The following is a 66,817-nucleotide window of genomic DNA, read 5'->3' on the forward strand; positions in this document are numbered from 1 at the left end:
TCAGGTACAAAATAGACAGGGAGAACGGATCATTAATCTGATGGAGATCTAACAGTCAGTGAGAAAGGTGAGGGTTTTTCAAGGTTTCTGCAGGGCCTTAGTTTCTACACTGCACAGTTCCACAGTCACATCGCATTTAATTTGTCACCTGTTAACACAGTCTGGTTTTACCACAGTCATTCGAGTATTTGAACACAAAATCCCTGAAATGTTAAACCCACTGGCTAGAAATTGTATGTGCTTTATACTTTGAGTCATGTACAAACATTTGTAAGTTATTATTTAAGCTGTGATGGAGAATCTATTGCAAGACATTACTGGCAGTTACATTAGTCAATGCTCATATGCAAAGTGATTTGCACAGTCTTTCAAAAGATTTACAATAGCATCCATTGAAACAGCAGGTTACATACTGAAGCAATTTAGGTTAAGTACCTTATGGAAGGGTACAGAGTGCCCTATCCTGGAATCACACCTCCACCTTATATTCTCTAACCATTATTTTACACTGCTGTGCTTGAACTATCACACCTGACACCAAATAGAAAGACAATCAAGTTTATTTAGCTTGTTTCAACTCACAAACATGTATCCTAGTAACATGCTGTCACTGCTGGTACATCAAAGTAGCATGAAATAATATCTGGAATATTGGCTTCAATATTTATTGTTGTGAATAATATTTGATTTCTGTCTACAAAGTTTTGTAAGCCTGACCCATACCAGTCTATATGAAGACAAAGGGAAGAAAAAAAGAATCCTAACAAAAGCAATAGGGTTCTAAAAATAATAAATAAATAAAATGATAATAATCATTATGATCATAATCAATAATCATCATAATCATGGACACCATCACCTTCATCATCATCAGCATAATCACCATCTGTTTTATTGAAGTGAATTCAAGAAATATTCTAACTAAATATTCTAACATCAATATTGAAACATAATGAAATCTAAAACCAGAAGTATGATAAAATGATGCATCATAATACAAATTTAAACAATTCTTTAGCGGCTCTTTGAAAGTGCAGCTTTAAATGTGTTCTTGTTGGGAAAATGCCTGGGAGTTTGGTAATGGACGGGACAGCTGAGGGGGTCTTCAATAAAATGAGAGAGAGAGAGAGAGATAAGCAGTGCAATCCCTCCTTCTTGCCTGCCTACATTGCTTCTGATCTGTGCTTTTGTCAAATTTATCCTATTAATTATAAACTAATTAAATCAATCCAAATGATTATTCCATATATAATCATGTACCCATAACCATACAGATGTTTACCTGCTATTTTCTGTGCGTCATTGTGACTGTAGAACAATCCCAATAGATAAGACTTGACAGCCCTGGAAACATGCACTTTATATATAACATGTCCCTGGTGGCAGGTTTCACACGCACAGTACTGTTGCCCATAAATTATTTGCAGTGTAGCTGCCCTATAAAGGTCAAACAAGCACCATGTATTCCTGTACCGGGGCACTGAGATGGAGGTCATATCTCAAACTGATGTGAGCAGAGAAGCAGTGGGGGTTGAGGTGAAGGGCAGACAGCAAGCCTCTCTGAGCCCAGGCAGGACCATAGTCCATGAAAGCTTTGCCTCACTCCACATAGGCATTAAGGAAGAAGGGAGTCATTCGTATTGCTTGGGCGTGTGCTTCTGTCAACTCCTGCAGCTGGCACGGCCTCGAGTACACAGGTGGCAGCGACAGCTTGCATAACACGCAATCATTTACACCATACAAACAAACAGAGGAGGACACAGCTTACACAACACACAATCATTTATACCATACAGAGGAGGACACAGCTTACACAACACATTATACCATACAGACAAGGACACAGCTTACACAACACACAATCATTTATACCATAAGGACAAGGACACAACTTACACAACACACAATCATTTATACCATACAGAGGAGGACACAACTTACACAACACACAATCATTTATACCATACAGAGGACACAACTTACACAACACATTATACCATACAGACAAGGACACAGCTTACACAACACACAATCATTTATACCATAAGGACAAGGACACAACTTACACAACACACAATCATTTACACCATACAGACATACAGAGGAGGGCACAGCTTACACAACACATAATCATTTATACCATACAGAGGACACAACTTCCACAACACACAATCATTTATACCATACAGAGGACACAACTTCCACAACACACAATCATTTATACCATACAGACAAGGACACAACTTACACAACACACGATCATTTATACCATACAGAGGAGGACACAACTAACACAACACACGATCATTAATACCATACAGATGAGGACACAGCTTACACAACACACAATCATTTATACCATACGGACAAGGACACAACTTAAACAACACACAATCATTTATACCATACAGATGAGGACACAGCTTACACAACACACAATCATTAATACCATACAAAGGAGGACACAACTTACACAACACACAATAATTTACACCATCCAAAGGAGGATACAAGGGCATATCACCCTCATGCTCTCTACATGCAGACCCCGTTCTAGGTATAGGGGATGTAGACCTAGGGTGCCATCTGTCTGGAAAGACACCAAAGAAAAAAAAATATCACAATATAAAATACATGTGCTATGTACACATTAAGACAGTGAACACATTAGTCAATACATACAAAATTCCAATATCAGTGTTCTTGAGCAGGAATGCATTCAAGACACAATAGCGATTTAAAATGTGCCTTCATATTTAGTTTGTGCAGCAGACACATTGTCGCAGGGTTGTGGAGCAGCTGTACAGCTGGGTCTATTTACTGAAGCACCTTGAAGAATCTTGCTCTGGGGTACAGTACATTTGGGCACGAATTCAATGAGTGCAACATGAAGGGAATGTTAAGGAACATGTCTCGTGATCTCCAGCCCACCAACTGTCAAAGAAATGAGTGGTGAAGTTCGAATGGCAGCCATTGTCAAAAATGTGACAAGCCTCTTTCCACAATGTCATCTTTTAATTACATGTATTTTTCATGCCCCTTTGCACACAATAGTGACTGACTGTTTGAATACCATCCTTATTAGAGTGCGCTCAATCAAATCGCTAATTTGTCATGAGGAAGTGTTAATGAATAAAAAATAACAGTGCCAAATTATGATGACGATTAACCACAGGATTCAATAAAACAGCCAAGCCATCTTCTGGGATACCTTATGTTGTAATTGCACTGGACAGAGGCACAGTCCTTGGCATTGGCAGCACCTTAGAAAAGACATAACAATTCCAACATCGTAACGCACCAGTACTAGCACAAAATGTACAGCTTCTCATCAAGAAAATGGGGTTGTTACAAGGTTAAAAACCCAACTGACAAATGACATTCTTAAACTCAGTGGATTGATGTCTCTGCTGCTTTCTCTGGATAGATTCCCAGTCACAAAGATCCATTTAAAATGGGCCATTCTTTCCAGAGTGCTGGTAGATTGCGGAGGTTACAATGCACAGAAACAAAGAGCAACTCCGACATGTTACTGTTCATAGAAGGTCTAACTGTGAACTCTGAAGAACCAGTTTTTGCTGGTTTGCTTTTGCATTTGGCAAAAGATTCCTTCTGTCTGAGAACGACAAAGCTCTGCATCTTGTGTTTTATGAAAATGCATGATGCAGCAGAATCCAGGGACAATTTTGTCATACAGAGTGTGCTGTAGGAAAGGCACAGTGAACAAGAAAGTTCAAGTTATTTTGTTGTCACTTTGCTTTGCTTTGTAATTACAATGACCCATTTTGCTTTCTTCCTGTAAGCTGTCTGTGTTCTGTATTCTCTTCTCATGTGAAATGTTTGACAGCATAGAAGAAACAACATTTTAGTGGGGAAAAAAATATCAGACCCATATTCATTTAATCAATTTGAAATTTGAAGGATACCTGGCCTTTTAACAGTAAAAGTTCAGTTCAGTTCTTTGAATAGAATGAAATTAAAATATAATTAACATGGCATGGCAACTGCATATGGGCCTTGTTTACATTTACATTTGACTACTGACAACACAGATACATTTTGAATTCTGTTGATGTGTCATATGTGGTTGTTGGCTGATAGATTTAATGTATACCATGATGCATATCTGATCCAGAACCTGGATCACATTTCTCCTCGTTGCTTGGCTTGGTGTTCCATCCAACCTGTCAGCCAGCTCTACAACACAGTTTACAGCTAAATGTCAGTAAACACAGTGTCTTGCAGTGCCAACAAACTCATTATGGGATGTTATTTGTCAGTAGAATGTTAAACTGTGCATATAATTACATTCCTTAACTGATGTGTTCCTCAGCGCTGAATCACAATGGTGTGTGGGCCCGGAGATGGATTGGCGACCTGTCTAGGGTGTATTCCTGCCTCTCGCCCACTGCATGCTGAGATAGGCTCGAGACACCCATCGCCCCCCCCCCCCCCCTTCCCCCCAATCCCTCACCCTGACCAGGAATAAAGGGTTCAGAACATGGATAGATGGATGGATGGATGGATAATGAATCACTTAAATGGTGAATGATTTTAATTTATGTAGGATACATCTATACACTTCTTTGTTTTCTGTTCCAAGACTGCCATTAACCTATTGTCCCAGTTGCATATGGCAACAGATGGCTTTTTTTTTTTGCAGATGCATCCGGTCATGGTCAACTATATATAACAGTTTACTGAAACTGTTGAAACCTGTGTGATAATATGTTTACAGTGCAACCTTTTGAGTGCTGCTGGGTTGTATATAGAAATAATGTAAACTATGTTCACAAGGTATATCATTTTGTGGTTAGAAGTGATTTGTACAGTAACAAAACAGTACCTCTGAAATTCATGATTTAAACATTCTCACCCTCATTAAAAATATTTTGGAAATGACTGAGAAATGCAAGCTGAGAAATGTACCATCTTCTCTAAATGAGCAACAGACATTTTAGAACACAATGGCCCAGTTAATTAAACCAATTTTTTGGCAAAGATTATTCTTAATCCTATTTATCTGACTATAATTAAAAAACTGGCACAGATGTGGTTTGTTTTGTCATTTCCACCACAAGATTTAGGCATGGATGTCCAATGACTTTAGAGGTATATTGGAGCAAACATAAATTTTTAATTAGCAATTAAAAGTTACAGTTAAACGTTTTGATAAATTATCCATGGGTGACACAGCTTAAAACTAAATTAAGTTTATTTTTAGCTCCATCCCTGATCTGAAGTTACACTGCCCATGTTGTTAACATCCACACATTAATAGAAAAGAACAAAGTGTGACAAGAGGTTAATGAAAATGGCTTGGCTAGGACTTCGAGACATGGTTGAAGGCGTGATGTGATTTCTGACTTGTGTAACCCTACACACATTCATCCATTATCCTGAGCACTTATTCCTGGTCAGGGTCACAAGGGGGGGGGGGGGGGCTAAAGCCTATCCCAGCATGCATTGTGCAAGAGGCAGGAATACACTCTGGACAGGTCACCGATCCATTGTAGGGCACTCACACCATTCACTCACACACGCATACCTACGGGCCTTTTATGTTCTCCAATCAGCCAGTCCTGCATACATGCGGACTGTGGGAGGAAGCTGGAGTACCTGGAGGAAGCCCACACAGACACGGGGAGAACACGCAAACTCCACACAGAAGGGGCCTTCTTGCTCTGAGGCAACAATGCTATCTGCAGCACCACTGCGCTGCCCACATTGCAAAACAGCTTCTGAAATAAATGACTGTGGGTCAACCTCCATCCTAATAGAAATCCCTTTTCTTTCAAAGCATCCTTCTGGGGGAGGGACACAAGATCAGGCCATTTACTTGCTCTCTGGGAAGCCTTTCTGTTACTTTGCTCATGCCCCACAGTACATCACCATGTACTGTGAAAATTGACATACGTGGTGCTATTAAGACACCCATGGATTGAAATTTCGTTTTTTTACATGGTGTGGAATGTGCTTCTTGCTCAGAAGACATCAGGCACAAATGAGTCCACATACCTCAGTTTGAAAAGAAACATTGATTTTCCATCTTTTGTGTGATCAGCTAAAGACTGAACCAACAGCGACTAAAAACAAAATTCAAGTAATCAATCTTTATTTATTAAGGGTCAGCACGGGTCTATGATCCGTAATAACACCACTGGGCAAAATCCCACTGTCAATATGCATTCTGTAAAAAGAACATGCAATACTGACTTTAAAATGAAGTCGGGAGAAAAATCAATATTGTCAATACAAAACATCTAGTCAAAGAGGACTATAAACCAAAGAGTCCTGTCAGGTCTACAAGGTGTGTGAGCAATAATAAATTAATTGAAGAGGCTGAGGATGCTTGTAAAGCTCCATTCTTTAGCTAAACAGGACAAAAACTAAACAAGCTTTTCATTCTGAGGCAATAACTGAACCAGGGATTTGACAAAAATGGACATTAAGTTGCGAACATTTTGTTTCTGTCCTCGAGCTGAGCAAATTCCATTTGGGCAAGTTTATCCCATTCAGAAATTATGATTACTTCTGCTTTTTAATGGAAGTGGAAAGACATAGATTCAGGAGAGTAGCAAAACCTTCAGAAAAGGGAAAGATACAACAGTGATCACGTTAAAGGGATATTTAATTTTGGTATAACATGAGTAATTTTGTGGAGCTTGCCTCATTGTATTGCGTAGTGTGAATACTAGCATCATTAGCTGAAAGTACCCTGTCATATAGCATCAAGATAAAATATTCTTTTGACTTGGTCCTTTTAATGAGAAATGTTATGAAGGACATGCAAAGTACCAGTTGGCAAATTTCCAACAAGGAGTGGTACAAAGGTTCAGTGCCGAGCTTGAGTCTTGTGGGCAGGTGGACAGTATGTGGTTTGGTAAATGCATGTCAGTGCACACACTGTGTATTCTCAATGTCCAATGTGAGTCAGCGAAAAGTCTGTATTTTGCTAATTGAATTACAATATATTACCTCACAAATTAACATCAAGGCAGTTGCATGGATCCATTATACAAATTCCATTTTCTAATTCCATTTTCTAAAGCCAGCCAAAAGGTGCCCTCAAACAAAATGTTAAGGATTTAATTTTTTATATGATACACACAAATATAAAATGAGTTAGGATAGGATAGCCATAACATTAGAAAACAGTTATATAGATATTACTGTCCATTATGTGAAAACAGCAGACTTGTTTCCTCACATAAAATTTAAATGCCTCGATGAAAGACCTTGTAAATATATATATTAAAAAACTGTTTTCTCCACAGGAAATCTTGTTAGGTGTGGACAGCAACAGTTGGTCAAAACAGATGAATTGGTGCACATTTCTTTCTCATTTAATAGCCAGTATTATCATCACTCCACAACACTTATACGGCCTTCTAAATGAAAGACATTAGTTGTTTATATATTTCTCCTTCTAGCATTTCCTACTTTCAGCATCCAAAAGATTATTATCATCCACAAAAGATGTGGGGATTTATTGAAAGAGTAGTACAATATCAAACATGGCGACCACTTCAGTGCCCACAGTGTACCCAAGTGCTGAAAACAAGTTAGAAATGCAGTACCGACATTCTGGCCTGTTATTGCCCATTCCCAAAGGCTGACATGTTCACTGTTACCTGCACTTCCAGATGAAAGACTGTCACACACAAATCTAAAAATACAGTTATAAAGGAGGATGATACTGTAGTTTGTAAGGGTCGAGAAATCAACTGAAAAACACTGTGCAAACAAAATACTGTTAATGTGTAAAGTCAGCTTTAGATCCATTTACATTTTGTAAAATAAGAATACACAATTCAAAAATCTATAATCAATACATACAGTTCTCATAGAGTAATTGCACATTACTGTATATCCATATGATTTTTGGAAAGCACTAGATTTCTATCAATGCATTATTTAAATCACTCCAATAAAATAATTCAAAATACATTTATTGATATAATACAGTCCAAAATAATGCATACTTTTATATCATAGGGTAATAACTTGATATAAAAGAAAGAAATCTTATATCTTTGGGCCAGAGTTCAGCATTCTTCCTGTAAAATAATGACAGCACTGCCACCTGCAGGGGAAACTATGGGATTATCACTGTAGAGTGGATTTGATGTATGAAGAAATGATAGCCAGCACGGCCTTCCATAAGCTACAAGATGGAACATTTGAATTAAACAGTTTAGTATTCAGCTGCCCAAGTAATTTTTTTTCTTCTATCGCTTTAGAATGAATAATGCATGCAGATAATGATCTTACTGAAGACTGTAAGCATGTTTGTGCTCAGTGCTGGATTTATAGCAGCCTAAAGAAGAGCTCCCAACTGACAATTCACTGTTATTTAATCCCTTAAAGATCATTGGCTGGGCCAGACTAACAGAAGTGTTTGTTACATCCATCATTCATCACAATCTATGCGTGTGAAAGCAGTATTACAGCATAGCATAGGTCAAGAGAGTTGCAACACTTCTTCTTAGTTGATGAGTGTGTATATTTGGTGTCTGCGACTGTGCTGAGCAAAAGGAAATGAGTCTGACATAGTTTTATACTCCAATATGCTCATTTATATCAATATAAAATATAAGGCAAATATAGTACAAGCACGTAAGTGCTGTGGTGTTACCTTTGAGTGCTGAGGTATAAAATGCAGAGCCATATAAAGTTATGCAGTCATGCCAGTGACTACAGCATGAAGCTCATGCATATGCATGATAACAAAACCCATTTAAGTGGGGTTCCATAAAAATGACTGATACAGCAAGAACATTTTCTGAATGTCCTGCATTAAATAGATAAATATGAAGCGCTCTGCAGGTAACTGAAGGAGAAAATAATTCCCAATCTTGTGGGGGTAATGACAACACAACACACCCGTGTCAGTTTTTGAAGTTATAGTCCAGTAAATGGGATTAACAGTACAGTAATTTGTGTTAAAGATGGGTATAATTAACTGGGCCATTATGTTATAGTTAACATTAAGTGAATTCCTGTAAACCAGGTTTGTGTTGACAAATTAAAGAGGATAAAATGACTACAAAAACTGAACTTTAAAGCACAAAAAGATAAAAATGTAACGTGACACTAAAAGCTACATTACGGAATAGTAATTAGGGTTCCAGTGTCTGTCTGTCTGTCTGTTTATCTTCCTTTCTCAGTCATCGCTCTCAAAGAACAGCTGCACTCGAAAGAGGGGAGAACCTGGGTAAATGGTAAATGGACTGCATTTATATAGCGCTTTTATCCAAAGCGCTTTACAATTGATGCCTCTCATTCGCCAGAGCAATTAGGTGTCTTGCTCAAGGATATTTCAACACGCCCAGGGCGGGGTTTGAACCAGCAACCCTCCGACTACCAATCAATCGGTCTTACCTCCTGAGCTATGTCGCTGAATGCTGTGGACATGCAGCATTTAAATTCAGCGAGCCGATCCACTGCTCAACGGCTCTGCTAGAGAAAGCCTGGCGCTCGACACGTTCTCTCCAGTGAGGTCTTTGTCCAGCTCACTAGAGGCAGCAGCTCCGAATTGCCCGTCCAGGCAACCTCCTGGGTGAGGCACTGGTGCAGGCTGAGGACAGCCCAGCCATCCTGCATGACCGGCACGGTGGCAGAATGCCTTCGCAGGGCGGTTCGCTCAGAAGAAGGGGGGAAGGCAGGAAGTAACGCCAGTTCCTGCCCGGGCGGTGACGATGCCAGGACATGCTGGCGGTGCGGCAAGAAAGGCCATCTGATGAGGGTGTGTAAGTGGAGGCTGCGGGATGATGGTGAAAGACAGTAACAGTCAGGAAACAGGGGCAGGCTGGCGTAGACGGGACACCGTCAGTCTGTGGGCAGGACCGCCCTGAGAAGAAAAGGGTGGGCTGCTTGGGCTGCAATGAAAATAGCATCTCATTAAAAACACATTTTCAACGTACAAAAACGGCAAGTTACTCACACTTACAAAGCACTTGCACCCAATGTCTCCTAAATTGTTTCAAGTCACATATATGGTCATTTTCTGTTTGCATCCAATGTTTTTATTGATTGATGTATGTAAAATGACCAATGGGGAGACATATTCTTTGTGGGATAGGAGCATTTGTGGCAGGAAAAAGAAGAAGAAGAAGAAGAAGAAGAAGAAGTCCCTAAGTTGCAAAATCCCCTTAGTTTTGGGGTTTTATTGCGTGGACATGTGATGTCGTGAATGAATGAAGTTATGAATACTGTCTGTTGAAATGGGGTCAGAATGTAAAGAAATTAATGTTTTTAAGGGCTGACAGTCTGTGGCTGTTGCGGTTATTTCTGTGGGGAACCCTGAAAAGTGCCAAACTCTCTGTGCTGTATAGGTATGGGGCATGCCCCGCCAAGGTGTAACTTGGCTGGATGGCATATCTGCCATTTCAATTTATGTGTTGTGACGTAGCCGGCACACCAGTGACCGCGCTAATTGACACAGGCTCTACCAGTTTCATTCAACTCAGGCTGTTAGCCACAACATCGACACAGGTGCAGCCCTGCCTATCTGCCAGCGACTGTGGCGCCTCCTGCTGGCACTGAGAGCAGAAGTGGAGGCAAAAATTAAGGAAAGAGCTGCGGCTGCCGTCATTCGCCCCTCAGAAAGGCCTTCCCAGCAGCGCTGGTAAGAAAAAGAGAGATAGCTCGCTCTGGTTCTGTGTAGGCTACAGGCAACTAAAAAAAAGACTCCCACCCACTCCTGCATGGTGATAATGCTTTGGATAGCATAGGGGGTTCCACTTGATTTAGTTCACCCGACCTATGTAGTGGTTACTGGCAAGTCCCCCTCACTGCCGCTGCATGCCCCAAAATGGCCCTTACTGTGGGGAATGGCCTGTGGGAATTTAACTTTATGCTGTTTGGGCTTCCTAATAGCTCGGCCATGTTCAAGCAGCTAATGGAGAAAGTGTTGCAAGGCGTGCCAGCGACAGTGTGCGTAGTCTACTTGGGTGATATACTGGTGCACGCCCTTTGTTTTGATGCAGTGCCAGCTAATCTGCTGCTAGTCTGGAAGCATATTAGCAAAGCCCTCCTCAGACTGAACCCAGCTAAGCGACAGTTGTTCCGGAGAGAGGCGAGCTTCTTCGGTCACATCGTAGGAAAAGGGAGGTGGCTACTGACCCAGCAAAACTAGAGGTGGGAAAGGGACCCCAGGGTTGACTCTGACTGACTACAGTTAGTAATGGCGCAGGGCCTCCAGTCCAGAGTGCCACAGTGCATCCATGGGGTGCCCGAGACCGTGCCCAGGCTCCGCCAGCAATTTTACTGGGGCTGGAGCAGAAGAGACATGGAGAGCTACAGCCAAAGAAGAGGCCAGGGGGCAGGGTGAGGGCGCCGTCTCAACAGCAAGGCAGTGGGGCTCCGATGCACAGGGTGGCGGTAGACATCCTGGGGACCGTCCCCAGTCACCCAGAGGGGGAACCACTATGTGTGGGAGTGGTTCTACTTTACCAAGAGGCCGAAGGCATGCGTGGTTCCCTCACAAGAAGCATCGATGACAGATGGAGTGCATGATTCACAGTGTATAATGTGAAGATATAAAAGTTAAATTTATAGTTTAGGCATGATTTACAGATATTCTAAGGACATCAGTGTCAACACTGAATAAAACATGTCATGCATTTGTGCATATTATAAATTAACGGTTCACATTTCTGATAAAAAATCTATCCTCTTCTTCTCCCATGTCTTATAAAATGTGAATTCAGTGCTGGAAAACATTTGAATAGAATATTATCCTGTGTAAAAACGGTTATAAAGGCAAAGGCAATAGATGTAGACCTATGTACAAATTTCTAAAGTGATTAGATTCGACAAGAAAATACAATAAATCTATGAATAGTTTGGTAACAAAGCACAATTCTGTTGTCGTGGAAAGATTTGGGTTGACATCACTATGTAGATATGAAACCTCACTGGTTAACACAACATTTACTCTCTAGCGCCCAAACCCAGTCCAGTTTATTAGCCCTAATCCCATCCCAAACCTAAACCACCCATCCAAACCCTAGTCCACCAGTATGTCAAACTTCTATACCCCAGCAGGCCCGAGTCTCAAATGGAGCACCTTTGGTGCAAGTTAGTTGACCTTAAATGATTCAATACATATCCAGATTTAGAAATGAAAAAAGAGATCTGCCAAGGGAATGCATTAGGTAATGAATCCTATTTGTTGAGTAGGAGAACCACATGACTTGATCTGTGAATCTTCACTAAAGTTGCTTTTCCACCGCATGGTACCGGCTCAACTTGACTTTTTTTGGTTTTCCATCAGGCAAAAGTTGTGGATAGTACCTGGTTTTTTGGTATCTCCACCGTCGAGGTTCCAAGCGAGCTGAGGCGATACCAAAAAGAGACATGAAAACACTGCAGACCACTGATCGGGTGGAAAAGCGACTTTACCCTCCTACGTCACCTTTGAGCAACCAGAGTCGTCTCGTCGTCTGAGCTCTGATGTAGGATTTCCCAAACTCTCCTGTTTTTTTCAGCAGTCTTTTGTCTTGCTGCCTTCAGCCTCTTCTGAAACAATATTTGTCTCCTTGCTGTGACAGCCACGTACCGAGAATCAAGAACACCATCCGTTCGATATCCTCCATTGTTCCTGTGTGCGTCGCGTTGAAGATGACGTCACGACAGTTTCATGCGGCGTCGCTATGACGACCAGCTACATTGACGGGGGTATTATCTGCAGTGGAAAACGAAGTACCTGGTACCAAAAGCGAGTAGAGTCAAGTAGAGTCGAGTCGAGATGAGCCAGTACCACGCGGTGGAAAAGCGTCTTAAGGTCATTACTGCAACTCAACCAATGTCTCTAATCTCAAACCCCACGTAATTCTATTGTCACCGCCAAAATTTTTTATTCATATAAATAAAAATTGATGCAAAGTGACTGTGTGTAATGTAGCTTCAAGGTATACTATACATAGGGAAATCTTTGCAGAAAAAGATGAAATGGTGAAACTCTGTATGAGCTGGTTTAATCAGTACTGCCAAGAAACACACACACCAACAAATGTCCAGAATACAAATGAGACATGTAGACAAAAGAGGTACAAATGCCCCTGGTACAGCCACTACAATGTTACAAAGCCTTGTTACTATAAAATATAAAACAGTGATTAATGTATCACAGTGTTGACAAAAAGTGACAATTTTGGAGCATACACACTGTCACCACAATACATTTCTTTTGTAAATAAGATTAAACTGTCACTCGTTTTAAAAATAAATGTATTCAAAAACACAATAACATGGAGAAAAAAAAATTTAAAAACAGTCAGGTCAACTGAGAAAAGGCAAATCTGGTTCATTGTGAAGTCATTCTCAGAACCCTGGTCAAGAACCACTGCCCAAAAAAAAAAAAAAAAAAAGAAGTAAACCAGAGCATGGCATAACAGTTAGTGTGGTACTTCCCCAAAGCGGTCAGAATCACTTACAATCCACTAGTTGTCATTATCCATCAGTATAACAGCATATCTAAAATAGTGTAAGTTTGATCCCTCCACCCACCAATCAACATACTTCTAAAATATTGATTCAGTTCTAGAGATTAGCGAAACAAACAAAGAAAAGAAAAGGATAAGCCATGCTCTTTCACCTGTGTTCACTTCCTTCCAGATGACTGTTCATTAAATGTACACATGAATGACTAGGCTAATCAGAATGCCCAAGTAAATGAGTATGGGACTATCAACTGGTATGGCTCTAAATTCTGAACCTGAAGGGTGACAGCAAGTGGGAAATTGGGGCATGTGATAAGCTGTCATTTAGAAAAGGGGTAAGGACCACAGGGTCACTGTCAGTGTAAATCATTACACTTCAAATCTACTGTGAGAGGGACAGACAAAGGTTCCAACCACACACGAAAGTCCATTCAAACCACAGGCACATCTGCACTTACAATAAAACTCTTAGTCACGTCCACAGTGGCAGCCAGTTCAGAACAGCAATCTCGTCAGTACAGACCTCTGCACACACACATGAGTTTAAACACAGGCACGCACACGCTACACGTACACACACACAGACAGACACGGCACATGATGACGTGAAACTTTGCAATACCAAGACCGATTAATACAACTGCTTTGGGCCTTCAGAGTCCCAGAATGAAGAGGAGACCAGGGTAAAACTGATGAGAAACACTTGATATAGCGAGCATCCAAACGCCATAATATATATCCCTAAATGGTGTTTCAGTGTGATAAGTCTTATCACACAAGAGACTGAATCTGAATCACATTCAGGCGCTTATATACATATCATATGTATATATCTACGTTGACACACACATACTGCACCTACTATAAATACATACATAGATATGTATCTGCATGTATATACGCACATGTATGATTACTAAAGCAGATATCTTGGGGATCATAAATTTAAACCCTGCAAACGGTCCGCCCCCACTTCTTTCAAAGCATACACTTAATGTACACATTCATAGTCGAGCTGCAATAAAAACACTTTCCTTTCAATTCTATTTTCCAATCCAATTTACTTACAACTCTCGTTAGTCATTTAAAGAAGAAAGAGGGCGGACCACGAGTGTACGAAAGTGCGCTTTGGTTCTTTCTTCTTTTTCCCTTAATTTATTCCCCAGAATTCCCTGCTGTGTACCTCTACAATACTGACCCCACTGACAAAAAGTGCAAAAAAGAGAGTCCTTCTCTTTTTTTCTGGATCTACTAAGTGTTTAAAAAAATAACTATTTTATCGAATCTATTTTCACAGGAAATAAACATCTTTTCAGTAACCCATCTAACAGACCCCCCACCCCCACCCCCCAATTAAACACACACACAGAGGCAGGACACATTGTAGACATTTTACACACACACACACACCGAAACAGAGGCAGGACACATTGTACACCACAAATGGTTTGGCACTTCGTACAGTGGAACATGATAAATTTATCTGCTGGCTTGCGTGGCAAAATTATTGTCCTATTCAAACAAAATGGCACCAATTCTCCTAATGGATATGAAAAGCAACATGTGTGAATTCATCAGTCATTTTGGCTGGAAAAGTAGACTAAAAGGATATGGGAACTCTCTGTCTGATGGTTCAAACTGCATCCAACATGCTGAGGTTTTCTAAAGAAAAAACATGTTGGTCCTGGCATTTATTCAGATTATTTTTTTTTCAATTCTTTGATTTTTTTTTAAAACAAACATTTCTACACTGAGAAAATATTTTTGTGTGCTTAAAAACCTGAGCAGCCTTAAATATCCCTTGGGTTATCAGAAAAGCTAGGTTTGGACTATTGCAGTGACAGCATTGTGGCAATAATGGCAGCAAAGACACAAAATCAGCTAGTTTGTGCAAAATGAGGTCTCTCTAGAGACTGTTAAAATGGACAGTTAGCGAGCTATGTGTTCCATCCTGGTAATGATTCAGTGTTGTCACGTCGTCTTAACTATGACCGGTCTGGCTTTCGCTATGTCTTATGAATATTCATAAATGACAACGAATCAGAGCTTTGACAATACAGGAACAGAATTGTAACACACAGGTACACACAGCTGAATATCTGTTCATCAAATAGGATATCCGTGTCCCCTCCTGGACCCTGGATGTGCAAGCTTCCGAAGGAGACGCCTAAATCTCAAAGTTCTGAGGGCCGCATACCGAAGGCCACAGATGAACCCCGTCCCATAAAAATAAAAGTCAGTTTTACACCACACAAGTTATCACCCTCCAAGTCACACCAAGTCCCGCACGCTTCATGTTCGCATGGTAGGGTCTGCCAGTCCCAGAAAGTATGTGCTGCTTTCTGTAGGACCAGGAGACTTGTGCAGTGAAATCCCAGGGATCTCTGTCAAGCTCGGAACATTCTAGAATGCGTCCAATGCATTTTGCAGAACATCTGAGAGAGTTGTAGGAAAGCTGGGCCTGAGACACTGACCAAAGTGGACGGAGGGGAGGTCTCATAAAAAGGAGAGACGCATAACAGGTTTGTTCAGGGCACATATTGCACAACCTTTCCATCGGACTCATAGAAATCTTACCCATAATTTGGTGGAACCTTTCACACTTTCAGAGAAAAAAGCAAAACGCTTTAAAATACTTAATCCAATATGCATCCATACAAAAAGAAATCTATTTTTAAAATGTTGCATTAGTTGGACTGGCCATTAAAACACACAATTCAATAACATGATTTCCGTTAATTGACAGTAAACTGAAGAGTTACAAGACAAATAACCGTTCCTTGGCTCCCTTCTACAGTAACATAACCACCCTAGAACATCAGCGCCAGATTTTGCTAGTTTCGTCATTGTCATAGCAAAAAAAATTAAGACAATAAGACATTTCCTGTTGATAAAAATCCTCTCATTGAATTTTAAATCTTTACAAAATATTCTCCTGAATTTACAGTATGGCTGAATTTACCAAGCAAGCAGCATGTAAGATTAAGGTCCTTTGATACATGATTAAAGGAAAATAATGCCTAAGAAAATGCACACTGTATTGGGTCATTCAGTTATTTAATCTAAAGTTTAAAATGGCCATGTGGAGCACAGCTGTGGCCATTAAATTTTCACAATTTGGTTTTCTTGCCTGTATTTTCACCTTCCAACCAATCTGTAACCTTAAAGTGGATCTTATTCTATTGCTTTTGACTGAACGTGAGAGTAAAACAGTATAGATTTTTTTGGGATTCTGCTGTTAAACATCAGCTTTGTATGTTCACAGTTCATCATCAATGATGATTCACAGGTACAAACCTGCTTAGATTGAGCTGGTAATGATACTGATGAATACCTTTTTGCCATTTTCTTAAAAGCAGGAACAGTTTAAATGCTTGCCTGGCTGGTCATTCAAAGGACAGCTGGTGGACAATCAGCATTATGTGTCTCAAGAAACAAGGTTCTTAAGAAACAGAAAAGTCAATATTTAATATAAAGCCTAACCAAGGTTCATTTACAGGTAGAAATTTACTGAACTTTAGTATGAAATATTATAGCTGGCATTTCACATTTGTTGACCGAATTATACTGAGGACATCATCAATTTCGCAAAAAAAGGTAAGAACTCACTTGTGTCTCATTTAAATTTTGACATATTTAGAATACTTGTGCAAAACTGAAAGGTCAAAAGGGTCGAAAACTATTTTTCCTTAAATATATTACCCATATTCAAACAAGAAAGTTGGTCTACAATAAACAGCAAACAAATCAAATCAGGGAGGGCCAATTTGGATATCGAGCGCAGGAATACACCTTAGTGCAGTTTGTGACGAGGACGCAAACTAAACCAACGTTAAGGAAAGGGAGGCAAGATTCTGGGTCCTGAAGGAACCTGTGCAAACCAATCCCAAACCCAAAACCCAAAAGCCCTTTTGACCCAGTCACAACAAAAATCGCAAATGGGGAAAGGATGCGATGCTGGTTTATAATTTCTCGACTGAAAAGTTTGATAATCGCAAACCAGCGTCGCATTCAATCAAACTTTTCAGTCGAGAAATTACAAATCAGCGTCGCACTTCGGTTCTTCACCGGACATAGGCGATTTTCAGGGAAACTGTACCGTAAGTCAGTGTGCCAGTGTCTTAAAACTGCAGACACTGCACTGAAGGGCCAGGGCACGGACGCTCAGTTATGGCAAGCCATTGCTTCTGAGGGACACACACAGTTTGAAGAAAGAAGTGGATACGAACGGACACGATGGAAAGACCTCTTGGCTCGGGAACAGTTAGCTTCACGTAAACAAAACGATGGCTAAAGAGTGGGATATCCTAAGGCCTATTTGAGTAGATTGGCATCCAGCAACTTTAAAATGTATTTTTTCTTTCACAATTTCCTATTTAAAAAAAAAAATTATTTTCTAATGGAGGTGATAGTGTATTTCCACAATGACCAAAACCCTCTAAACACCATTACAAACCAAACAGAAACGGCACCCTCTGCTGTAAGGGTTTGGAACTGCAAGAGCGCTGTGGGCTTTTCCCATTGGGAAAAACCCGACCGTGCTGACAGCCGCGCCTGACTGCCGACAGAGGGTATAAGGCAACTTCTGTTCCTTTTCAGCACGTCACTTCGGATTCCTCCGCAAACCGCCATTTCGCCGTCGTCCCACACAGTTTCAGTTTTTCGTTTATTATTACTCGTCGAATTTTCGCGGGTTGGCTTCGCTCGGTCCCGGCACTACGCGCTCTGCGCTCCCAAGACAAAACACGATCGCTCTCCGAGTGTTGCTGCTACTGAAAGGTTGACTTTTTTTTGTTGTTGTTGGTTTTATTTTTATAAGTTTGTCTGACTGTCTTGTCAGCCAGTCTGTCTTTAGAAAAAAAAGAAGCTGGGCACTGTTCCCAGGGGAAAAACGCATCAGCGCGCGCCTCATCATGTGCTCTTCCCTTTCTGGTTGCAGTTGTTGTCCGTGGAGGCGTGGCTGTTCTGGGCCACGCCCTCTCCGCAGGGGGCCTGATGCAGGCTGTTCTGCTGCTCCTTCAGACGCAGGTCCCTGGGCTTCACCGGCAGGGCTACAACCAGCAGCAAGCAGAGGACGTGGATGCAGAAGTACCACGATCTGGGGAGAGGGGGCAGGGAGGAGGGAGAGGAGAAGGGAAAGAGGGACGGATGAGAGAAGAAGGGGAGGAGAGAAGGAGGAGTGGAGTAATATTTTAAATGTACGCACTGTAATTTCAGACAACAGGATAGCCACTGAAATACACATTTACATGATAAAAATGCGCTCCTTAACGTTAGCGTTTATTGCCAAAGATGGACCCCCTATAATTGACATTCGAGCAGATCATGTGACCGTGGATGACTGGCCTCTGGGGAACTCACCTGTAGAACTTTAATGATGGTCCCACCGCCAGCAGTACGAACGGAACGACTGTGTAACAAATGGCGATCTGGGTTCCCACCCACGTGATGACATCATAGATCAACTTGTGTGTCGCTGAACCCAAGAAGTGCTGCCTGATATTGTGCCTTATCTGGGCATAGATCACAAAGACAGTAGTGTTAAAATGATCATGCAAAACTGAGTGTATGGGGGGGGGAGTTTGAGTCAAGTTTATCAGATATAGTTGCTATAGTCACTACGATGCACCACTGGGAAAATGCATATTCATATGTTTCATATGCATTTATTATTTATCATGTATTTTTAAAAAAGCACTGTGATTTTTTATGGTTTGAGTTGGAAAGACATTAAAATCATTCTACAGAAAAGTTCATCCACAGGGTTCTATGCAATAACTTGGCTAATAAAAGTGTGATGTGGCTTTTCAGTGAGTGCTCTGGTGCAGTGTGTGTTGTGCTGTGGCTTTACAATGCTTTTTGTGACGTGGTTTTGCAGTGTGTGTTATGATGTGGTTTTTCAGTGTGTGTTATGATGTGGTTTTGCAGTTTGTGCTGTGTAGGGTGATGTGATTTTGCAGTGCGTGCTGTCTTGTAGTTTTGCAGTGAGTGCTGTGATGTGATTTTGCACCGCGTGCTATGTGCTATGATGTCATTTCCTACCGCTCGTGCCGCCAGTGTCATCAGGATGCCAGTGAAGAAGGTGAGGTAATAGCCAGGGTACACCCCGTGCCACATGGCGGAGAGCAAAAACGTGGCCGCGGTGGGGTTGTAGGGACAGCGCTCGTAGCACACCCTGCGGACAGCGAAGACGTTTTCAGTTTTCATTGAGCTATTCCTTCAGTCTCCAGCCCTACAGGTTTCAATAAAATGTGAACTTATCCTACAAACTATTTTGTTTTAGGCAGAGTGCGGGAGTGAGAACGACCACATTAAGTTACATTTTTTAAAAATCACCATTGCAATTTAATGCATCGTACAACATTATGTCACATAACATTACATAACATTCCTGTGAGCTGAGCCAGCAAGAGTGACATAATGGATTTGCATCATATGTGCATAATCAGTGAGATCAGTGCCAATTGAGGAATAGAGAATACTTTCAATTTATGTTGAACAAAAACATTGTCAGAATATGTTTGTCTACACTGAATTAATGCAGTAGCACAGTGGATAACAAAGCACTGACAAACAAACTGAGAACACAGTAGTGATACTCTACACAGCACTGACAAACTGATAACATAGTACTGATACTGTACACAGCACTGACAAACTAACATAGTACAGATACTCCACACAGCACTGACAGTGACTAACATAGTACAGATACTCCACACAGCACTGACAGTGACAACATAGTACAGATACGCTACACAGCACTGCCACTGACAATCTGATAACAGAAAAGACAGAACAACTAGGTAACACTGTGTACTCTATGCAACAGATTACAGAGCACAAAGCTTTGACAGTGAAGCCCAGTTAATATCAAAGAACAGCAGCACTGAACACAACTGAGTGCTATACTGTACACCTGCATAACTGTCTGCCGAATACCTTGCTGGTGTACACCCGAGTGCTGAACACATTTTTGCTCAACACCCTACTGCTGAACACCTTTACCTTTTGAGCCAAAGTGCAGTCTGGATGTTCCAGTTATCCAGGAACATCTTAAAGCTGGTGGCAAACTGTAAACAGTAAAAAAAAAAAAATATTCAGGAATCAAACTATAAAATAAAAAGCCTTCTTCAGCTATAGTTATACCAAACAAAGACCTTTGAAAACAGAACTTGTTTGGAGAATTAAATACTGCGTGTGGGTATTTTTTTCCCAAATCAGTAACGCTCCAAACAATAGCAAAAGAAGGAAATGAAAGAATTTCTTGACTGAATCTCACCTCAATGTCCAGTATTCTCAAGTTTGATATCAAATCCCATCTGGGTGTGCCATCTTTGTTGTATCCATTGAAACCAAACCCAGCAGCATTGTTAATGGCATCGGCTGACGAGAAAAAACAGGAAGAAACGATCATTAGCGCAGAACATCCTTCCCCGCAATCTACGATGCTCACTTAACAGATTGCGTGCACAGTGGACTCAGTCCGACACTGCAGAACTCCATTCACACATAACATCCAATAGGGCCTCAAGGCAGAGGAAACCACACTGGGAGCCTGAGCAATCAGTCGACAGATCACACGTTTCAAAAAGGAAAGATTTAAACAACGCTACATATCAAGGACAGCAACTGCAGTTGTTATCGACGTGCACAGATTAGCTATTGCTACAATGGCCCAAGGAAAGCCGTTTCACTTCAGAGGAGCCATAGCAGAAGTCAACAACCCTGTTGATTTGCATTATGAGACTGCACTGGCCAACTGCAGTGCGCTTAGCTGGAGTTTAAACCTCAGGTTTAAACCTGAAGACCTCAGAACTGCATTACACCTGGAACAGCTATCCAAAGCTGTGGAATAAGGATTAGCTGTTCAAATTGTAATTCAGTTCCGTGGTCTAGAGGTTTAAACCTGATGTTTAAAACTCCAACATGTCTGAAATGTACGTGTGTTGACAACATGGACCTGTTGATGCAGGGGGAGATGGAAAACATTTATTCATTTGCTTTGCGATTGGCTAATTAGCGTACTAAGAGTAACAAGGTCATGTAAGCAACCTTACGGCACTAATGCCACATGAAATTATCTCTTCCTAAAACCCATGCTGATTGACAGCAGCCAAACTCAGTGCACAACAATTACAATTATGCAGACCCTGCCAACAGCCAACATGAACATACCACAGCTACCAAATGTAGGTTTACGAGGATCAGCATGTGGATGTGATGGCTCCCTCTCCCTCTTATGACTTTGGGTTCAAGGGCTCTATCTATGGACTCCTTAATGGACAATTATCTGCATTTGGCGTGTTATTTGTCTCATACCTATTATATGTTCCTACTTTTACACCTGGGCATGCTCTCAGCTATTTTTTCAACTGCTGCTGACAAAATTACAGTCATCATTTCCTTACGGTTAGCTAATGCACACGTTACCGCCAGCAAGCTACCTATAATTCAGTAAGGTAGGAAAATGCTGGATATTTTTGAGATTTTCAGTATTTGAGTCGGAATGCTCATGCATAGAGGGCTGATTCAGAAAGGCTGTGTGTCCAAATAATCCCTTTCCCAGAGTTTCCACTTCCTGTAGAACCACCCTGCTGTGCTATGTTATGACATCAGCGACGTGTAATTACTTTGTGCGCTTTTGAAACCTTCAAACACGCTGTGAGTTAGCACCTCGCAGGTTCCATTCGAAGCCAGGAGAACCGAGCTGGACACATACCGAGAGTCCAGACGAAGTAGTACTTGGGTCTGGTGGCCAGCATGGAGAGATAGAGGTAGAGGACCTGGCCGTAGAAGGGCGTGGACGCGATGAAGCCGTCCTCGATGTTGCGATCCACGGGGCATATCCTGAAGACGAACAGGTACACCAGCAGGGAGATGGCACAGGTGCACAGCTTGTAGATCACGTCTTTCTGCGGGGGGCAGAAGGAAACGGTTTGGGACCAGCTGGAGAGACGGTGAGGTCCCCAGTCCTCTGCATGCTAAACGATCACCACACCTCACTGCAGCTCAATATTCATTTCCAGCACTCCGGCAAAATATCACACTGGGGGGAAAGCACCAAAGGCCGAAGCTTATAAGAGGGTTTAATGTGTCCTTTATGAGTCCATTAAACTAAATACCACATTTACACAATTTTTCATTTTTATACAAAATGCTTTTCAGAGAATAATTTTAAGTGCCTTTTAAAAGTAGAATTAATGCAAGTGAAGAAGCCCACCACTCCATGGGGCAACCCTGCAATAAGCAGTCATGCCCTCACTTTGTGGGTTGCAAAAGCAGGGTGTAAAACCAATGTGAAAACCACTTCTATTTCCTCAATGGGGGTGGTGAATGTGGGCACTGAGTTATGAGAGCAGTAAGTTTTGTACTTGCAAAGAAAAAACCTCATTCTTACATCTGCCCTCCAGGTATACAACTTCTAATGTACTGCCATACATGAAAGACCTGGTTCACATTTTTCCTGGTTAATGAATGATCCATTAAGGGACAGGTGTTAATGGCAGTGAGATTATCATAGAGCTCGTATACTTCTGTAATTAGCATGGCTGGAACAGGTGGTCTTTAGCGACCTCTAGTGGACGTCTAGTGAGAAAACACAGACAGGACTTCCAGCACTCGTCAGAGCTGCTCACGGAAGAGCAACAGACACAAATAAGAATTTCTTGGGTGCAATGAAAAGACATGAGCCCAGAACATGAAAAAACAGAAGGCACAGATGGCAAGACTTCCATACTCATTCCAGTTATTCTCAGGGGAAGGAGTTGCAAGTGTAAAAAAAATCAGATGCTCACTGGCCAGTCAGATTGATTTGTTTTCCAGAGAGCAGTCTTGAGCTGTAATGAATATGTAGCTGAGCCACTTCTTCCCTGCCCACTCAATCTGCAAACAAAATCCGGCCAACAGGGGGAGACAAAGGGCAGGAAGCGTACCTTTGGCGAGGGATCGCTCTGCTTGTACTTCCCGTTCTCCTTCCCGTTGGACTCCTGGTGTTTCTGGTGGTAGGCGGTGCCCTCGATGAAAGCGATGTAGTCGTTGTACGAACACGTGGGACCGGCCAGGATCCCCATGAAGTTACAGTTATAGCTCAAGTACTCCAGGAGGCTGGGCATCCTTCTGCAGAAGGGAAACAGCAGAGCCAGCAACACAGCCGTCACCCAAAAAGACCGCAAAAACACAAAGACCAATAATGAAATCCAAGTAAAAAACAGAACCACACACGGTTCATTTATAATATAACAGACAATGCTATTATTATGTACACGGTCTGAAGAAACCTATTCTGACCGTCTTTTCACGTCTTTCCATAACAGGGAAGGAAGAGACCATCTTTTCCTCTGCTGGCAGGCCTTGGCTAAGGCATTCGCAGTACTGAAGGACTTTTAAAGTGGGTTTCTTTTTGGATTGTACTGAGGGTGCCCCTTGTCAACTGTGCTCTGTAGGCTGTATGGGGCAGCAAGAGATCACCCAACCAAAAACTTACTTTCTTCCTGAGCATTTGTGTGTGTATATGTTTGTACATGTGTATGTTTTTCTGTTGTCAAGTAAAGTAACAAAGACTGTAATAAGAATCATTATTCTCACAAGCAGTGCAAACTCAAACAAAGTTCTGTGTGCTGCAATGCAATGAGTGGACAAAGCTATAATTATGGTTCAGAAACATTATATGAACAAACAAATACCTTATTATTTTATTTTTAGGCAATTTAAATTGTTTATGACTCTCCTGCACCTTTGGCAGCCTCAAATACAGTACACCATGAACACAAATTAAATTATCACATCATAATATTGCACCTACTACTGCACTTAATGCTACGTTGCAGGTTACTGTAGTGACGTTGACTATCAATAGTGACACTGATACATTTGCATCCTCTGTCTTTTGCCTAACATTTTTGCAAGCCGTTTTGGATAAAAGCAGTGAACTGTAATCAACTTTTGTCACCGAATAAGCGGTAACAACTAAAATAGGACTTGAGCTTCCCAATATCCGGTGTTGGTCCCCACATATTACATGATTAACCTACGTGGATGCATTCATTATTGGATTAATTAAGATGTTAGATACACCCTCATATGAAAATAATGACATTTCACTTTCTGCTAGAGCATCTTCCAGTACAGAAAGAAGATTGACACAAAGCTCATTACTCTTTCATTGCTCCTTAATGACCTTTTAATGATCACTAGACTTTTCACTGATCTCCAACATTTCCTCCCCTTCTCACTCCTCCTTAAAATTCAGCTTGGTCTCTGACACCTTCCTGTGCAGACACTGGTCACATGTTGTTGTGTGAACGTGCTGTTGCCTTGGAAACAACAAGGAAATCCTTTGGTGTGAAAATGGGGAATGAACAGTGCCAATCTGCATATCATAACAAAGAGACTCAATGATATAAGCAAAAGTATGTGTCAGACTCATAAGAAACATAGCATGACTATATGTGAAACTGCACATTACTCAAGCACAAGCCCTGTACAAGCCCCTGCCCATCAAGGAAATGCATAAAACACATTGCTGATAACTGAATTCCAGGCATGAGATTTTAAAACCTCCTGCTCCCTGAGGAAGCAGGTTCTTTTTTTTTTTTTTAACCCACAAGAAACATACCTTTAAAACATACCTTACAGCCAGGATTCTCTGATTTGGGCTGAGCTGTTCTTCCTTCCGGAACATTCCTGCAAGAACCCGGAGACAAAAACACTCATAAAGTTCTTGCGCTGGGAACAGCGCGTCGTCCATCCTGACCCTGACTCACTTCCCTGACTCAACTGGAAAGCGCATGTAGTTTACAGAGAGGGAGCGCAGTTGTTGCCCACGTGAAATAACGGATGAAGAATCACATCAGATAATACTCAAAATGGCTGATTTCCTGAACATATATATCATGGTGTAATGAGAGAAAGGGCTCACAAATATGACTGGTCAGCCCAGTCTGCTGAGAGTAAAAAATAATCTGAGCATAAAGACTTGCACACACAGAATATGAGGAGGAACTGTTTAGGTATGGCGGTGTTCACGTGGGCCATATGATTAGGCATGCAGTGTTGCGGTTTGTTGCATAACCTTGATTAACATAAATTGTTAAATCCCGTGTGTTTACTGTTGGGAAATCGCAAACGCCTTTCCAGACTATTTCCAATAGTAAAGGATGGGAATGGGGCCTTGGAAATTTGTGAAAATAGTATGTCCAACACTGAACATCTAACACTGAAAAACAGGACAGATGTAAACACATTATTGCCTGGAAATGACTCATCAATTGCTTAGAGATGCATAATGGATTATAACAGATGTTAGCTGTACAAGAACTTCAATATGAAAAGTAATAAAACGTGTTATGGAAAATGTGACCATCAGCTGAAACAGGTGACCTTTGTTTGACCTTTCAACTGTAATGTAAATAGTGTTTCATGGGACAGAGAGGACCAACTAAAGGAATGAAGACATTCAAGCTTTCAGGACTTCAAAGGGCGCCAGTGTAAATCCTCCTTACCGTCGTGAATCTCAAACGCCAGACTGGTGATCTTCTGAGTGATGACCATCATGGGCCTAAAAACACCACAGGAGAGAGGGTGACATCATCACTCTGCGCCACTGCGCACGGCTGCAGAGCTACACATACGTGTTCAAGAAGAGACTGCCATCTCTGTGTCTTTCGGGGGGGTATAAATGATATGAAGTATGAAAATTAAATGTAACACAAGCGCAATGAAATGCAATTAAATGAAATACCTGTCAGTATATTGTTTTTCAAAGTCATGGACACTTAATGACATTTAAAGTCATGGACGCCCTAGAATGCATGTCTGTACTGTTTTTTCCTCTTGAATGAATTCCTTTACGCAATCAGATTGTATTTCAGTGTGACAATCAACATCTTGGAAAACAATAACCTGATATGGCGTATATTTCATTCAGTCATAATCAGGGACATCAAAGAGGGCCCAACTTGGTTCACACGCATTGCATTTTGGTTGCAGGGCATTATAATTACCAACCCTACGGTAATCCTGCCAAAAAGTAAAGGGAACGCACAGTCCGTTCACAGCCCTTGAGTAGATCGACAGGGGTGGAATTTGGCCGCATTTCAATGAGACTACTGCACTCAATCACAACACTTTTAATCGCGCTGGATGGCTTAAGTAGCTTACGCATGAAAGAAATGAGCTGTCAAATAAATATAGATTATAGGAAAACTCACAGGAAGTATACAAGTCATTTTCAATCCTAACATAACCAGTGTCAACAGTACTATGTCTCTGTTATGTCTTTGTGCCATTACTGACCCCTGCGATTTAGTTAACACGAAGACCCAAAACCCAAGACCCAAAATGGCACCCGCCGATGGGTGAGGGACTTACCCGGTGAAGTCAGCGGAATACATGCCGTAGTCGAAGACGTAGACCCGGGTGATCTGACAGAAGCTGAGGTACCCGAGCGCCATCACGAAGCAGTACCTGGGGGAGAAGAGAGTCCGCAGCGTCTGGATGAGCGACCGGTGGAAGAGAACACAGGGTTTGGCTGAATTTAGGTCGCGGGGAAGAGGTCGCGGGGCACAGATGAGTGAGCTACAGGAGGGAGCTAAGGCTGGTCGTCAGAGAGGCAAGTCTCAAACAGTGAGCTGCTTCGGGGTCACTGATGCAGCTGGCAGTCATAAGAAGAACTTTCCAAAGCTCTATGAAGCCAATTTAGTCCTGTTGCTGCAGATTCATAGTCAAAAAGGGCTATGAGAACAGTCCAGAGACCAACAACTATTTAATTGGTTCATATGGGTCACATGACTAGCTCCACAGAAAGCACTGTGAGGTTGAAATTCACAGTAGTCTGTTCTTGGAACCAAACTATTGTCTCAGGGGCCTTGTCAGTACCATAGATTATTATAATGTCATGATTACAGTGACACTGACAAGCCTTACATACACCATGCAGGGGTCATAGGTCAGAGGACTTTGGCAGATACAGACCGAGGAGGTTATCCCAACCTAAACAACCAGTCCAGGACAGAGCCACTGTTTGCGTTTCCAATAACTTAAATGTTACAAAATCCAAAACTTTATCCAGCCTTGACCAGGCCAGCTTGTTCAATATTCCAAAGTTCTGGCCATGAACTCAGAGTCCCAACTGATTCACACACAGCGTGCATCTGGCCACAGGGACCCAGGTCAGCGTGACCACGGCCGCGTCATTATTCAGAGCCGCCAGCAGGCGGCGCTGTCTCCACGCCGCAGGCAGACCGGGACCAGGTCACCGAGGATTAGGCAGCCGCTCCAGAACGTTCTTTCAGTGACACTCGCACACTGCCGGGGAGACCAGGAAGCCGAGTGAAATGTCACCAAGACGCATAAAGCGGAGTAAGAGACAGGATTAAAATACTACCCAAGTTACAGCCAATCAGGGCAGGGCACTGACTTTTTCCCAACATACCCTTTGTTGTGCGCCAAGACTTTTAATATAGCAGTAGATCTGACTCACTCGACCAACTGGAATAAAAAACGAACTGATTAAGCAAGTAATGCAGCCAATTCTTACATCTTAAGTAAGACATCGCCAATACACTGAGAGACTAAGGCAGGATAATGAACACATAGCAGGGTGGAAACTCAACTGTATTTATCTGCTACTGATTTCAATTTGGACAGGAAGGATTCCATTTCACGATTCCTTTTAGAAATTTGCCAAGTTGCCCAGGAATTTCCATTAAGAACAGCGTAGTAAATAAATACGTCTCTGTCTTGTCCCAAAACGCCCGGCCCCTTTAAAAAAAACCTTGTACACACTGTTGTGGAGTTACTTGAAGTGTACGTTCTTCCTTTAGACCACAAACCCCCTAATGTCCCCATAGCAGTCACTGTAAAGCCAGAAGTTCAGCGGTAACTTCTGTAAACATCTAAAATATCCTTCATTACACACAAACTTACTGGGCCAAATGAAAAAACATGCTAAAACTAAAATTATTTAAAGAAATCCCAATAAGCGAACTATCCCTTTAATGGAATTGTCTTGGTCTTAACAAAATAGCTCAGTGTGTGACAGCTTTCAGACTTAATGATCAATGACATCCACCCAAGATGGATGCATTAACCTCCGTCCCGTCCTTTCCCTCTCTCTCTCTCTGGACACGGTCTGCCCTGTTGACAACAGAGAGACGTTATGTGTCACTGGCCTCAAATGCATCCTGAACAGCTGATACCAATGACATGGATGGGGAAATCTATAAATATACTCAGCTCTGATTTTACAGGATCATGGCTGGCTCAGATCCCGCAAGATCATGTGATCCACACATATCAGATCCTGCAGGATCATTTAGATCCACACAGCTCCAATCCTCCAGGACTGTGTAGATCTGCAAAGTCGCTCTCTTTGACAGGGCAGCTAAACTGGTTCAGTGAGACAATTATTCAGAGAGAAGTGTCTGACTCGGAAGGAGAGCCGTAAAGGCACTGTGGCCCTCCGGGGCCATTATATCACAAGTGACTTCAGGGGCAATAAAACCTCACCTGCCACATACCCATTCCCCTACAGCCTAGCTGATCATAATTCCAAACTAAATCCACAAATTCCAAAAGCCAATGCCCTGCACATCCACATTTCAGTCCAATAGTCCAGCGGTCTGCACAAAAGCTTAAGTAAACACAGATTTGGGCTTAAATGCCCTTACTGCACAGATAACCACTTTTGAAGTCCCTCATTATTAAATGGAAAGGCACGTACATTAGTAAAAATTTATAAAGGTAATTTTAATTCCAGTGCACAATAGCTTGGCCACAGAGATTGAGGCCCGAACTGGCTTCTAATTATTAAAAAGAGAGATTGTGACAAGATGCACTTAATCATGTGAAGGACAGGCCAGGTGTAAGGTTAATTACTCCACTAATGCTTCATTAATAAATCTCAGCCATTTAAGAATTGATCGGTCTAATATGACCCTCCCTCAACCTCACCCATGGCCCAAGGCTGTCGCAGGGAGGGGAAGTGACATCACTAAACTGTGGTACAGCCTCAGCCTCTCCTGCTTAATTCTTACAAGCATTTGAGGATTGGCCACGGTTTTCAGCATGGTTAACAAGACATCAGCAGTCAGGACTTCTCAGGTTATTTTATTTTGGTTGACTGTACTTGATGTTCGCACCCGTTTAAAAATACAAGTGTAACTGATGTAGCTGGCAACAATTACTTATCCGTGTCATTCCCAAATATAATACCTACCCATACATCCCTCTGAAACTCTGTTCCCATTCTAATGCTAACACCACTGCTGTCGCATCAATCTAAGGTCAGAAGCAACACTGACCTATTCAACAGCATGCTGGCATTACCTGCTACGACTGTCAGCTCATTCGGGTGCAGCCGAACTTTTCGCTGATTTGGGAGGGGGCGCACTAGCAGGCAGCTGCTGCTTCTATAGCCTCTGCGGGCTGCTAGCTATGCTAGCTAAGCTACCTCAGCGGTGTCACCACCGAGCAATGATGCAGCTCACATACTTCAGCGTTCTGGAAGTATAATCATATAAACATGAATTATACTGTAAGTATACTAAAAGTATAATTCTCCATACTATATTTCCCACACAGGAGGGAATATGGCAGCAAATAAGACCCTCCCTACCTGAATGACCCCATGGGCAACAACGCACTGCCCTGCCAGATACTCGGCTAAAGTCGGTACGGTTCCGGTCCAGGTTCTACCTGGTTTGTCGGGTGCGCTGCATAAAACCTCCGGCAAATCTTAAACCCTCCTTATGCAGAAAAAAACGGCAGCATCATAAATTCTCTCTGCGTAAATGCTAGAGCTCACCGTAAATAAACTGGCCAAAGGAAGCCGCTATCATCTGCCCAGTGATGAGTTTACACTGGCAACTTAAACTGGTAAAATGCCGAGACTATTCCGTCCAACACTCTCCCTCTTTGCTCCCTCCCTCCCTCCCTCCCTCTCTCCCTCTCCCTCTCCCTCCCATGTCCGTGGCGATTGTCTGGCTTTTTTATTTTTAGGCACATTCCTGCGGGGGAGTGAGCGCGCGTGCCTTGTGATCACATCCTTCCATGAATGTGACCTCAGCTCACACGCACAAGCTCTCCCGTGCCCGAGGCGAACAGATACACAAGGTGACGCAGATAGCGGGGGGGGGGTGGGGGTGGGGGGTGATCGCGCTCCGCTCTGACTCTGTGGAATCTGGGACGGGTTTGCTGCTCACTTGTGCATGTGCTCCAGGCTAGCCAGGATCATGATGCTGTAGGTGAGTCCGCTCTGAACCAGGAAATGTAAGGCATACCTGCAACACACAGGATGGAAATGATGTCATCGTTTTATTACGGCCAAAAACAATCACAGCACAGCAATGTCGAAACGTTTACAATCAATACCATCACGAGACAGTTGAACTGAGGCCCATATTCATAAAGAGACTCAGAGTAGGAGCACTGACCTAGGATCAGTCTTGCCTATAAACCCGTAACAGATGAGGTTAGGATGTGGATGTGGGAAATCTGATCCTAGATTAGCACTTCTGCACAGAGATACTTTATGAATACGGGCCTGGGTGTAACAATGAAGTAATAATCAACACACACACACACACACACACACACACACGGTGGTTAACATTGTAACCATAATGCTAATCTTTATGGGAAAGGGGATTAGTGGCCCAAAAAGCTCAATGAAGTAAAGGTTTGCCATGCTGTGTTCAGGGAAACATCAAAGATTCACCCTGCCCCACCCACACCCCCACACCACAAGAAACTGTATTTCAACACTACAGACTCATATAGACACGTATCTATGAGTCATCCCCAAGAGGACAACATGACCTCAAACACCACGTTTTCTCGAAAGTGTGAGACTCACTCTTCACCAAACCACAGTCAAAGCTCAGGATCCACTGTGGAACTTCACAAACCCCTTCCGCACTTCAGAAAAGGCCGGCTTTTCCTTCCTCGCTGCGCTATCAGAGATAAGAACTGCCTTCGCCTCAGCCTGAGAAGTGTCCACCACCAACTTCGCTGGCAGCTAGCCATCTTTCATAGTACAAACCTGGACTATGGTACGCCAGCTAAGTAATAAAATACAATGAACAAATCGCTCTGCATAACAAAGAAAAACTGCCATTTTCACAAAGGAAATTCATTTGTCATATTTAACCCTTTTAGGTTAAAAGAATAAACCAAAGTGCTGTCGTAGAGGCAATTTGTATTTTTGTTGTAGAGGCAAATGCGTTCTACCCGGTTTGCCCTACTGTAGTTAGCCAGCCAGCAGTGGCACACAGGGCGCTTGCAGGGTCAAGCCTAGGCTCACAATGACTGGGACACGGCAGCAGCGCTACACAGTTCTACCGCCCGCGTAGGGTGGGTTTAATTGGGCCACGGTGCCAGGATACCAGTTGTCATCAGCGAGAGACACGCCTCCCCTCCCCTGTGATTTGTGCTAGCTCGCTCCTGTACATTACATTACATTGCAGGCATTTGGCAGAGCACCGCGTGTGTTTGTGCTTCAGCTGCAAAGGCCTCTGCACACATATAGGTGTGAAACTAGCAACTCAACAGCAGGCAGTTCCATCCACTTGCCCCAGTCTGACCTCAAGGTTTAATCGATCATGACTCACTCTCAGAACTGCATAATTATCTCATTCAAACAGGATGTATTACTGAGGTAACTGAAATTGATTGGAGATTGAAAGAGTAGATAAACTGAGCTCCAGTATGTACAGTATGCACATGCTGAGTTACATACAGTGCAGGAGCTAAACTGTGCACACTGTATTAAAGGCTACATTAATGGATCTTTATGCACGCTTCAACCATAGAAACAGTACAAAAATAAGTGTATAAACATAGTACATCAAATGGAGGCAAAAATTGTGAAAGTGGAGAAGACTGAAAGCTTCCTTAAGCACCGCTTAATAAGCTTCCTTAGCTGTAAGATTTTAGTCCAAAAACATAGAATTGTATTGTGGGATTTGTGGTTCGAGCCAACAGTAAATCATCAAATGGGTTTATGCAACATATTTTCATTAATGTGCTGCCATTAAAGTCAGGGTAGCTGGGTAAATTAAACAGCATTTCTTTCTCAAAGGGCTGAAAGCACATACCTGGCAAGTGCTTGCAGCACCAGCTCAGTGTTCAGAGATCATAATAAAATCAGTTTACAGAGAGTTTGGCTTTAGCCAAAGACCAAGACCAGCACAAAGGCTGTGGCCCAGGATACAAAGCAATGGAGAGAGGACTACCCACACTGATACAACGCCTAGCACAAGGAAGACAGGCTAATTGTTTGGACAATGCCACTGTCTTTTTGAGTGGCTTTGTAAGCATGCATTTGTGCTCACAGCAGTTGTAAATACGATCTGGCTGTAGTTCTGCCAAAAAGCTGTAACTGGAAGTGCGTCCCTTTGACAACGCACTACACGAGGGAAACTGACACCGCGCTACAAAGCGTGGGGCTTTCACTGATCTGCCCGTCCGACGTGAGGTGAGACGGCAACCGGCCGGGAGGCCGCAGCCCATTCGCTAAAAGCCGACGGCTTTCTAATTGGACATCGATTACCCAATGAAACGGGCCCGCTTTCCTTCCACCGCAGGGGGGGAGGGGTTAAGGGAGGCAGGGGGGGGAGATGCTCACCAGCCGAAGCAGAAGAGGGCCAGGTAGAAGCCCAGGAGAGTGGCCACCACATGCCTGACCAGCGGGCTGCTTTTCCTGGGGTGCAGGTAGAGCCGGAACCAGAAGGCCGTGAGCAGAGCGAAGAGCTGGCACACCACAAAGTTCACCTGAGACGCAGAGAGACAGAGACATTATCGTTAACATCATTACTGTTTGTGTTACCATTTGCATTATTATTGCTTTGGTGGTACTGTGCCAGCGAGTGGTCATACCATTATCGGAATTCAAATTTCAATTTGAGAGAGAAAGAGAGAGGGAGTGAGGAGGGACAGAGAGAGAGAGAGAAGAGGGAGGGAGAGAGAGAGAGATGAAAGAAAAAGCAATAAAGAAATGAAAGACAATGAGAATCATTGTCTTCTGTTGGTGTTTGAGCACTGAGGCAACTTGTCAGGAGGGATTTTTCTGCTTTTCCTGTTCGTCCTACTTTTCCCCCATTATGTCTTTCTACAAACATATAAAATACTATTACATGGCTAGTTCAACGTTTCCGCACCTGAGTGTGTCCTCCCATCTAAATTTCCCTCCCCTTGGGAAATCCACAGACACACGGCAGTGATATGACAATGCGTTTCCTGCAACCGTATCCTCGCACACACATAATTCTACTGTCCTTTTAAAAAAATGCGTATTACTACATACAGTCACGTCACCTGGACACCGCATTACCTTGAATTTACCCGCAGCGAGGCCCCAGGTTTTTTTAGTGAGGGTGAACCGAGGGCCACAGCAGCTACACAGTTAGCTTTAGATTGGAACTGGAAACCTTGGGGTTCAAAGAACTGGGCCACAACCACCTGTGGGCAGCATCTCTAACTGACTTAGATAGCAGGGGAGTTTTCAGGCGCAGGAATATTCCACCTTTCTTCACACTACCAGCCCCCGCCCGTGCTCACAAAGCAAAGCAAACACGATGCCAAACAAAGACACGATGAGATAAGCGTTACTGCGTGCGTTTAAATCAACCTGCAGCAGACGTCACAGGGACAGGAAGCTAGGAGACAGAAGAGCACTTTAACCCCTTAACTCCGTAGACAGGAAATGGACGATGGTGCCACTTGCTGCGTACGTACATGGCAAACATAGTAAAAAAAACGCACCGTAAAAAACGTGTCGTAAAATCAGCTAAAGAGCGTAAAGTTCAGCTCTAGCCTCCCTCCAGAACCTCTGGAACATTCTGACGACGGGAGTTCATCGCCATGGCGCCGTGTTCCATCAGCGGCAGCGCAAAGCCAGCGCGCGATGCCAGAGGAGAATCGCAGTGGGAAACACCCCGAAACGCAGCTGGAAGAGGTAAAGCCCTGTTCCAAACCATACGGGGAGGCAGGAAAAGGAAACCGGAAGCACGGGGCAACACAGCACGTATGCCCCAGAGCCAACATGGCCTCCCACTCACCGCCCGCAGGACATTAGCAGCCTCCTGGCACTAGAGTAGAGTAGCAATGTGCAATTCACTTTCATTACCTAATGCACAGCTTATCTGGGAGATAAAGAGGCTTTTCTGCCATTAAGTAGATAGTCAGGTCAGTAGCACGGGTATAATAAGAACAGCAACAGTGGTTGCCAACGAAAGTATGCATCATCATCATCATCATCCTCATCATCATTCCAGCTTTACCCCACCCGTTACAGTACAGTACACGTTACCATTAAAGCTGCCCCCTGCTTTCAGATATTCCCTTTGTTCCAAGCCTTCACTCATTTACCAGTCTGATCAGTTTTTGGGTTCTCCTACACAGGTCCATTCATCACCCACACTCCCACACCTATCCAACCCATGTGCCACCAGTCTTGTCTCTCCCCTCTGCGACCTGTCTCCACACGTTCAGCAAAACAAAAGAGGTAGAGAAGGATTTTGAACATGGACAGACAGAACGAGGGAAAGGGTGAATAAGAAGGCTGGAAGAGAGCGAAGAATAAGTTGGGGGGGAGGAATAGTGTGAAGGAGACAGAGAGAGAAAAAAACAGTAAATATCAGGGAAGGGAGGATGGCTGAATGACAAAACGAAAAGGAATGCATGACAAAGCAACCGAAGGAGGATCGCTTCAGCGGCTCGAAGGATTCAGAAAAATACTAAATCTCCGATTCCTCGGTAAACTCCCGCTGCTGACACAGAGGCTCTCGCTTTAATCTCACTTTCCAGCGCTCCCGCTCTGACCCAGGCATTGCATTACATAACACCAACCCACCTCCCTGCCAGCTTCAGTCAGAAGCCTGCCACAAGGACCAGTCGATCTGACAATCAGCCAAGCACGAGAAACAAAACAGATTTTTAAAAAAAGGTCAAAAAAAGCTCGTGACAAAACTATCAAGATCACACCTCCAAATTCGAAAGAACACATCTATATTTCAGCAAATCGTCAGCGAGCTTTCAACATGTCTGGCTCACTCGGCACATATTTGGGGTGCCTGGGAAGTGCAGGGGTGTGGTCCCAGAGCTGAGGTCATTTCCTGGCCAAGCCGACTGCGTCCCGCGCGCCGAGCGCGGCCCAGGATCCCACGCAGCGCTTCCCCTTACGCGGAATCGGCTGCGGCACGCTGCCACAAAATGGAGTCGGTCAATAACGGGATTTATTTATGAAAGGTGTGCTAACGCCCTGTTATTTACGAGAGGTGTACCGCACACATTCTTCTGCACCCGACTCCCGCTTGTTCGGAGATGCAGTCAACACCGGTGAATGACCGCAAAAGTATGCAACATCGACAAGGCAATAAAAAAAGGTACTTTTTTTTATCTCCAATGATAAAGAAAAGGTTTGTTTCTCCCCTCCCCTCGATTATACCATCAACAAAGTCATAAGGTTAATGTTAACCCAGCTGTTTACGGACTGCGTAAGCTGTAAACTGTATTAAACCTGTCACGCTGCCACGGACGATGACCTCCAAACCTAGAGGAAACGCTGCCACAGTTGCATAACTGACGATAGCAAACATTTGACTCCGTTATTTCTAAATTGCGCTACAAGTAGCTCAAAATGGAAAATACAGAATGACGGCAAGCAAGCTAACGACTCGTGTATACACTTGTACTTTTAATGTGAATTCCCAATACTCTAGCGTATATGCAGTAATATTACAATAACATTTATCAAACTGGCTAGCTTTGCATACGAGTTTATGAACTACCCAACTAGCCACTTCAACTAGCTGTCATACCATAGCTAGTGTTAGCCAGACAATCTGTGGAACGTGTGTGAGAAGCACTCGTCTCCTTCTGTGTGTAGGCTATTTGTAATACGTGGTAACATTTCATCATTAACACAATGACGATAATACGGGACCCTACATTTTACATACTTAGTGCTCATCTGATCATTGTGTTTGTTTTATATAAACTACATGCTATCAGACAAAACCAAAAAGAGTGCACATGTAAACTAGCTCATCAGTCATCACTGTTTCTGTTGCTTGAGTGACTGGAGAGACACCACATTTTTTTCAACAGCTTCACATTTTGAATAAATGTGAGCAACATCAATCCATTCCCTGCTGATCTACGCTGGTTTTGCAAGTCAATACAGATACCACTGAACTGAAAAGTAAATTGAATGTCACAATCCGTACACTCGTCTATTCAGAATACAGCATACAAATTTTCTGGAAAATGTAGTATACTGCATTAATGTGACCTCAGTGTTAGAGCACAGAGTGCAAAGTAGCCCCTATATCTCTACACATATCATGCAAATGAAGTCTTTCAAATGGATAGATGAATCAGTTATACTATTGTAACCTCTGGAATCCAATATGACGACTATAGAGCAGGTATACCAGTAGTCCTATATTTTAAACTGAGTATTGCACTCAAAACTGTTGCTCTTGGGACTTCAGGTATCATCACACACACATCACAGTTCACCCCCAAGAGCCACCAAACCACACTACACTCAATACTCACAACATTTTAAATAACGTCTTCATTAAGAATTTTAGGGCAAATCTCCGGAAAGATGCTATACATTCAGACGGGAGGCAAAGATCTGTGAGACACACGGAACAGGCTACTTGTGACTGAGATAGCTGTTCTACATGCTATCCCTGAAAAAGGGATGACAGAGTGAAAGGAAGGCTGACTTCAGTTCAGACAGGCGTTGGACAGCTGTAGCTCCAGACCCCTGAAATGCCGATCGGCGAGGGCGGGGCGCTGCGGGCCAGGGGTAGTCCCGGGGGGGTAGGCGGCCGCTCCGTTAGCGGCAGCTGTTGACGGGCAGCGGCCTTCAAACGCGCAGGATGTTTCGTCTTTGTTATGGAGACAGTGGCACCATTAGCCCAGGGGGGGGGGGGGGGGAACCGCCGCTGCAGAAAACCGCGGCGTGGAAAAAAAGGGGGACAATCGCGGCTTGTGCCGTCCCACAATGCACCACACAGCCGTCGCTCAGCGTTTCCCGCGCTAGCGCCGCCGCTGTTAAGGCGTATTGTGCGACTTGGCAGCTGTCCCTCTCGCTCGGAAGAACAAACAGACGGGGCTTTGTTTGCGTTGGACACGCCGTGTATGCAGCACATCTGGGTAATCGCTCTGAGGCTCCTCTCCATGACTCGTCTACCCTGGTAACGGGGGGGGGGCGGAGCCAAGCCCAGCGCCGCTACAGGAGACCAGTGCAAAGTGGCCAGCCTGGCACAGCACCAGTGCATTCTGGGCAGGCGGAACTCCCGCTGCGAGGGTGCGGGCGCGCCAGGAACCCCTCTCTCGCACCGGGCTGAGGAGACTCTCGCTCCCGCAAGGCCCTCGCACGACTCCGAACCACCGAACCCCAGCCAAGAATCTAAAATATTTAACTATTTCAAATATTGAGTAGGCCTAAACAGTCAGCTTTGTTTCATAATAGTGAGAGTAGGAAGGGGTGGAAGAAAGTATCCTTTTTTTTAAATCATCAAAGGGAGGTGGATGCAACAGCCAAAAATATCACATTCCAAAAACGAAATGGAAAGTACCCTTCGGGCTCCTTTGCACCGTAACCCATCTGCTTTGCGCCTCTACCAAGACCAGCTCATTTCTGACAGCTTAGCAGCAAAACCCTATCAGCTCGCTTCTGACTGCTTTGAAACTGTACACAGATCAGCTAATCTTGAACCACTTAGCAAGTGTAAACAGATCAGCTAATTTTAGATATCTATGCGCTACTAGTACCCATATCTTATCACCATATCAGCTTGCACTTTTGCTTAGTTGGCCGAGGTCAGGGCCCAAACAAACCCTTAGAGTACTTCACGGGTCAAAAAGCCAAGCGCTTACGAAACAATGAACACGTAACCACTGCTCCCGGAACCTGCCCTCAAAAGCCAGCAAGAAATTTGGTTGCAAGATATTATCAAGCAAATCAAGCAAAATGCACTTTAGCTGCATTCCAAACAGGTACAGATAACACACCGTCTCTCAGGCTGACCACACTGGGGCATTTAATCCAGTGACACTGCAGACCATCTATTCAAACCACCCCGTGCGCTGACTCCACCGCACTGCATTGTAAAGCGCGGTCAGGTCAAAGCCACACACATTCACTTCACCACATGGAACTCCAAAGCATGTTTGGTCAAAGTTGCGTATTAACAATATGGTATTCTAAACGACTATTTGGAGGGCTCCAGTTAAGTTAATCAAGGGAAAAGAAAAGGAGCCCAATGAAAAATAGGCGGACATTTGCATGTTACTTTTAAGCTATGCTATTCTCCTTTCTACGCTCTTCCTCCTGGTCTCTCCAAATGAACCAACAACGAAATTTGTTGAGAAATAAGCCATGCCAATTTATAACACGGCTATCTGTTATCCCATAATATAAGAAATAACTGAGGACAGACCAACCTTTGACAAATATCACATTTTCCTCCTCTGCACTGAGTCAGAGGCAAGGGCAGGACTGAAAACATGCAGGTGAAAAGTCAAACAACGTCCAACCAACCCGAGAGAGAACACCCCAAACCAGAATGTGAATCAGCAATCTTCTGAGTGCACGTCCGTGATATCCAACATGCAGTACATGACCAGGTTTACTACAATTACTCGTCATTACCTACAAGCCAATCGCGGCACTCCAGCCACATTTTACTTTATTGCTATTGTAGGGTATATGCTGGACACCAATGAGTGAGAAAGCCTCCATCATGATTTTTCTTTAGCCTCATTCTTGTGAACAACCCATTTGTTCATTCTTACATTCCATAAACAGCAATCTGAAAATATGAACTCCTAAATACTGGAAGGCGTTTTTTTTAAATAATTGTATTCGACTAATCAAAACTGAAAAGAATTTTAACGTATTTGTTTGGCGCATTTCACAAACAACTGTCACAATACACTTCATGGACAACCACGGCCTAAACCCCCACAGGAGCAGGCCTAAAGCAACAGTGGCAAGGAAGAACTCCCAGGTAACAGTTAGGAAGAAACCTCGGAAGGAACCAGGCTCCAGGGGGGAACCCATCCTCCTCTGGTCGGCTCTAGGTGTAGGTTTGTTACCAACATGGTCACTCAGAATGACTGATGTCGATTGCAGGATTGAAACCAGTCCCATTAAAGCAGAAGAAAATAGCACAGGTTGCTCTGAGGAAGGCATAATCCATACAGGAAGGTCAGCCAACCTCAGAAATCTACAGAGAAGAAATAGCCTAACTTCTGTCTAGAAGTCATCTTTATTATCATCAGGGTGCTCCAACTCTACTTTCTGAGGAATAGCCATGAAAGTTTTCATCTGTATATTTTTTATGGTTTATAGAGTCTGTAGCTGGAGAGAACCCCTCTCATTTTTGAAGTGATTACGCACAGAAGACACATAACTACTGAAAAATTATTTCCTGCTGTTCATCCCTGCATGACATGTTAAAAGACAAGACAGGACAGGAGAGCCCCAGATACACTTATACAGGGGTACACTACTCTGAACCGGGATGGCCGGCCTGCATGCTGGTTTCTATTCCAACCAGTTACCTTTGTTTTCATTTCCGGACAGCTCTGTAAACTACTGTGGTTCACCACTGTACTTGAGCACAGTGAATACTTTAGTATACATTTGCAGTCTGTGGTTGTAGCTGCTTAAACTGTTCAACTGTCAGGTCAGGATATTATTGAGCCAATTAAATAATTAAGAGAAGAAGATGGCACAAAATCCTGGAACGGATCAGCCCTGGTTGTGGATCCCTGCTCTTATAAATGTACAGGCCTAATGATGACTCGCTCCAAGAGCCTAGCCTTAGAGTGCCAAATTAAAGAAATTATGAACTCATCACACTCTGAGACTCCTCACTCATATGTTAAGGGGTGTGTGTGTGTTAAGCACACTCTTCACTCATGTGTTAAGGGGTATGTAAGATGGTATGTGTGTGTTAGGCACTACTCCTAATAGTGCGTCATAGAAGATCCATATCAGTACACACAAACAAGATGTAACACTAAAGGTATTTAACCGTGTGGCACAGTCCATAGGGCAGTACACCCTCTAACCACATACACATCCCCCTGTATGACCTGGGGGGGGGGGGGGGTCCTGCACAGTGATCCCATCTTTATCTGGAACATTCTCTGCTTTCCCCCTGCCTCAATAAAGTGGAAAAAAACAGAAGGAGCACAGAAAAGGTATAGCCAAGTAATTCAGTTGGTTTTCCATGCTCCATGCTCAAATTGCTTCCATCCTTCTGTAGGTAGTTAGTCAGCATTACAATAGTGACCCAAGCAAACTATTAAATGCATCTCAACAGCTAACTAGCTGGTTCAAGTTAATCATATTATTAAAGTCAAGCGAGCTGTAACCAAAAAGATATTACTTTCATTCAAAACACACTCAGTGCAGTTGAATGGGCCATTCACACCGGAACACAATCGCAACAATCTCTTCATTATTTGAGGGGATGGTATGAATGGTATGCAACAATGCGATAAATCTGGTCTTCAGAGCTGTGGCGTGCCACATAGTTTGACATAGTTTGACCTTTGATTTTTGCACTTCAAGACATGGACATGTTATCGAACATCTTGAGCAAGAAAGGCATTCAGATCATTTCCATATTGAGGCTGATTACAGAAAGCAGTGTTGACTTTTACCTTTCCAGAGATTATTTAGCTCGCTACTGATAGCCTGCGGGAATGGCACAGGGGGTGGCTGGGCTGTTCGAGTCCGAGGATGTGGCATTTACCAAGAGTTCTCTGCTGAGTTCAGGGCAGCCATATTCATGGCTCTGGTCCTGAGATAAGACTCCGGGGACGGGCGGTGTCGTGACTCTGGTCCTGAGATAAGACTCAGGGATGCGCTGTGTCATGGCTCTGGTCCTGAGATAAAACTCTAGGGATGTGCTGTGTCACAGCTAAGGTCCTGAGGTCAGGCTCAAATAAAATCAAAATGTATTTATATAGTGTAGGCTACTTCACAAACAATTGCCCCAATACGCTTTACAGATCTGGCCTAAACCCCCACGGGAGCAAGCCTAAGGCTAACAGTGGCAAGGGAAAACTCCCTGGTAACAGATAGGAAGAAACCTTGGAAGGAACCGGACTCAAGGGGGAAGCCATCCTCCTCTGTTCGGCTCATGGGGTAGGTTTAAATGACCCACACAATTAGTCAGTCAATGTGGGGATGGGCAGTGCCATAACTCCAGTAAGGAGATTAGACCCCGGGGACGAGCTGCATCGTGACTCTGGCCCCAACTCTGGGCCTGGAGAGTGAGGCACAGCTGTCTGACAAATTTTTCTTCATTTTCTCTTCATTAAAAGGGAATTAAGAATGTATTTGGCAAATGTCTGCAAATTAATTAGAAGACAAACTACCGGCGTCGTCAACATACCGTCTCTCTTGCAGAAACCTTCAGCAGCCGAAGTTCCTCGCCATTTATTGGCGTTGGGATTTAGTGAGGGCACTGCCAAACGTCAAGCAATCAGGCAGACCCATCATTTTTAATGACTTGCAATGTATGAGGTATGTTGATATGGAACGTGCCCCAAATGACATGCCTATAATAAATTGTTTACACCGCAGCCAGAGAGCTAGCATGAGCTAAGATAGCCCACAGTATGCCAGGGATGATTCATGCATGAACCATCACTGTGGATGAAGAGCATTTGACCTAAGCCAAATCTCCACTGGATTCTTTTAGTATAAATTAGGTAATGGCAGACAAGGTTAAATACAGTCTAAAGCTAAAGCCTCCAAGAGACCATATTATGAGTAACTGCCATCGTTCAGGACTACTGCTTCTCCAGAGTCATGGACATCCGTCTTAAAAAAACAGAGCTTGCTCTGTATAGGTCATCAGCATTGAGTGCTATGACACACACATGCCCCTGCATCCGATTGGAAGGCTGAACTTAACCATTTCAGTGTGACATACAGTACAGCAGCTTCTCCTATGTGACCTGGTTCAGCGGTATGGCACATCAGCACCCTTTACATGCGATGCACTCAAATGCAGATAACACAGTTTCTCTCTCTCATTCTCTCTCCTGCATTCTATCTCCCACTCTGTCCCACAACTCCCTTTCTCCCTCTCTCCGTCTCACACTGACTCTCTCTTTCACACACACACACACACACCCCGCAGTTCTTTGTGTTGACACAGCACAGTAGGTATGCGGGGATGTGATATAACAGAGTGGTTAACCAACCAGGCTTGTGACTTTGAGGTGTCAGGTTGAAACTCCAGGTGGGGGCACTACCGCTGTCCCCCTTATGTACATATGACCTGAAAATGTCCTTCCAAGAGTGGATGGTATGTAAAAATATTAGCTGTGTAAGTCGCTCTAGAAAAGGGAATCTGCCAGGCGTATAAGTGATGTAACCATCACAAGGCTTCTATTAATATCCGAGCAAGTACAGTCACCACAGACCCAGAGAACTCCGGTGGCAGTTCATTTCAGATTGACTGTCAGAGCTAAACAGGAAAGTCACAGATGATTTATTCTGTTAAATTACTCCGCGTGAACCTGAGGCCATGGGAATTCAAAAATGACTTACTCGTCGAGACTTCAGGATTAGCGACTGCTTAGCATCAGTGGCCTTGTTGCTTACAGTAAGACACTGAAGAGCCTCTGATTTGAACATGTTCACACAATGCCACTTCCTTCTTTCAAACCACACGTTTCCTGGCTGAGAATGCAGCCCATTTAATATGCCCCACTGTGCTCCCTGGGTGAGGTCCGGGACTGTAAGGACATGTACAGGGTCTGGTTTAAAGTCAGTGCCTTCAGCAGACCTGCACAAGGCTCGGTGGCTCCATTCTCACTGCTCAGGGCCCAAGTTCATACGCAAGCAGTTCCCTGGAATGTCCCCATAATGTGCAACATCCCCTCCAGTCACTGAGTCACACTAATCAGCCATTTTCCTGTTGACAGTTTGAATAATGTCTTCATGATTAAGTGTACCACTGTTTTTGAGTTTCAAAATTTAAGAAGTGCATTTTTGTCACACAGTGATGCGTTAGTGTGCCCATTAGCAACTGTATTTTAGATAAATACTTGGCTCTAAAATGTCAACATTCGTCATTTCATTTTTGTGGATTTCTTAAAACTTTCCTCTATTGTCGGACCTGGTTCGGCTAACCGAAGATAGCCCTTCATCTGAGAACAGGCAAACGGGCAGATTCTCATGTACAGAATGCACATGCGCAGAATGCGGGAAGCTGCTGACTCAGCCATAAACAACGCAAGGCACAGATCAGCAGATTTTGGTCTTAAGACAAAACCATGCAAAATACCGGAAAATACACAGATTTGCTGGCTTGTTTCCAATATGCTGGGAATCCAGTTATTAGTCCAGGAAGTGAACCAAGTGCACTGCTCTTCCAAGTTAGTGATTCCTAAGTTTACTTGAAAATATCCTAGCACAGCCGTGCAGAAAAAACGAAAAAAAAAACCTTTATAAACGGTATAACTTTACCATTTCATTGAGGCTTAACAACTATGTCCAATTGGAATGTAACAAATTCTCAGTTTCCTGAAAAAGTGTGCTTTATAATAAACTTCCACTTCTGTCAATACATGCACACAAAAATGCCTCCCAAATAACCACCTTTCTATTAGAGCAGCAGTTTCTTCCATGTGTCTGTCCTCAAACTCAGTATCAATGTTTACCTTACCTTACCGTACAATCAGTCTTATCGCCTGATCTCATTGATAAATACTGGCTGTTATCAAGGAGCAGTTTTAGCGTTTGAACAATGGAAACTTTAATGGGTCGCCACGCAATCTTTTGCGCCAGTCCATCCATAAAAAATGTTAATTTTTTGCAGTGTTTTTGATCGGCCATAACAGAACACAGTTTCTGTCGGGTAGGATAACGAGGTTTGGTGAGGAGCACCGAGAGTTAACGAGCAGGTAACGGCTATGGCAACACGCCAGAATCTACTACAGCAATATACTTTGGGAACACACTCCTAATCAGATACCTGCTCTCCAAAAGGAGGCCATCTGTTCCAACTTGTCGTGAAGGAGACAGAACTCCCTAGAGAATCATCACTCAATGGATAAGAGCAAGGCTCAGGAACAGGGCGAAGGCGAGGCGTTGGGCACCAGAACTGGACCGACCCAAAAGCCTGTATTACCAGCATACTGAGCATTACATGCGACATTACACTGTTTTTGCTGCATTCACATAGCAGTGGCGGACAGTTGCTACAACATTCTCACCGCCCCTGCAAACAAAGTACATGAAATTTATCAAATTTTTCCATCAGTAATAATCTGGCTGTCATCGCTGCCTATCCAAAGTAACAAGATTTTTGGGTACACTTACTCATTTGTCCAAGACTTCCCGGAGATCACCTTGGGAACCATCATAGCACCTTATTGCAACAACCAAAGCCACGCCCTGTCCTGGTTTAAACGTTCGCAATTATGAAACAAGCGCAATATCAGAACCGTTGACCGAAGAGCAAGGTCAAGTGCTTGTCGAGCAAGAGATAAAATAGCCTATTTAATCTGATGCAATGCTCTACGTTGACCTATTTCGCAGTTAAATATTTACTTCTGTTGTGTGGCCAGCTAAAGATTACATGCTAAAATATTTAAAATATTTGTATTTTTAAGTTTTTAAAAATTTTTAAGTACCATTTTAAGTTTTTTTTTCAAAAAATGCATGGATTTTTAGAATGTTAAAAATAATTAGTCACAGTTCGAATTCTAAACTCCTAAAAACAACTTTCTCTCACAGTAAAGAAAAAAAAGAAATGGCAAAACCAATATTTTTTTTACGTGAACAGTAAAATAAAAGCTTTTTTTTTTTTTAATTTAAAAATTTAAAAATTTTAAATTTAAGGAAAGGACACAAACAGCAACGCAGACTTGCTTTTCAGTAGCGTTGAATGTACCGCTGGAGACGATGAAAGCTGGTAACAGGCCTTGAATGACCGACAGAAACGCGCAGACGGTGGGGGCAGGAAACGGCACGGGCTGAGCAGGGAAAGCACAGGAGGGGCTCTCACCCTGCCGTGCCCCGGAAACCAGGAACAGCGAGACAGGGAGGCTCCTTCACCGCGGCTTCCCCCCCCACCCCCCCACCCCCCCCAACCGCTGCGCGTTCACGGAGCAGGGGCGCGCGTTCCCACACACCTGTCCTACACTGCCTGCATTGTCTAAGCGTGTCTCCAAGCCAAAAGGCCTGAAGCACAATCGCACTTCGCCATTTTCCCAGAATGGGGGGAGGGGCACAGGTACGGCCAGGGAGAAGCAGGAAGCAGCAAAGAAACTGGTGGTGAAGCCCAAAAAGAGCTACAGCGAACTCTGCTTCGGGTCCGCTCACGTCCCCCCTGGAGCCCCGAGCCTTTGAACGCTATGAAGGATTCCCCTTTCGAACGGGCTGCGGGCTCAGTACAGGCCAGCGCATACAGGAGAACAGAGAAGCTTCGCGGCCGCGCCTTGTAGTTCTACGCCTCGCAAATAACAAACACTTAAGGAGAAAGACCTTTTTAAAAAAAAAAAAAAAAAATACAGGAACTCGGAGATCTCACTGGCCCCCGGATTACGAAGCATCACCAAGACGCCCGTTGCTAGGAGACGGCCTTCAGACAAATGAGCAGGGGCTGTGGAGCAGAAGCCACCGAACGGAAAAAAAAAAAAGGCCCGGAGGCCGCGATTGTGTCTATTTATAAACGCCCGGCGCTCTGAGCTCACGTTCCCGTTATGTTTCCACAACATTTCAGAGCTGCGTACGGAGGAAGGAGCCGGAGACACAAACGCAAACATCTGACAGGTGTAAAAGCAGAAACATTTTATAGATCTACCATAATATGCTTCTCTAGGACAGTCTCCCTCACAAGATGAGGACACTGGAAACAGCAGGCATTCACATTGTGCTACATCATCCGTGGCTGCCACTACGTGCTTATGTAACCCTGTTAAGTAACCGACATCTGTGACTGGAATGAGTCTGTAATGCATGCTACAGTCGCCATGAGGTTCAGCCTTTTGCACTGCCTAGAACACCAGCCACGTAATCTGACCAAAATACACTTTTGCACCACCTAGAACACGAGCCATTTAAACTGACCAAAATACACTTATTTACTGCCTAAAACACAAGCCATTTAATCTGACCAAAATACACTTCAGAACTGCCTAAAACACAAGCCATTTAATCTGACCAAAATACACCTCTGCACTGCCTACAACATAAGCCATTTAATCTGAAACCAAAATACACTTCTGCACCGCCTAAACACAAGCCATTTAATCTGACAAAAATACACTTTTGCACCACCTAGAACACAAGCTATTTAATCTGACCAAAATACACTTATTTACTGCCTAAAACACAAGCCATTTAATCTGACCAAAATACACCTCTGCACTGCCTACAACATAAGCCATTTAATCTGACCAAAATATAGGCCTACTTCTGCACTGCCTACAACACAAGCCATTTAATCTGACCAAAATACACTTCTGCACCGCCTAGAACACAAGCTATTTAATCAGACCGAAATACACTTCTGCGCCCCCTAGCATGCATGTCGTTTTGTCTTACAGAAATGCACCGCACCCTATAACTGACACCAGTGTAAAAATTATTTCTGTAACTAACTAAAGAAGGACGTCCCTTGGCACAGGACCGTATAGGTTTGAATGAGGGAGTGAGAGACAGTATATGCCACTTACAGCTATAAAAAGGCCAGGGGAGAAAGTGTACATTAAACCATAAGCGGACGTGGCAGACAGAGCGAGAAAGAGAGACGCACGATCCGGTGGACCATTAATAAAACAGCTATTACTGGCCTCGGTGAGTGTTACAGTACGACAGCTACCCCAGCCAGTCTTGGCTCACAAGCTTGACAGGCCTCTATGACACATATACAGAAAAAAAAACACATTTAAAGTCTGGCCTCTCTACCCAGGTCCTGGGCAAACCAGCGAATGGGAAACATTTGAAGAAGGGAGCGGGGCGTGAATTTAGGGGTCCAGGGCCATGTGAGCTTGTGTGTGTGTGTGTGGGGCGAGAATTCAGGGAGGGGTCCAGGGTAATGTGAGCTTGTGTGTGTGTGTGTGTGTGTGCGTGTGTGGGGTGAATTCAAGGGACGGGTCCAGGGCAATGTGAGCTTGTGTGTGTGTGTGTGGGGGGTGAATTCAAGGGAGGGGTCCAGGGCAATGTGAGCTTGTGTGTGTGTGTGTGTGGGGCGAGAATTCAGGGAGGGGTCCAGGGCAATGTGAGCTTGTGTGTGTGTGTGTGTGTGGGGTGAATTCAAGGGAGGGGTCCAGGGCAATGTGAGCTTGTGTGTGTGTGTGGGGGGGTGAATTCAAGGGAGGGGTCCAGGGCAATGTGAGCTTGTGTTGTGTGTGTGGGGGGTGAATTCAAGGGAGGGGTCCAGGGCAATGTGAGCTTGTGTTGGTGTGTTGGGGGGAATTCAGGGGAGGGTCAGGGTAATGGAGCTTGTGGTGTGTGTGGGGGTGAATTCAGGGGAGGGGTCCAGGGCAATGTGAGCTTGTGTGTGTGTGTGTGTGTGTGGGGGGTGAATTCAGGGGAGGGGTCCAGGGTAATGTGAGCTTGTGTGTGTGTGTGTGGGGGGTGAATTCAGGGAGGGGTCCAGGGCAATGTGAGCTTGTGTGTGTGTGTGTGGGGGGTGAATTCAAGGGAGGGGTCCAGGGCAATGTGAGCTTTGTGTGTGTGTGTGGGGGGGTGAATTCAGGGGAGGGGTCCAGGGCAATGTGAGCTTGTGTGTGTGTGGGGGGTGAATTCAGGGGAGGGGTCCAGGGCAATGTGAGCTTGTGTGTGTGTGTGTGGGGGGTGAATTCAGGGGAGGGGTCCAGGGTAATGTGAGCTTTCAGGCTTGCCACAGAAAATGAAGCCATCCTCCCACAGTGCAGGGACATAAGACTGTAATATACTGTACACCGTATTTATATATAACGCCCCCCTCCCCCCAAACAAACACACGCGCTCACGCTCCCCAGCTCGCCCTCTCTCAAACAGGGGGTTGCCATTTACAGCAAAAGCACCAGGGAAATCCACGCGCTGACCTTTGTAATCTAGTAACTGCTCTCTTTGAACGCCTGTCCCCGTATAAATACCTTTCAACGATGAAAGCACTTTATTTATTTTTTAAATGTGTACTCCGGGTGACGGTAAATGCTCTTAGAGCTCGCTCACCGCGCACGTCCACCGGTGACCTCGAGCGCATTAAAACACGTTTATCGCATCAAACCCACGGGAAGATTATACTGGCCAGCTACTGCAAGCAATCAAACACTCAACACGAGTGTACTGTCGCAAAATGAAGTTCTAAAAGCCACTCACTGGTAAAGCCGGCCTGACCTGCAGATACCCACAAGCTTATCTACATCTAGGCCTATATATAGAAACGTAAAATTGATTTTATGTAAAACTGAAAATATAATTAGTAATGCAAATCTTTCATGTCGTTAAACCCACGTAACAACTCACTGGAATCACGCCTACCAAAACATTACAAATGTCTGTATTACTAATCCAACAACACAAAGCAGCATCAATACTGCCAACATTAGTAGCCTCTTATTCATACTAGACTGCGAAGATTAAAACGAGTGATGACCCAGATTTCAAGCGTCTTTCATTTGTGTTGTTTATTGGTCATAATATATACAACGGTTTGTAGCATTACAAGATTCAAAGACAAAAGTGCTTAATTTGACTGAAAAGTGAGATTTCACACTCTAGCTAGCTTGCTCAACATGCGTAAATGAAAACAGAAATCACGCCTAGGGTTTTTTAATATTATTAGTCTGAGTTGCACAAATTTTTTATCAGAACACCAAAACATTTTTTGTAGTATATTTCATCTTGCTAATCACGCACTTCTGTTACAACTTACAACTGTCAGAATAAAATTATGAACGATATACATTTACTGAGAAATTTTTGGGAGTTGGCATATTATGGAAAAAAAAATATTTTGATCAAAACACAAGTGAATTAGTCCAAAACACTGATTTTGAAATGCCCTGCATTCCAAAGAAGCAGCACTCCACAGGCTAGCTCAATCACTGGAACAGCTACAATGATAATTGGCTACAACGTACATTGGCTAAATCGTATTTACTTTAAATAATCATCATATTACATTGCCTGAAAACTGACCACACCAAGGCAGAAGCTCACTTCTGTCAATGCAGTCTGAATATACAAAGCTCTTTTATAGCATTTAAATGCACTGTGGCAACAGTCTGGGTGGAGAATTTGCATCAGCCGCAGGCAGTGCTGTTCACACTGACCCCAGCACGAGTTCAACAGAGCTGAGGAGAAGACAGCTACCCTGAAGCCAGGGAGCACAGACACCGCCACTTTTCATTTTCATTTGATTATTTCACGTCAACACAATTTTTAAATTAATTTCCACCTGACTTGAAAGAATAATAGTGCAATTGTCATGTCAATAATAGTACAATTAACAGCAGTGTTCCTCCGACAACTACATTTTAAACAGTGTTTAACCATTATTCATCTTTCTGGATGTTTTATGGAAGCAATTCAGGTCCAAGTGCCTTTTGGCTGACAGCAGTCAAATCACAACAAAATCCGGGATTCAAATCTACTACTCTCTACCTCCAAGTCAACTTCTCTGAGCTCCACCCTGCACACTCACCCCAGAACACTGATGTGGGAGAAAAGCGCCAGCGGCCTGTCTTTTATTACTTAACCGTCAGACTGCAAAGATGTGACCAGTGGTCAGGGAGATCACTGAACTGTGACTGGAGGACTGATAAAAGTCCCCCAGTGAGGCCAGACTTTTACTCTGGCACGGTAGCCTCTGTATGACATAACCATATGAATGGCTTAACTCAAATGGATTTTGAATTATCACATTATCATTCCAAGACCGGAAACCATATAAAATTCCACATGTGGAATTGCCAGCATCTAGCAGCAGTCCTTATCCAGACCGACTTACACAACTTTTTACAAGGTATCCATTTATACAGCAGGATAGCTGGATATAAAACTGAAGGTTAAGTACACTGCTCAAGGGTACAACGGCAGTGTCCTACCTGGGAACTGAACCTAATGGTCCCCTAACCATTGTACTACACTAGCACACAGCGTTTAACTGTCCTTTGAGGACACGATCATAAACGTGCACGTACGCACATCGCAGAAGGCAGCACAGGCACGCACACGCATGCACAGCCGCTCAGCAGCCGCGAGTGCCTCGGATTCAGGGCGTGCTCTCGGTGCGGACTAATCCCCGGCCCGCCTCTTCCGCGGCGGAGTTTGGCCCGCGGGCACTTCCTGGAGTGTTTCTAACGCAACAACAAAAAAAAAAAAAACCCGGCGCGCTAACGCCTTAGCAGGACAGGCCCTTCCGTTTTTCACACACCGCGCGGTTCCCGGCGGGTTGAGTAAATTACAACAAAAGGCTGGAGGAAAAACGCGCCTTCGGTTCCCTCTCAGACATCGAAGGGCAGAAAACAAAACTCCAACCGCCACAATGAGAGTCAGTCAAAACCGATCTGTGGCTTTTTCACCCAGAATTACAAAAAAACAATGCCAGCCAGATCGACAGGAAACCCTTCTGTCGTGAAACTGAGCGGCGGCGGCGGCAGTCAGTCAAGCCTTCTCGGCGCGAGGAGAGTGCAAACGGGCTGTGCAAACTGCAGTCTTTGTGCGAGAGCGAAGACCACCTCCAGGCCTCGCGCTGTCTATCAGTTTGACTCTGAAATTGCTCAGAAAGGGCATCGGCTTTGCACAGAGCGAGCACGAAATCATACAATGTCACTAAAAGAATCAAAGACAGGGCTCAGAGGAGGCCTTCTTCAAGCACTACTGGCAGGGGTGTGGGGGATTTAAATACTATTCAAGCACGAAGGAGGGATAAAAAGTCCTAAATATTACAACCCAGTGAGCGAGGTTCCACTCTTTTTCCATTCAAACTTCAAAATCGATTTCCCGCTTCAGTTGGATTCTCATGTTAAAATGACAGCTGCAGAGAAAAATGGAAGTTACTCATACTGTACATGTTCAGAGAACAGCTGCCTCTCAATGGCTGGGCAAACAACATCCTGAGAGAAATTAAAGTGTTTATAATTTATTCCCCGAAGAAGGGAAGGTGGGGGGGGGTCAGTCTCCCCAGATCAGCCGGCACATTCAATCAGCTGAGCCTACTCCCCCGGGCAAGGCTGAGGAACCTCCTCAGAGAAATTAGGCCTCCTCCCTCCTCTCCTCCCTCCTCCTCCCCCCCCCCCCCATGTGCCAGCCGGCTCACACAACAACAAGCGAGTCACATAACACAAAGCAGAAGTGTGTTTTATCGGTTCTGCAATACGTATCGGTGATTTACACAACTTAAACAAAAAACAAAAAAACAAAAACAGAACACGTGGCAGAGGGGAAATAAATTGCACTAGCTCCGTTGTGAAATTTCTCATGTAAAAGGACCAACACCTGAAGTAAGAGCTGCAGATCACACGGCTCACAAACCAGTTTGGACAGAAGAGGATGTTGTCCATGTCAACACGGGGCTCATTCCAATCGCTCGTTTTATCCACCTGTCTCCTTAGGCCTCGTGCGACCCAGAAATCCATAGAGGTCTGCCATCTTTAAAGACATCACAATTAATTAACAGTGAACAGTGAAGGAGGCTCCTGGAGGATGCTTCAGCGAGGACACGCGAGTGCAGCCTTCGCCTCGATTCCTCCGTCCCGTATAATGTTCATTGCGACCTTCGTTGCGACCTCCGCCGGGTGGGGATGGGTGGAGTTAATGAGTGAGTATAAGCCCGGAGGAAGAGATGAGAGGATTGAAAATATGTGATTGGAATGAGCCCACAGATACACAGCTTAGTGTTTTCCTCCATTTATACATGGTGTCACAACCGCCCCCCACTCACTGTAGGAGAGGGATACGCTGATACTCACTGTATGAGTAGGATGCACTAATACTCACTGAATGAGAGGGATACACTGATACTCACTGAACGAGAGGGATGCACTGATACTCACTGAATGAGAGGGATACACTGATACTCACTGAATGAGAGGGATCACTGATACTACTGAATGAAGGGATCACTGATACTCACTGAATGAGAGGGATGCACAATGATACTCACTGAATGAGAGGGATGCACTGATACTCACTGAATGAGAGGGATGCACTGATACTCACTGAATGAGAGGGATGCACTGATACTCACTGTATGAGGGATCACTGATACTACTGAGGTGGGATCACTGATACTCACTGAATGAGAGGGATGCACTGATACTCACTGAATGAGAGGGATACGCTGATACTCACTGAATGAGAGGGATACACTGATACTCACTGAATGAGAGGGATGCAAGGATACTCACTGTCAGAGTGGGATACACTGATACTCACTGAATGAGAGGGATGCACTGATACTCACTGAATGAGAGGGATGCACTGATACTCACTGAATGAGAGGGATACACTGACACTCACTGAATGAGAGGGATGCACTGATACTCACTAAATGAGAGGGATACACTGATACTCACTGAATGAGAGGGATGCACTGATATTCATGGTAGGAGTGGGATACACTGATACTCACTGAATGAGAGGGATGCACTGATACTCACTGTATGAGTAGGATGCACTAATATTCACTGAATGAGAGGGATGCACTGATACTCACTGAACGAGAGGGATGCACTGATACTCACTGAATGAGAGGGATGCACTGATACTCACTGTCAGAGTGGGATACACTGATACATACTGTAGGACAGGGATACACTGATACTGTATGAGTGGGATGCACTGATACTCGCTGAATGAGAGGGATGCACTGATACTCACTGTATGAGGGGGATGCACTGATACTCACTAGGGTAGGGCATTACTGCTGAGCCACTTAGGTGGGTATCCAACCTTCCAGTGTACCATTGGGTAACACATGCAATCTCAATTTGCCCTGCATGAGCTATCGCAAAAACACAAGGAGTCCTGTTCTCTAAGAAAATAAAGATAATACAGAGTATCCCAGCAAACAACGGCACGTGACTTTGGGACTTGAAGCACTGACAGAAGCAGAGGGGCAGTGCCCCCCCTAAATCAGGATTACTGATTTAGAATGGGGCCGACTCAACTTCATCTCTGGCACAGCATCTAATGGGCAGCCGACAGACAGGCCACCTGGCCAACCTCCAGTCCGCCTAAGCTTAGCAGAGGTCAGGGGGGCAGTATCATGGAGAGATGCCAACTGTGGGATAGGTTGTAAAGCAGAGGGTAAAGCTGGGTAAAAAAAAGGAGCTTGTGAGTAATCTGTACATGATCTGGACAAACCTGTTATCCGTGAATCTGTGACCAGTTAAACATGCAGGCCGCAGCAGGGGGCTCCAGAACAGACAACTACATACACCCCCATCAATAGTAAAGAATGGCACATCACCCTATATGCTGAGGAATCAACACTCACTACCATCCACACTGAGCAATCAACACTACCATCCACACTGGGGAATCAACACTGTGATCCACACTTATTACGCCTAGCAGATGCCCGCAGCAATTTAAATACGTTCAGCGTTTTCATACCACTAAGCAATAGCAGGAGGTCACTCCAGGAATCAGAAATCAACCATAATCAATATGCACCTGACCCTTGCATTAAACTATAGAATGCATGTTTTAATATTCTAGGACTCTCATTTGAAATACGTAATTGGTGGGCCAAAATTTGAGCGGCACTTCTGAGCACTAGCTCTGGCATTCACTAGTCCAGGCTTCTGGAAGAAAATTTAATCTTGAGGACTCCATCAGGACAGTGACAGACCATTATTAACATGACTGATTAGACGGATTCTGAATAGCCACAGCGTTCATAGTATTTTTGAATCATTAGTTCATTTTAGAGAAATTAAGCCAGCTCTTTAAGGGTTAACTTAAGAGTTATCTTCTCACCCATCATCCACGAATTCCCATCCTGCATGTATCGCTAGCTAGCAAAGTACCAACAGCCAACTAGCTAACTTAAACTAATGTTTGATTGCTTCTGAGTTAGAAATTATTCGTTTATTTAGGTTAACACTGAAGCCATTAATTTTTCCCCATTTAGAGATGAGGATTCAAAAAAATTTAATTAAGGAATTTAAAGCCCCCAGACCATCTGTCCAAAGAGCCAATGTTGTTACGCGTTATCCGTAACAAACAACAAAATTCATTTTTAATACAATGAAAATGTGGAATTCAAATGCCAAGATAAGAATATGCTTCTCAAACAAGGGGCTCTTAACAGTTCCTGTGGCCAAATCACCATCATAGAAACACATTTCTTTCCATGCCCTTGACACCTCATTCCTGTTAACTGCAACATAATTTAGACCACGGGCAGCGGAGATAATATTTAATAGCTCTAGCGTGTTTGCGAACCCCTGTGTGTCTCATGCCAGATGCCCGTTATCCATCTGCATGCGAGGGGCACCCCACAGGACCTTCGTTCACAGCGGCAGTAAAGGAACCAAAGTACTATTAATCCATTTAAAAACAGCTTTGTTAAGATTCTCAAATCCGGCCCAGAACAGGGGCCTTTAAATCGAACCTGCACTGAAACAACAGCCGAGCTGGGAAGCACGCTCGCCCCACAGGTCCCTTTATACCGACTGGACAAACAGGGCCCTGAATGAGTCAGGAGGCAAAAAGGAGGAGGAGTCACCAAGGTGGGGGCTGGGGGATGGAGGCAAAGGGGCTGGCAACGGTACAACAATCCCCTCTCATGAGGCAAAGCCGCAGACTTCTCAGTAGGCAACATTCCAAACAAGGAATGCGGACAGACAGGTAGGCCCTCACAAGCATGACTTCAGACGGTATGGAGTAACGTTGCCGCTCAAATTCCAACCAACAGCACCTCCCACCCCAGACCCAATATTTTATTACGGTTAGCTTCACTTAGGTCTTGACACACTTCTAAGAGGACCACAATAGTTTTAAAGTATGAGTCAATTTCCTGCAACTTTCAGAGCTGACACTCTTGATAAAGCCAGCGGATAAAACTGTTGATTCAGACGGTCCTCCCCATTTGTAAATAATGTACGATACGCTAATGGCCATGGGTGAAGAGAATTCTGCAATTGCGACACCTTCAATGGCGTATACCCAGGTCATTCTGAGCACTCGCAACAATGAGACAAAAAGAATTTCCCAGAAAATGAACAAATGTGGATTTCCTTTCCTTCTACACAGATTCTCTGGGATGTATGTAGAATGGTCTCCGATTAGGATGGCTTTGTGCCCCATAATGTTTGGTACCAACAGCAAGTGTGAAAAAAGCAAAAGGCCTGGGCTTATTTTTTTTTTTTTAAAGCATTTCAATCCTAAAAGTTTTAATAATCAAGATGCCAAGCAGGATAGCCAAGACCTTATGGCTACGCAGAAGGCATACGCATAGGGTTTACAAATCACACCTAGCCAATATGCGTCTTAGAGGCCTCACACGTCAAATGCATTCATACACTGCAAATGTATTTTACTTTTGGATTAGCTTGTATACCTATAGAATTACGTATAAGACCGCCATCAGCACATAACCCCATTTCACTGATGAAGGCAATATGCTGAAATGCATGGATCTTCAATCAGCGTTTGCAAATCGAGGTGCTGGTTGTAACTATAGGCACCAGTATATCCCCAATGTACTTGCCTGTTATATCTCAATTTTACTGTACATTTTCGAATGGCCCAGGCAGTTTTACAAAAGTTTCATAGACTTGCCCAAAACTCAAACAAGCCTGTAGGCCTATGACGACACTGCATGTTCCACAGACTCGCCCATTTCTTCCCAAGACACACCTAGTGATAAGAGAATGACGTGGGTCAGCTGTACATGGCTGTGATGGTCAAATTTAAAATTAGTCAACCCAGAACACCAAGGCAGTAGAATGAGTACTCAGCAGTGAAAAAAGAGACAGCTCACGCCTTCCCCCCTCCGTCACCCCACATAAAGTTGTACCCATTTTGACGAGCCAGTTCGTATAGTTTTTCCAACATACAACAAGATCCTCAGACACCAACTGACTCAGACGCATCACATATCATGGGGGGGCCAATCACCGCATTGCTTCCTTCAAACCTTGACCCTTGCCATTTCAACGGCATGTAGCCTACGGTCCAGCATTACCTGGGAATCAGGGCAAATGAACACCTGCACCCTCTGTAACAGACAGGAGTGACAGAGAGCACTTGAGAAGCTCTGAACTGTATATGTCCAACAGAGGCCAATGCAAAAGCTACCCAAACTGAGCTCCACAACCCACCACCTGTGACTGGCCAGTGGCAGGTCAGGAAGCATGCAGTTTTCATTGCTCTGATTGAACGCATGAAGTTCAATTCGCGGTGTAAGATCCTGAAATCAGTGATTAACATTTCACTTTTGTGAAAAGGCTCAAGAAAAGCATTCTGTGGGTAAGAAAATTTCTAAACCGCCAAACCCACAATTTCAGCTCATGAAATACATTTATTTGTTTGTGGCCAAAGAGGCATACATTCCACAAGTTATTTTATCTGAGGGGGAAAACAGCTGCCATTCTTAGAGACAAAGGAAATCAGACAGAGCTCATACCCAATACAGCACACAGTAAGCCTCTGTCAGTAGCATATGGTAGCTTCAATGGATAAGTCTAATGTTGCTAAGAATAGAGAGCAGCTTTTTAGGAGTATTTAGGACAACATTCAAAAAACACTAAAACTGCAGCTGGCTGCACAGTGAAACTGTCATTCAGACAGCATGACGCGCAGACGCCTTACACACAGGAGTAGGCTACACAGCCACCCAAAATTACTCCCACTCAGTTGACTGCAGCACACGCAAGGACGCAAAGTAGCCTACAATCAAACGAAAAATGACAGAAAAAACGGCATTTCCCATGGCAGAGTGGGTGGGTGTATTCAAAGAAACAGAGTTTAAAACTTAGGTGAAATATTAAGATATCAATAAAACGATACCAGATGTATTTTTATTTCTGTGGGGGTTTCGGCGAAAGCAGTCTTGTACCAAATCATGCTCGTAACCTGTAGGGTCTAAGAAGTGCCTGTGCGCTGGCACGTGGATTTCTCATACTACACCGCCCACAAGAGAAGACTGAAAGGCTCTCTGTACAATAATGGCATCCTCATCTCCACAGAGGACATTATTTAACTGTTAAAGTAAAGGGAAAATCTTACTGATTAAAACCTTCAGTGTATTCGGATATAACACACTTCATCTAGCCGTCTTAAAAACTGTCTTAATAAGGATGGATCCAAATAACACGATTTTTACGAACAAATTTTTAACGAACATATGCCATGTTGGTTTCATGTGAGGAGTTGATATTTCAATTCATCATTAAAACTCAAATAGTTTGCACAACCGTTTGCGTACCAACGTTTATACAGCACTATACAGTTCCTAGCAAATATTGTAGTTGGAAAGGTAGCCTAATCGGTTTAAACTAAGGATTACCAGGGTAACCACGATCAAATTAATAGATTTAAAGGATGACAAACGGTTCTTGACATTCAATATATGCCTTAACACGGTATGGTAATTAATATTCCTAGGAGACCACTGTGCCCATTATAGTAGCATACAAGAAGGCCGATCTATTGAAAGAAGGATATCCATTTCATTGTACTCCCTTTATTTTAGCGAACTGCAATTAAATTCAAGGAATGAACATGGGATTGGAACATGGTCAAAACAGGGTGCATTCCAATCGATGTAAATTAACAATGTAACAACGATGTAACAACGGCAAATAGCCTAGTTAAAAGCAGTGCCAGTGTTTTTATACAAGTATTCACGAACGTAAAAGTTTACTTAGCTAGCTACATGCCAACTTAATTTGCAAAAAATCATCTTTCTATAGCTAGTCTTAGTTCCATGAAAACGTAAATCAAGTTCCTTTTCCACACACTCCAGCATATAAAACTACGAACTCAACACGCGAAGGCGTGCACGCCCAGACAAAAACGCCTCAGAGGAAATCAAGAGAACTTTAATTTCACTCGTGGAGGTGAAATTTTTTTGAAGACACGGGCCTCATCTCTGAAAAGCAAGTAGCAATGTAGCATAAAAGCACAAACCAAACTGACCCACATAATGAAACGGTATAGGAAAAGGGAGGAGACCAATTTAAAACACATCTGTCCGTCAACACTAAAATTCCAGTGGGAGATTTGCGATCCGTCGTGTGAATCCACAGATCAGTGAGTTACATTTTTATTATCGAAAACATTCGGACAAAAATAGCATATGAATGCTAGTTAGGCACCTCTAGGCTATCATTTGGCAAGCAATATTAGTGGTAAATTATTCCAACGAAACAATGAATGAACACTATAACGTTGACAACAGTTGTTTTATTTTTACAAGAACAGTTCAGCATGAAGATGATTTTCAGAGAATACGCTATTTAAATTAATTCAATGTCGAAGCCATTTTTGTAGCTGAGAGCTTATAGTTAGCAAGATAGCTGGCAAAATATTAAAATGATAGGTTAGCATTCGAAAGAAGCAACACTTCAACACTGCCCGCATTTAGATATAGGCTATCCTTTGTGTAGGCAACATCATCAATCAACAGCTATGTATGTCGCTCAAAAACATCAGTGATATCACTATACAAAGGGAAATGTTTCAAATGGAGTAATAACGTCAGTGGGTTAGCTAGCGATGTGCTATACGTAATTTCAGTTGTCTTCATCAGAACGACGAAACCATGTTTCAATATAAAAACATTTTAATCATACTGTAATTATTTACCTGGTCTAGAGGGAGGTTTATAATCTTGCTGATCGGCTGCAATAAGTTGGATCCTGTACAAGAAGATACTGTTTCAGTGGCCATGATTCATTCAGGGCTGTGTGAATCCTTTTCCCCTCTCCCCGATTCGTTCTCTCCTCGGTTGATACCGAGACTGCTGCTGCAAACTGGCTGTCTGTTATTCGTGCTTTAGCACCGCCGAAAGACACTGTACCTTCATAACAACAAAACCAGTGTGGGTGGAGACACATATCCAACCCCATTTCTTAACCAATCATTCGAACTATTGATGGCTACTCCATCCAATCAAAAGAAACTAGGCCTAAATTTGGGTTTCGTCGTGGCTGATATAGGCTACAATGCCAAATCAACAAGCCAGTTAGGCTGACACTAACTGACAGCCATCCAGGCTGTTTTGTCATTGCTCAGTTATGTCAGAGAAAGCGACGATAACAATTTGGGCTGCCCCGAATGCACTTTCTCTTGTAGGCAAGTATATTTAGTATAGTAGTTACAATTTGTGTTAACTCTACCCGGCACATTGACTAAGTTGGCACCGAAATCAACAGTTATAGCATTCTAAGATAAAATGAAAATTGATTTCTAAACGTATTTCGATTTTTTGTTTTTTTGTTTATCATAAAATCGATTGGTTGTTGCATTCAGTATAAATTCTCATTTTTCCTGCAACTGGCATACAGGTGGTGGACAAAAAATGGAAACACCACAATATTTTCATTAAGAATAATTGCTCCCTACTGTGATGCGCGCAGGTTATTGCCATAGGCTGGGTGCAATCACACCAGTTCTGAAGTTAACCTTGACCATCGGTACTTGAAGGTAGGTGGCGATCTGCACCACATGTTAAAGAATGTATTTGCTGCAGGCAATGGTGTCTTTTACGCCGTCCACAAAGCGCACCTCAATATTCGGTGGTTTGAGGAGCATGACGTCGATACTACCCATGTGTTATGACCTCAGTCACCAGAACAAGACCCCTACCACCAATAAAGTGTGAGGGGTTGGACTATCTCAAGGAAGAAGGGTGTACTATTTTCTTTCAGAATTATAAAAACGGGTCGACTGTATTCCACAGCAAGCTAAACTGGCCACATGCTGTGGCTCAACACCCTTTTAGGTGACTTTACAGTAGGTTATATAGTTTTGTTCAATACATGTGCTGATCTGGTTTGGTGAATAACTGTGTCAGAGGCAGCGGTACCGCTGGGCACAAGAGGCGAAAGCTCAGGCAAGTCCTGGTCCTTTACTTTCACTCACTAATGCGAACATTCAATATCACATTCATTGGTCCCAAAGAGGTTGTTAACGAACGCAAATTAAATTGGGGATTCAACATGATTTTGTGCAATGCATCCAGGTTTCAAACAAAATTTTTAAAAGACAAGGACCCTAATTTTAAATAAATTATCGTGTTATGGACTTTAGTAAAAAAAAAAAAAAAAACTATAAATAATAATAATAATAATATATAATAATAATAATTATAATTATAATTATTATTATTATTATTATGCAAAACTTTGTTATTAAATTCAAAATGGTTTGGATTTTTGCCTCAATGTACATGTGTGGTCAACTCTCCCAAATAAAACTGCCCAACCCCCAATATCCCTTCAAGTATTCTTACTCACTGGTAGAAGGAAAGCTCTGGTTTCACTATAATCTTTAGCACCATGTTCCTAAAATGAATGCCACACTTGCCAGTCTTCATTTGAAGTGAGCACACTTTTCCTAGCAAACATAAAAACAGGTAGACTTTATATTATGTTCCTACAGTATATTTCCCCTTTTCCAGTGGGCATATAGGACAATTTGAGGGAAATATATGGTACATGCTAAACAGAAACTGTATATGTTTCAGAAGACCATGGACGCCTGTGTGACGGGCGGTAACACACGCCCTGTCTCCATGGACGCATATGTGTTTGGCAGTAAGACGCTCTTTGTCTTTGCTGAAGTCTGTTTTTGTTATCCTCTCATGTTCCCCAAATGTGTTTTTAATCCAGAAAGTAATAAACCAACAAGTCTTTGTGAAGAAATCTGTCATTTGTAGTGATGAAACATAATGTTTAGATCCCATGAAAGAAAATTGATTTAAAAAATTGTATATTATTATTTTTCTTAGTAATAATAAAATATTGTTCTAATAGTATGAGTACTACTGCCATACTACTACATCTGCATGACTTTGGACCCACTTTTCTAAAAGTGCCATGAGAAACTCTATGTTTATTGGCATTTTTTATTTCCAAATGAAAACTTTATTGATTGAGATTTTAAGTGTAAGTATGATCGTCTAAGACATGACACCAAATGGCCTCTTTCCTCTGAGAAATTTATGAGTATAGTGCTGCAGGACAGGCAAGCCCTGACTTGATTCCAATGCATTGAGGACTGGGGATTGGGCACCACCTAGCTCAAACTGTGAGAAACTACACAACTCAGTGCTGACACTTTGAGCACCATGCAGGAAATATTGGATATCTTCATCTCATGGTGGATATCTGCCATCACCATTACATGCATGTTCTGCACAACCCATGTTGTGCACATATGAAGCTCGCAGATCACTGCTTCTTCTTAAAGCCAGGCTACATCTGAGTCACAAGTTTTTTTTTTCTTGTTCCAATGAATGAGAAAATATGCATTGTATTAACATGCTGTTGAACTGCCATTAATATTAATATATGCACAGAAATTGTGGGTTGAAAATGTGACAGTTCTCTGTATATTTCCACTTTGCTCCTTTAACATTTTAGAAATAAGCCATCAGCTGTTCATCCATTATCGAACCCACTTATTCCTGCTCCCACATGAGGGGGGCTGGAGCCAGTCCCAGCATGCACTGGGCAAGAAGCAGGAGTACACCCTGGACTCATCACTAATCCATTGCAGGCTACACACACAAAATTAATTCATACACTCATATCGATAGGCAAATTAGCCTCTCCAGTTAGCCTATCCTGCATGTCTTTGTTGGTGGGGGAAAACTGGAGTACCTGGAAGATACCCACACAGATCCGAGGAAAACTCCACACAGAAAGGCCCTGGCTGGAATTCAATCCTTCTTGTGAGGCAACAGTGCTATCCACTGCACCACCGTTCTGCCCAGCCATCAGCTAACTAAGCAATAAATAAAAAATAGTATAAAGGCCTATTGGCAGGACCTTCCTGTTCTTTTATGAATTATAGAACAAGAATTTCTGAGGACAAGAATTTGTCATTCACTTGCTCTGACAACAGCCAGTCTCACATCCCAGTACTAACCAAGATCACCCCTGGTTACTGCAGCAAATCATCATAAATATGCTACTGCCTGGAAAGTGAGGATTAAGTAAAATATGTTTCATTTCTGAATCCAACAGTTTCAACAGTTATTATTATCAAAGATATCAATTATTAATTAAATTGCCGATTTTGCTGATAGGCAGAGCCACCTGTTGGATCAACCTTTTTCAAAAGGTACAACCCACAACCAAATTAAAAGTTAGATGTTTTTTAAGTTACCAGTACGCAATATCTAATCTAAAGACAAAGGTTGACGGCCTTGAGAAAAACAATGTTACAAGCACAGACAAGTTACAGTCATAAATGAAATTAATGAAAGAAGATACCAAACCAAAGCTTGTATCTCCCAAGGTTATCTTAAGAATATGCCAAGTGTAAAATTCAAAAACCAACAGACAGCAGAATATTCCAAAAAGACCCGGGATGAAATGTAGAATGCCAGACCTAGATGCAAGACTCCGATGCCACCTTCCAGCTTACTTCTCCATCCAACTTACTCCAACTAAAAGAAAGGCACACATTTTATATAGTTGAAAGGGGGGAACTATACTTAATTAATTAATGATCAAGGGTGAATATGAGGAGTGCTGATTTCTTCCCTCTAGAATTTCCTTTGATTGTGCCAAAGGCAATTCCAGAAGAGATGAGAAAAAAGTTGTTGAAATACATTAGTCTGGAAAGGGTTACAAAGCCATTTCTGAGGCTTGGGGACTCCAGTGTACCATAGTGAGAGCCATCATTTCCAAACGAAAAATACTTGGAATGGTGGTGAATTATCCCTGGAGTGGCTGGCCTGCCAAGATTTCTCCAAAGGTGCTGTCACAACTCATTCAGGAAGTCACAAAAGATCCCAGAAGCACATCCAAAGAACTGCAGGCTTCTCTATCCATAGCTAAGGTCAGAGTTCTTACCCACAATATGAAAGAGACTGGGGAAAAAATGGAATTCATGGAAGGGAAGCAAGGTGGATACCACTGCCAACCAAGAGAAACATCAATGCTAGTCTCAAATTTGCAACAACAGTGCACTATAATCCTTATTATGGTACAAAAATGTGGAAATTTTGCCCAATATGAAGGAATGTAACTACTAGCAATACAAAATAAAAGGGCTAAAGCAACATCAAGTTTAATTAGGGTTAGGCATAGTGATTTTTAATCTGTATTTCTCTAGAATTAAAAAAAAAAGTTTTGTAACCATGTACATGCAGTTGTATCACATTCATGCAGTGTTTTTTAAACAAACTTACTGTGTTGTATTTAAAAAGGTGTGTACATAATTGGAACTAGAGCTTGTAAGTTCAATAAATTTAATGTAAATCAGAGAAAGCGTGCTCTCATTTTGTAATGTGTTTATATTAAGAACTGAGATTATCTCTGGGATTATAGTCTTGACACATCTGGATAGCTACCTAGTTATATTTTGCCAAAGTCATATTAGATCACTTGGTTAGCTACAGTAACTAGCTAGATAGCTGAATACTAACACACTGAGTCAGAAAGCTAGCTTGTTGGCTGCCTAGCGGTTTCCATTTCCAGGCATTTATTTCACTCCTTTAACATCATTAGTTTCAGATGTGCAGATTAAAGTAATCAGTTTCACATGTTCGTTAAGGATGATCTGAGACAAGGAGGTTGTATATCTTGAGGACCATTAAAGGGGTTGCATTGAAAATTTCTGCTGAAGTCTCGTGAAGTAATGTGTACTACTGGCCTATTAGTTATGGGCGGACTAGTATCATATTTCAGCTTGTTTTCATATTTGGTTATTTTCCGACTTGACTATATAGTGACACCTTGCAATATTTTGTTTCCTGAGGGCTGATTAACATATCTCCTCAGCTGGATGGCATCCTCCAAGAATTAAAGCACTAATCAGCCGCAGAACAGTACAGTTTCCATGGTGATTAATTTTTCTAATGCAATGAATAGAGAATACTATTGCCGCCGGGTTGTTTTAGGCATTTTGCTCAGATTCTGTTTTATTTTCAGATGAGCGAGGTGATCTCGTATTCTTCATGACATGGGACTATGGGGTTCCTGTAATGTGTGGTGAGTGTTCTGGCACATAATGACTGCTATGCATCACCCAGGTGGGTGCTACACATTTGTGGTGGGTGAGGTGAGTTCCTACTTATCACTGTAAAACACTTTGAGCATTCGGAATAGTGTCGTATAAATTCAACGATTCATTCATTCATTCATTCATTCATTCATTCATCCTCGCTTACCTCATAATAGTGTTTTACTATTGAAATCATTCATTCATTTATTACTGAGAGCAAAGTCTTGGGTCAAATGAGTCACACTGACAGAATGTCATAGTCACCATCTGTAGTGTGTGCTTCTCTGCCTGTGGACTGAGGTAATGACAGGTTGTGACAAGGGCACCAAACAGCAATAACACAGGTATTGTGTGGAAAAATGGGAAAAGAAATATTAGCTGTTTTTCTGTTCTTAAGTTGTTTGTTATGTTGTTATGTTTGTTCTGATGCATAAGTTATGGCCACCATTCTGAACAGTGCAGCAGATAGTATGAGGTGACTCATCAACGGACAGCAGGGGGTGCTGTTGGATTCTGATTGTCAGACTGTTCCAATTTCAAGTTACGTATTCAACATTCTCCAAGAGGCTAAATGCAGGCCTTTTCCTCAGCACAGGGTTTGAAGAAAAGGAAGGGGGTTACTTATCTAATTCAATGTCTGTCATCTTAGCTTTTAAAATTGTGTTTACTTCATACATGTGCTTCTGGGAAGCAATGGCTTAAATACTCTGGTGTGAAAGTAGAAGGAGAATGAATGCTGTAGACTGGTGCTGCAGATAAGTTTCATATATAATTAAAATATTTAATCTGACAAATGAAGAAGAGACATAGAAGGAATAGTAATACCAGTGTGGCCGCTGGGATTAAATTAATTTTTAGCAATTATTCAGTCCTCCAGCAGAAATATACTGATTCAACCTTATCTAGACACTTGTTAAGCAATTATTATGAAAAATCACATATCGGCGACCTGAATCAGCTCAATTACCACCTATTAAGCATAATTGCAGCAGTTATAAGAACACCTGCTAATTATTTGATAGGCTGCTTTGTCCAAATAATTATCTGGTGTAATGTGATGCATTGAAATGAAGCATTCATTTTGTTTTTTCCCCAAACTCAGGAGTTTACCCCTCTTGGTCCATGTTCAGCTAGTGTTCTCAAGTGAATGTTCATAGAAGTGTTCACATTGCAATTGTGCATTGCTTTGGTGACATGGCATATGTATAATGCATCCCATATCGCACATCACAATACTAAAGGCTAAAGATTAAAGCCTTACAGTACTGAGATTAAAGTCTTTTAGATTTAAAAGTCTTTGAGATTAAAGTTTTACAGTACTGAGAACAGATTAGTGCCTAATAGTCCTGAGGGCAGAGTAATGAGAACAGGTTCATTCTTTAGCTGGCCAGCATTTAAACACACCACAGCCCCAGAAGATGTTTCTGTGAAAAGTGAACTTTGGTCAGGAGGACCGTCAGTCTCCAGCTCGTAGTAAACGCTACGCCTTTGTCATCGCTACGCCTTTGTGTCAGCATGGAGGGCAGCATCACCTCATGGTGCAAATGCACCTGTTTAGAGACGGGATGCGATGTACAACAACGTGGTGTAAAAAGCTGTGCGGGTGTGGCAGTGTCAGGAAAGGGAGACGTTACCTGACTGTCAGCACACCTAGGAACAAGTCCATTGTGGCCGAGGACTGGATTCTGAACAGCAAGGCATGACATACAAATCAGGATTTATTTATTTATTTGTTGTCATTTATAAATTGTAAAATTTCTTCTAAATTTTTATGACTGATTTTTACAACAATCTGGGCCCAATTTGTCCCTGAATTATTCATGGAATCCAGGTGTTAGCCTATTTGCGTGCATTGTCTCTCTCTTCAGTATGAAAGCACAGAGCACCCCATCTGAGATTTTAGGTGTGCTTGAGAGAAAACACGGGCTCTTGTATCTTATGTAGTAGCAATGAACCATTTAGAACCAGAAGCTGTCATGAATTATCCAATACAGGGACCAGGACCCAGTGCTGCATTCAAAAATGCCAGACATGCTGGTGTGTTGTATATATATGGAGTGACCCATTCAGGTCCCCATACTCAAAGGAGAGCTGTTTTGTTGTGTCACCATGGCAACGTCTCTCTAGCTGCTCCAGGAACGTCAGAGCAGCCCCACTCCTCTCAACATCCAGCACACAGGGT

At 43.1% G+C, this 66,817-nt stretch overlaps 1 protein-coding gene and 1 long non-coding RNA gene across 3 annotated transcripts in view; one reads left to right on the top strand and one right to left on the bottom strand.

The window, feature by feature from the left end:
* Positions 1 to 4,782, top strand: part of LOC135241783 (uncharacterized) — a 6,713-nt gene extending 1,931 nt beyond the window's left edge. Inside the window, exons 2-3 of the long non-coding RNA XR_010326110.1 lie at positions 4,334 to 4,544; positions 4,664 to 4,782. This is a non-coding gene — a long non-coding RNA (uncharacterized LOC135241783). The remainder of the gene's footprint in view (positions 1 to 4,333; positions 4,545 to 4,663) is intronic.
* Positions 4,783 to 12,966: 8,184 nt separating this feature from the next.
* On the bottom strand, positions 12,967 to 59,469 carry LOC135252379 (lysophospholipid acyltransferase 2-like). 2 transcript variants are annotated; one of them, XM_064330369.1, is made up of 13 exons: positions 59,263 to 59,469; positions 33,076 to 33,221; positions 30,653 to 30,730; positions 26,820 to 26,915; positions 25,952 to 26,007; positions 25,079 to 25,133; positions 23,384 to 23,567; positions 22,171 to 22,363; positions 20,731 to 20,834; positions 20,457 to 20,521; positions 19,491 to 19,623; positions 18,810 to 18,961; positions 12,967 to 18,546 (listed from the first exon to the last, which is right to left on the bottom strand). In XM_064330369.1, exons 1-13 carry the CDS (start codon positions 59,344 to 59,346, stop codon positions 18,360 to 18,362), a joined length of 1,533 nt encoding a protein of 510 aa, XP_064186439.1. In that variant the 5' UTR covers positions 59,347 to 59,469; the 3' UTR covers positions 12,967 to 18,359. The 2 variants fall into 2 exon arrangements, with proteins under 2 accessions (XP_064186439.1, XP_064186449.1); XM_064330379.1 differs by lacking the exons at positions 33,076 to 33,221; positions 59,263 to 59,469 and having other exon boundaries at positions 26,820 to 26,941.
* Positions 59,470 to 66,817: the final 7,348 nt, after the last annotated feature.

The sequence above is a fragment of the Anguilla rostrata genome, chromosome 1 (assembly GCF_018555375.3).
Source record: "Anguilla rostrata isolate EN2019 chromosome 1, ASM1855537v3, whole genome shotgun sequence".
Taxonomy (NCBI): domain Eukaryota; kingdom Metazoa; phylum Chordata; class Actinopteri; order Anguilliformes; family Anguillidae; genus Anguilla; species Anguilla rostrata.

Bases quoted from the DNA above. Each gene is read 5' to 3' on its own strand.
- LOC135252379 (XM_064330369.1), bottom strand. From the start codon at position 59,346: ATGGCCACTGAAACAGTATCTTCTTGTACAGGATCCAACTTATTGCAG. The intron at 20,835-22,170 runs GTATGTGTCCAG...TTTTCTCGTCAG, and splicing joins CTACTTCGTCTGGACTCTCG to CCGATGCCATTAACAATGCT. The intron at 18,547-18,809 runs GTGAGTTCCCCA...CCCTCTCCCCAG, and splicing joins CCATCATTAAAGTTCTACAG to ATCGTGGTACTTCTGCATCC.